This window comes from Mytilus californianus, unplaced genomic scaffold (genome assembly GCF_021869535.1).
Source record: "Mytilus californianus isolate M0D057914Y unplaced genomic scaffold, xbMytCali1.0.p SCAF_1, whole genome shotgun sequence".
Lineage (NCBI taxonomy): Eukaryota > Metazoa > Mollusca > Bivalvia > Mytilida > Mytilidae > Mytilus > Mytilus californianus.
In genome coordinates, this window is record NW_026262581.1 from 126,737,550 (window position 1) to 126,797,770 (window position 60,221).

Sequence of the window (60,221 nt, forward strand, 5' to 3'; positions counted from 1 at the left end):
TACGGCCTTCAACAATGAGCAAAGCCTAAACCGCACAGTCAGCTACAAAAGGCCCCGAAATGACAATGTAAAACAATTCAAACGAGTTTTTTTCTGATTAGTAGAAGAACCCGTAAAATTTAGAAAAATAAAGTGACATTTATTACCAATAGAGAACGAATGTGCCTCAGCAATATTGGTTGTATTTCCACATTACAACTATAGCACTGAGTCTAAAGTCATGTCTGAGAGATCAAGGTCACATGTTGAGTTAATGTGTTACCAGGGCCATATCTTTGTTCTGCATTTCATAGATATTTAAATCCTATTTCATCCAAATGTATTTCATTCTTAAAGTTTACCCCAAAAAAAATCCAAAGAAAGATACAAAAATATTTTATGTGTCAGGAAATTTGTTTATATTTTGGCACTTCTTTTCAATTGCTTTTCCTATGGGATTTTATTGCTTCATTTATGGTAGTTTGATATAAACATTAAACAATCAGTACAACGACAAGTTTACCAGGACTCCCTATGTTATTAGCCAATGAGAAAAGATAATGTTTATAGCCATATAATAATAGTAATTATTAGTGTTGTCAAAGTAAAAAAATTGCCTAACCGATTACTTCGAAAATGTTTCGACCGACTAACCGGTTAACCGGTAGTTAAGTTGATGTGTAACGCTTTATTTACAATACTTTACAAAAGCACGGTTTTATGATACGATAAATTGAATTTTATCTTTGGGCATTATAATTCTCAGTACTATAATAGGTAAATGTTCAATTTCAAAAGTTTAAGTTCTATATTAATAAGAATATTTGGTATGAGTGCCAATGAGACATTAATTCTGTGTCAGAACCTATGCTGTGTCAAATATTTAATCAAAATCCAAAGTCAGAGCTGTTTCTGGCTTGAACGTTGTGACCATACTTGCCCAAATTGCTTAGGGTTCAACCTCTGCGGTCGTATCAAGCTGCGCCACTGGAGCATTTTGTTAAAAAAAAAAAAGAAAGTACGTTAGGGACCATTCATAAATATGCAGTTCATAGAGCAAAAGTTGACAGTGTATGTCAACTTTCTGCTTGTTTTATATAGAGGAGAAAAATAAAATACTGATTTTCAGATTATGAACAAACGTTTCCATTTTGAACTCATTTGCTGTGCCTTGGCCATATATTTGTGTCTGCTGAGTAATTATTATCCAGATTCTAAAGTCGTGTCTGGGAGATCAAGGTCACACAAAGTAAATGTGTTGTCATGGCCATATCTTTGTGTTGCCTTTTCATAGATATATTAAAATAAAACTATTAAAATTCACGTAAACCCTCAAAATAATTCAAACTGAATGTATTTCGTTTCAGAATTTGACAAAAAAAATTAATAGAAAGATTCCAATTTTTGTTATGTGATATGAAAGATTTATATTTTGGTTTCACCTCTTCAATTAGCTTTTCCGATGCAATTTTATTATTTCATTGAAGACAACGTAATATAAACATTTTAAAATCTGTACAAAGACAAATACATTTGATATAGTTCTTGATAGAGGCTGGAAAACATGAAACAGCAAACCCATATCAACTAGTCTTCGAAAACAGAAATTCACTACCAATTGTAAATTCATACTTAATTTTAGGCATCAACCATTCATCATTCGTTGAGGGCATGTTTTTTTTTAAATAATTTGTTCCATTCTAAATTTCATGAACACAAACTTGTTACAGAAGGAAAGAGAACCTTCAGACGAAAGAAATCTTTAAAAATTAGGCGCAAAGCACCTTGTGAACCTGGAAACTTGGAGCTGCAACTTCATCTAAAATATATAAACCACATCTCCTTATTGTTATATACTAGTCATACTAGGGAACTTATTATAACTTCATAAACACAACAACATGATTATGCACAGTAGTGATACTTTATTGAATTATATTGACTCTTACAGCTGCTGTTCGAGGAAACATCTGCTGTACTATTGGAAGCCTGAAATAGAAGTTGAAAAATAAAGGTAAAATAATTGACAACATTGGAAATTCTGGTGTCAAATAATGATAATTATGATAATATGTATTAATAATTGTCCCTAAGAATTTAACTTTTCATTTTACGGTGGGTATCTCTCCGACGACGACGGAATGTAGAATAGCATATGTCTGTATGTCTCGCCTCCTCGGTTTCCGTCGCAAACTCCAGAAAATTGAACCAAAGATATCAATTTTGAAATACATGTACTTCTTGTCATATATTCTAGTGACCACATCAAATGGAATGACATATCTTATGATAGCAGAAATTAAGGAAATTTAAAAAAAACAAATTACATATTCCAAATTGAAACTGTAGGAGTCACCAAATGGCTTCCTACTATCCACCAAAGCTGTTCCGAAAACCGTAATCTTCAAAAGTTCTCTAAATCTATACACGAAGTGATGTGCACAATTTCAATGTATATACAAACCTATTAGAGAATCTTTCCCTTTTTCCTCTAATTATCATAAAGTTGAAAACAACAGTTTATTTGGAGTTTTTCAAAACAACAGTTAATCCGAGATTTGTGAAGATTTAGAGGAAAATGTACAAAAGATTCTCTGGCCGGTATATATTTTTTCAAACTCTGTTATCAATATGCATTCAAGATTAACATTATCATTTTTTAGCTCTGTTATAAATATATTTACCAATGGAATTATATGTGAACAGAAAGAAAACTGAATATGTATCTTGAAAAAATTACAAATACTATGATCTGTTAGCTATAACCGGTTGTATAGAACTTACAGAAATTACTTTCACAGACATAAGGAATGACGTAGTTACATGGGTAGTCGTACCATAGACCATTGCTGTAGTGCATCATAATACAGTTATGTGTGTAGGAGTTTGAATTACTGGTTGGAAAAGGTCTTCCTGAAGAAAAGTGCTTGTAGCTTAACTGAGTTTGATCATATATCCATCTCCAGTCACCATTGACAACATCTGTAGACCCCATTCAGAAATGTGTTTCTAAACGGAAATAAAAGGATACAAAACTATCCTTACCCGCAATATTTATAAACTTTAATGTAATTTGGTTACCCAAGTTTTTGGTATTGAGCGTACCTGACTAAGTTATTTCAAACAAACGTAGCTTGTACAATGTAAACGGTATTACATGCTTCTTAAAAAGACTGGAACATTCGTTCCTGTACATGTATCATAGAGTCTAAAACTCTGACTTATATATCAACTATACACTAATCAGAAAAAATAAGAATTACAGTTCTCATATAAGAAGATTCATAAACTGGTGGCGGTAAATACTACAACCATTGCACCAATCCAAAGTTTAATTATTCGAACTCGACAAGTTACCATTTTTTGATATGCAGTTAGTTATTAAATCTGTTAATAGATCATTGCGATCAAATTCCAAAACTTTTGAACTATCCAGACGGACTTTGGTGTAAAGAAAGTAAGACAAACCAGTAAAAGTCTGAAATGGCCTATATCTGTACTCGACTGTACTGATTTTTACTCGACCAGTCTGAATTGGTCTGAAATTTACTTGATATTACTCGACTGTAGTCTGAAACATACTTAACAGTCTGAACTTGTACTCAACGTTTACTCGACCAGTACTAAACCATTTTATATGAGTCTGAACCATACTCGACATAGTCTTAACCGTTCTCGACCAAGTCTGAACCGGGTGCTTGACCTAGTCTGAACCATACTCGACCTAGTCTGAACCATACTCGACCAAGTCTTAACCAACCTAGACCTGTTTTTTGTATCTATCTATTGTATTTCATCAATTTAGGAACTGTAATACATACATATATATATATATATACAATGTATATCACATTTAAAAAAAATAAAACAAGATGATCAAAGAAAGTAGTTTCTGGTTAGATTAAAAAATATAATGTAATAAATTAAGTTTTCATCAAATGAATTTTTATATACATGATATCATGTTCACATTGCTTTATGTACATCAAAAATACCAGAACTTTCAACCATTATTCCAATATCTTAAATGTTATTCAAAATATTTTTTATCGAAATATATATAAAATAGTATATAAAGCAACTTAATAAATGTTTTATGTCTTGTAAAACCAAGAGTTTAATATAATAATATTAATAATAAAACTTTCATAGCAATCCTTGATACCCTTTTAAAAAAGGAAATGTATTCCAAAATGCAGTAGAAATTTATTTTAAGTAAATTTAAATATGTTTTGTCAAAATTAAAGACTTGGCATACAAGAAGCACTTTAATACGGTTTAATTACATTAATACAATTGTGTTTTACAGGTAAAAAGAAAACCCTATATTTCTTAAACTCGTGTATTACTTATCTAGTGAATTCAAAAGGCCTTGTTATTTAAGTTTTACAGGCTGTTGTAATTTTCAATGGATGTAATTAAAAATTTATTACTCTCTGACCAGGTGTGATCTTTTTAATCAGTGTGCCCCAAGCAGGATGTATTAGTTTACAGTTTATCCCTAATCAGAAGAAACATTTTATTCATTTCTTTAATTTTGTATCCCTTTTTAAATATATATATATATATATATCCCAAATTATATTAAGAATAGATATATTTCTGATATATTAAGGTTAAACAATGTCAGTGATTTTGTTCGCTGTTGTTACCTCATTAAAAAGATAGTTATATAACTGTTGTATGTAAACATGAAACTTATGTAGTTTTTATTTAGAAATTTAGGAAAATCAAGTTTTGTTTAAAAAAAACATATGCCAAACAAAAAGCACATTAATAAGGTTTTATTACCCTCAGTATAGAAGTGGTTTTCAGGTAAACAAAAGTGTTTTTTTTCTATTTGACAAGACTCGGACTTTAAAATTAGATAATTTAACTATCTCGATTTGATAAATCTGAGAATCATGTAAGGATGGTTATATATATATTTTTATTTTATAGTGGCTTGTCAGTTAAAAAGAAAGTTATTTTAACAATTAAAATAATAAAAAGTAGAGGTTATTTGGTCGAGTATGGTTCAGATTGGTCGAGTATTGTTCAGACCTTTGGTCGAGTATGGTTCAGACTGAAAAAATAGGTCGAGAGCTGGTCAAGTATTGGTCGAGTACAGGTCGAAAATGGGTTAAGACTGTTTCAGACTGGTCGAGTAATAGTTCAGACTATTTTCAATAGCAAAGTTAAGGGTTAAGTACAAATCAGTACAGTCGAGTATGGTTAAGACTGGGTCGAGTAATATTAAGTAAAATTCAGACCAATTCAGACTGGTCGAGTAAAAATCAGTACAGTTGAGTACAGATATAGGCCACTTCAGACTTTTACTGGTTTGTAGTGGAGGTAAGGTGTATATGTGAACGAGACCGCAATCAAACAACACAAAACATCAAAAGACATCCAGAGTTAAACGTATGGTCTTTAACAAAATACAGGTAAAATGTTGTCCGTTTCATATGGAATTTATTTATTTCTCTATTGGTGCATGATATACATAATGTATTGATTGATATTTGTTTATACACTTTTTGCACAAAATATATACACTAGAAATGTTCAACTTACTTTTGCTACTTTTACTTATTTGCTGTTTTATCCAACTATTTTCTGAGGAATCATCAATCTTCACTAGATATCCACCAATCTCTCTGCATTTTCTCTACAAATATAATATACTTTGACCAATGTGAATTTTTAGTTTTCGCATTTTTGTGAAATGTTTTTCACACATCATTTACACGTGAATAAATAAAAGCACAACGTTAATTAATAGTAACACAATGATAAAATAGTTTGGATGAAATATACTTTCAGTGATGATCATATGCCATAGCGAAACAGACTGTTTTTCTGCAAGAAATGAAAACATAATAAATCTAAGCTCACCTCTGCATCAGTCCATTTAACACTGTCATCTCCAATATAATAACAGTGCGTGTTGTACTTTATCCATTGTCTCCCTGAATGAGAATGAAAATTGCATAAAGCAGTAAAGAAAACTGACAAAAACTGCAATGTCAGAAGATAATGTACAAGTACTCGGATGAGTTTCTGGTGAAATATAATAAATGTTTTAATGCATTTAGTGTGTAAACATAGAGATTGGTGTTAGTTAACTAAATATTTGTTATCAATTTTTCTTTTGGGGAATTATCTGAATAAAAAATATTAAAAATCTTGAAGAGAGTAAAAATTCCTCACGTTTGAAATCCTCTTCCATCAATGTCATGTCCTTGTCTAAAGCTTGCACCTTGTATTTGATAGAATTGGCTTGGCTTTTCAGGTAGTTTTCAAGGCTTTTTAATGCATTTCTGGCTTTGTTAAAATCTTGCTTGGATTTGTTTGTTAAACATGGTAAGGAAAATACAGTGCCGCACACCACACAAACCACAAAGAAGGTAATCGGTAAGACAGATGTCATTCTGTAAATTGGAAATAAAGGTGCATTGTGTATGAGGAAAAAAAACCAAAATATTCTTTTTATCAAAAAAAAACAAAACACAAAAAAACATCAAAAAAGAGAACAAACAGCAACAACACCCCATAAAAGATATAAAAAATGCTTTTCTTTTCGCACATTTAAAAAATAAAATATTCTGCTATATGTGAACTTACTTGCTACAATCAGTCCATGCAACAAAACAAAAGGTAAAACAATTTAAACCACTTTTATACCAATATGGAGCATTAAGATAACATTAGGATGAAAATCAATTTTTATTATAATGTAATGATATTCCTGGCCGGCCTTTTATGCTGTGTCAGCATTCGATATCACCAACAAAATATAGTCGGTCGACTGTTTATTTTCTTTACATCTTCTTATGCAAAAATCGTTTATTGACAAGTTAATTTAAAATAAATTTCTTCATGATTGAGTGAATTCATTGAAAAAATAATGAACGATGCTTACATAACAATTTGACCTATAAAAAGGAAGACTGGACAATATATGCAACAATGTGATGAATTTGGTATAATGAACCTGATTACTTTGGATTGGATTTTATTTGCATATATATAAAAGGAGATGTGGATAGTAAGTCAATAAGACAGCAACCTAACCACCCAATTATCAAAAACCAAGTGGTAAAATAACAACATTATACTGGTGTCTTTACAAAATCAACAAAAAATACGATGTAGAATTGAAAATGGAAACGGGGAATGTGTCAAAGAGACAACAACCCGACCAAAGAGCAGAAAACAGCCCAAGTCCACCAATGGGTCTTCAACGCAGCGAGAAAATCCCGCACACGGATGCTGGGTTCAGATGGAACCTAAACAATAATATATCCTTGTTCAGCGAAATGAACGCCACACTAAACTCATAAACATATTTTATGGATCAAAATTCAAAAGACAAACAAAGGCATTATCCCTTTTCTCAACTTGAAGTGTGATTCATATTAAAAGAAATCATGAAAAAATTAATATAATATGATATGTATTTGTATTTTGAATAGCTTCTTATAAAAATAAAGAGACGTGGTATGATTGCCAATAAGACAACTATCAAGTTCAAAAGACGTGGATGTAAGCAATTATAAGCAACCGTGCGACCTTCAACATTGTAAAAATCCATACTATTATTTACACTTTTTGATTTTCCTATTGTACAAGGTGTCAACATCTGACATTTGCGATTTAAGTGAAACAGATACAGGAAAAACTGGCCATACTCTTTAAAAAAAATCTTGGTCTAAAGGTGAAAATAATCATTGCAAAGGGGAAAAAATCAAATAAGTTAGAAATATTTTAACAAAGTGGTATCAACTTGTCTGATGAATTTGTCAAACGTATCTATCTACCTAATAAAGAAAATATAAAATGCTGGTTCAAGTGTAGTAGATTCTAAATCATACATAAATGTGAACGTAGTAGAGTTTAATTTACGTTTTGTGGACAATAAAACCAAAACGAGTCATAAGAACACAGCCTAGATAACACTATTAATCAACGAACATATTAAGAAAGAACAACAGGCATTCTTGAATGCTGATGTTGGCTGTTTGTCGTGTGCACTCAAGTTTTGTATTTCATAATTCCTTAAACAAAGACATATGGACAGATACTAGTGACAAAATAAAACCCCCAAGATTTAAAAACCTCCCGACTTCGTTCATTATTGGTTTATGTCTGGATTTGGAATATTCATATTAAAGACTGATGGTTTCTGATGTCAACACAAAAAAACTAGAAATCTAAAATAGTCTCGAACGGAAAAAAAGTACAATAAACTCCAATTAACCCTAAATAACATCTAAACATAAGTCAACACTAGCTAGTAATCATATGTGCGTAGGAAATTTAACACTGACATGAATTGAACAATTCTTTATACTTTATATCTCAAATAATAATATAAAAGTAGCATCACACAGTACAAAAGCTCTTGCTACCTGACCTGCCCTCGGAAATTGCAAACCATTCTTTATTATTCAAACAAAATGAGTAGTTAATGTCTATACCAACACAGTTGTAATAAGTAAGGAATGACTGTTACATGGCATACTTCAACAAAGCCATCAGAAATTCGCAAAGACAACTTCTGAAGAAAATCAAAAACATTGGCATGACACTGTTAAACTAGTCATATGAATACTCAACCCCCGCCCAAAAGATTCTGGTGGATTGTCGTCAAATGGTAATCATGCAACATACCCTTGTATTAATTAACCTATAATACTAGCATCACAAAAGACAAAAATAATATCAATAGAATAACACTCAATAATACCGTATTAACGAATGCTTGCAGTTACTGAAAGCAATCTCAATATTAGGTAAATTGCCAATCTTTGGAAAGTGAAGGGCAATCTCTTCTAATGGTTTTTGTGTAGATGGGTTGCTGTCTCATTTAACGTGTACCATACAACTTCTTTTATTCATATCACTTGACAAGAGCGACCCTCGAACCCTACTTCAGCGACCATAGGCCCAACATGATTTCAGTGAAAATCTGCGCCCAAAATATAATACACAAACATTAATTTACATTTTATTATTTTCCAAGTGAAACCTAACGCAAAGTTTTGATTCAGTACAAACGTACTATCGTACAAGTTGTTAAAGATATATTTCGCTATGTAAACTAGTACTAAGTACATACGTGTCTTTTTTAAATTCAGTTGCACACAGTTGTTTTTATTTTAAAGGAACAATATGATTTTATCATTTTAACGTTTTCAACTTACCGCCATCAATTAAACATTATCACTATCAATAATACAATTTGCATCCCAAAAATCAATATGCAGGTTGACATACAATACTACAACTGATATATTAAAAACGTTGATAAGTTATTTACTTATTGGTTAAAAAAATATCACTGCAGTAACTGAATTGTGTAAGATTGTACCAACAATGTACCTTGTATCAGGTCAATTTCCCCTGCATTTGAGTCACTCACAGGGCAAAAGGGTAATATCACGAAGCGTTTAAATTGGCTCTAAGATTTTAATGTTTTTAAATCAGCCCAAAATGCTAACGTGAAGGTACCCAAATTGCACCTATTTTTACTGTTTTTTCACCTACGTTTTTTAGAAAAACAGACACAAGTTTCCTTTCCATGGAACGTTAAAAATGTCTTATTATGCCCATTTTCATTATATGATGTGCGTTTACCTTTATATGATGTACACTTGTCATTATATGATGTGCAAACACCTTTATATGGTGTTCAGTTGACATTATTTGATGTGCAAATATACTTATATGATGTGCAAATATACTTATATGATGTGCAAACATCCTTATATGATGTACAAACATACTTATATGATGTGCAAATGTACTTAAATGAAATGCAAATGTACTTATTTGATGTGCAAATGTACTTATATGATGTGCAAATATACTCATATGATGTGCAAATGTACTTATATGATGTGCAAATGTACTTATATGATGTGCAAAGATCCTTATATGATGTACAAATATACTTATATGATGTGCAAATATCCTTATATGATGTGCATTTTTCCTTATATTATGTGCAAACATCTTTATATGATGTGCTTGTGTCATTATATTATGTGCATGTAACATTATATGATGTGGTTCGGATTACTTCATTATATGATGTCAAAACGTACTTATATGATGTGCTTTCATCATTGTTATGGTCAATAAACATGATCACGATTAGAACGATTACTGCCTACGTCATAACTGATTCCTATCTGCTTCTCCGAAATTACGGCTCAAATCTGTAACTATTGTTTGTAAAATGGATGAGATAAACCTTGTCACGTTGTTACCTCGTTTTAAAGATGAAAAAATCACATCTGATATTGTTGGAAAGTTGTCAAAATATGAATTGCAAAGCTTAAATTTAATGGATGAGTCTACAATAATGAACATACGGTTAAAGTTATTAAATTATGGGTCCTCGACTGTGTACTGAGAACCTGGATTTCAAATAATTGATCTACCAGTGGATATTCTGCTTTTTTTTTAAAGCCAGTCTATTGTTTCTGATCTAGCAGCTCCAGCCTGGTATCAGCTTCCGAAAGTGCAATTTATAGAAAAAATGAGACAGTGCAATTTAATCAAAGTCAACGTTTCAAACATTTCCTTGGAAGATTTTAGATCCATTAATACAGGAGCTAGTTGAAGAATATACCTGCTATGGCGAAAATATGATAAAACACATTTTTTTTGCAAACAACAGCTATACCGATACGATTGTTCCCTCTTTTGAATTGCCGCTTTATCTTCATTCATTTCCTATACCAATTTAATCACAGTCATTTTAAAAGTATTTCAAAACAATAGTTATAAAATTTTGTACTCGTGCATAATTATACTGGTATGGATGGTTGATTGAATGATTGATTTATGTTTAACGCCACTTTCAGCACTAACGTGCTATTTCGTGGCGGTCAGTTTTTATTGGTGGAGGAAGCCGGTGTTCCCGGAGAGAACCACTGACCTTCGGTAGGAAAACTCACAATTCAAGACAATTTAAGACTGGGGTCAAGCGTACCTGCCACGTGTGGGATTCGATCTCACAACTTAAGTGTGGACAGGCTAGTGATACAGTTGTTCGACTACTTAGACCACTCCGCCACCTCGGCCCCCTCGGTATAGATGAAAGGAAATATGGAAAAAAAAGAATTAAATTGTTTTGTTTTCTGTGACTTTCCTTAAGCTTTTGACAAAGTTTGGCACAGAGGCCTTATATCTAAACTAAAAGATTATGTGTATTTACGGAAGCTTATTACATTTGGTTGAAAATTATCTACATGATAGAAAACAGAGAGTAGTATTGCATAATTCGTCTTCTTCCTTCTGTAATGTTTTAGCTGGTGTTCATCAATGATCAGTTCTGGACCCTCTTCTCTTTGTATTATATATTAATGATATTGCTGATAAGCTTACATCACTGTATCGGCTATTTGCTGATGACACATCATTCAGTTATTCTGGTAACGATGGAGAACAGATTAGATATGTTTTCGATCCGACCTGAAAGAGCTGGATGTTTGGTCTACTAAATGGCTTATGCCATTTAACCCTGATAAAACCGAAATTATGATTTTCTCAAATACTGAGATTCCAGACCTCAGCTTTTCCTAATTATTATTAAAAATATAATTACAAGTGTAAATAAACACTTGCATGTTTTACATAAACTTAAATACCGACTCTCGAAACAATGTAGATAAACTGTACCTAGTTTTTATTCGACCCATTTTTGAATATGTCACGGAAGTGTGGGATAAAATTTGCAATAAGAGGGCCACAAGAATTGTAACCGGTCTACCAATTTTCACTAAAACTGAAACCTTATACTCTGAGGTTGGCTGGGAATCTCTTTTTGAAAGAAGAAGAAGAAGAAAATTACAGATGTTTTATAATATGAACCAAAAACATGCACCAGAGTACCTATGTAATCTTGTACATCCATGTATACAAAGTACAACCAACTATCCGTTGCGAAATGGTCATGATGTTATTGTTTTATTTTGTAGACTTTCCTTTACTACTGAATAGTTTATTCCCTCCACAGTACGTGAGTGGAATAAACTTGATCCAAAAATTCGGAGCGTCGACTCTATATCTAATTTAAGAAAGAATTGAAATGTAATAGTCTCCTAAGTAAAGTTGAAACGTTTTATTTGTACGGCCCGAGGAAATTGAATATTATATTAATGCAATTGCGATGCTCCGCTTCATTCTTAAACTATGACAATTTTCGAGCTAACATTATAAATGATCCTTCTTGCTAATGTGGGTCAGATATTGAGGATGTTCATCATTACTTCTTCGTTTGTCAAAAATACACTTCATGTAGAAAAGACCATACTCAATAATCTTAATTGGCTTTCCGAAAACTTTGTTTTGATACAAAACTATTAATTTGCGGAAATTTGGAACTTTCGAACGAAAATAATATCTGAATTTTCAAACATGTTCAAAATTTCCCCAAAAGGTCAAACAGATTTCTTGTACCTTCATAAAGCGTTATTGATACTGACACGGAACATCATCATCATCGACATCATCATCAACACCCACGTCGTCATCACAGAATTATATGACTTTTCAATATTTCCTTTTTTTTTTCTCTCTCTCTTCTTGTTTACCTATAGCTCGTATTATATTCTATAAACTGTATGCTTTACATGTATGCTCATTATATTATTATTGTATTTATTTATATTGAATTATGGAGAAGACTTCATAAGTATGATTTACTTGTGTCTAATCCATTTGGCTCCAATTTAGCAAATGAAATACGTTTAAATTAAAAGGAGACATGAACTTCAACTCGGTGCATCACATTTGCGCGCTGCTTTTTACAACGTTTTCGCGCTGCTTTTTACAACGTTTTCGCGCATTTATTTTACAGCTTCAATTAGACAGTAACCCTCAACATAAAAGGTTACTTGGGAAGCCGCTCATATTAAACCTCCAGACTCAAGGCATCGAACTGTAAACAGGGCTAACTTTTTTTTGTTTTTTTTTTTTTGGGGGGGGGGGGGGTTTAAATGTTTGATTCAAAATTTCTTGAAAAAGACATTATTTGTTTAAGAAGGGAAGCAAACTAAAAAGGTTGTTTCTATTGAAAATATCTTTCCTATTTAGAGTTAGTTTCTTCTATAAGAAGTTGATACACAAATTTCAAGTGTGTTCAGTTTTTGTAAATTTTGCATTGCTGATCATTTAAAATAGCAGTTCAAGTTTCTCTTTATATACTAAGTATAACTTTTTCTCAAGATATTAGTAAAAAAGAAGCAAGAACGGACAAAATTTCGGACATTGGAAGGGTAATAACTCCTGTAAGGCACCTGTCATTTGTAACCTAAAAAAGGGGATAGGAGGAAGATGGAAAGGGTATCCAATTTTTTATACGAACGCAAACATTTGCGGCCGTTTAATGGTATGGCGATGTCGTCGTCGTCGTCGTCGTCCGAAGACATTTGGTTTCCAGACAATAACTTGCATATAAGTGTATGGATCTCTTTTAAAATTGTTCTACAAGGTTCCATACCAAAAAAGAAGTTTGGGATTAATTTTTGGGGTTATTGTTTTAACTGTTTAGGAATAAGAGGCCAAAAACAAGCATTTTTCTTGTTTCAGGACAATAACATGTGTATAAGTATATGGATCTCTATGAAATTGTACCACAAGGTTCCATACCAAAAAAGGAAGGATTGATTTTGGGGGTTATGGCTCTAACTGTTTAGGAACTACGGACCAAAAAGGGGCCAAAACAATACTTTTCTAATACTTTTTATAAATTGCTTATTTCTTGACCAATTTCAATGGTGTTTAATTCAAAGTCTTGATTCCTAGGGTTCTCACATATGTTAAATCTAACCGTGTGTATTTAGATTTTGGATTTTGTGCCCCGTTTTCAAATTGGTCTACATTCAGATCTAAAGGGTCAAACATTAAACTTTGTTTGATTTCAACAAAAATTGAATTCTATGGGTTCTTTGATATGCTGAATCTAACCGTGCATTTAGATTCTTGATTTTGGGCTTGGTATTCAAATTAGTCCACATTGAGGTCCAAAGAGTCCAAGTTTGATTTTAACAAAAAAAAAAAAAATTCTTGGGGTTCTTTGATATGCTGAATCTGAACATGTATTTATTTTTTTTTATTTTGAGCCCAGTTTTCAAGTTGGTCCAAATCGGGGTCCAAAGGGTCCAAAATAAAACTTTTTTTTTATTTCATCAAAATTTGAATTCTTTATGTACTTGAATATGCCGAATCTAACTGTGTATTTAGAATTTTTGTATTGGACCATAATAGGTAAATGTCCAACTTCAAATTTTTAAGATCTTGAACCACATTCATTCTGTGTCAGAAACCTATGCTGTGTCAAATATTCAATCTCAGTCTAAATTCACAGCTGTATCAAGCTCGAATGGTGTGTCCATACTTGCCCATACTGTTCAGGAGTCGACCTCTGCGGCATTATCAATCTGCACCCCGCCTGCGAGGAGCATACTATTAATACTCCAAATGGGGGGGGGGGGGGGGGGGGGCATCGTAATTTGTTTACAAAATTTAAGGAATTCTGTATTTCAAACATGCAAATATTATAGCTTATATGATGAATACACTAAATCAGTATCTGATTATTTAGCAGGAGTATATTACACTTGATTCAGATGTCATATCTGTATCTCTTATGGCATAATTTTTGGCTTCAATCTTCATTTCAATATTTGTTTCATGTAAGTCATGACCATCTTCTGTTTGTTTATTGGACGCGAAGAACTACACTATCCGAGATTAAAGGTTTAGTCTCTTGGTTTTTGCAGGTTTTCGAAGCTTTCCTGATTATGCTCCTTTCCATATAGTAAAAAAAACTTATGATACACTTCCACCTACTGTAAACAAAATATAATGTTTTGGTTCGAAAGATGTTAATTTTTTTCGCCTTGCTCCGCTCGCCTCAATTTTTAAGATAAAAATCCTAAGTTTCAACATGTTCTTCCAGGACAGTATTTTTCATCTGAAACTGAAATTGAATGAAGGTGTGGTAAATATCAATGAGACCATAACCGGCATATCCAAATAAAGTTTTTTGAAGTCGCAAACGACTTCCACACTTTAAGTTCTAGATCCACTACTGATGCAATATTTTATACTTATAATAGAAAAAGAAATTGTATTCATTTCTTTTTTGTTATAACGGACAGAAGTATTGAGAAATGTATTTGCGTGTTGGGTGTTGAAATTTTTATGTCTTTGGAAAAAGGGGGGGTGGGGGGAGTGTCTTGAATTTATTTTTCTTCTTCAAGGTAGGGACTTGAAAAAATAAGAGTAATTCCAATGTTCCTCCAAGGTCCCCCAATGAAAGAAAATTAGCAGTCCCTCGGTAGTTAATTTATAATTTCAGTAATGTTTAATTATTTATTTGTAATTCTGTTTTTGCCTACCAGTTTGCAAAGAAGGTTTCTCTATAAATAAGTTATCAAGATAATAGGCAACAAAACAACAAAACCCATTAGAGCGTAAATTGCTCAAATGAGACCTTTCATATAGAGCATATTCAGACTGTTTTCATTACACCCCCCTTTAAAAAAAAAAAGCTATTGGAGTTTTCAAGATCAACGCAAAAAATTAAAAGCTACCGTTGCAAACTGAATCTCCCCGAACTAAACCGTTATCGAGAAATAAAAATTATTTCAAGGGTTCACAATTTTGATATGCTTGGAGGGACAAATATTTACAAAACATTATTTTTTACTTGTATAAAATGTGTTAAAAGTCATAACAAGATCCAAAATCAATATGAAAAAGCTAGGGCTAACTATTTGGGCATTGCTATAAATTGTGTATTGCTCACCATTTTAACTGTTTACAGCCCCCCCCCCCCCCTCCTCAAAAAAAGAAGAAAGATGAACGGTCGGTACCTTAGCCCTTTTAACAGTTCGGTGCCTTGAGTCTGGAGGTTTGTATAAGCGATATTTAAGTCCCAAAGACCTTTGGATGTTTGTGCGAATATCCTTTTATGTTGTGGGTAGCTGTCTAGTTGAAGCTGTTATAAAAATGTGAGCAAACGAAATTAAAGAAAACTGCTCGCAAATGTAATGATTTTTACGTGCAAATGTAAGTGCAAATGTATTGCATCGAGTTGAAGTTCATCCCATATCTCCTTTCATCCATCCCGGTATAATTATACATGCGTAGAAACATTTATAGCTTATAATATAAAATACTGTTTAAAATCGCTGTGATTTAATTGGTATAGCAATACAGCTAAAGTTCTTTTATCATATTTTTGCCAGAGCAGGGAAATTTTTCAACTAGCTCCTTTTTTAATGGATCTAAATCTTTCTCCGAAATGTTTGAAACGTTGATTTTAGTTAAATGGCACTGTGTAATTTTTTCAATGAATTGCACTGTCTCACTTTTTCTAAAACTTGCACTTTCGGAACCTGATACGAGGCTGGAGCTGCTAGATCAGAAACAGTAAACTTTCATTGAAATAAGCAGATTAATTTCTCGTAGATCAAATATTTGAACTCCAGGTACAGTCGAGGACCCATAATATCAATCTAATTAAAATTCATATCTATATAAACTCGCGTGCTCGTACACATATGAGTATAACGAAATCAGAGAACTATATTTTAATTAGATTGCCATAATATAATCCACTTTAGCCGTATGTTAATTATTTTATAGACCCATCGATAAAACCTAAACTTTGCAATTCATATTTTGACAATTTCCCAACAATATCAGATGTGATTTTTTCATCTTTAAAACGAAGTAGCAACGTGGCAAGGTTTATTTTTCTTAAAATCTCATCCATTTTCCAAACGATCGTTACAGATTTGAGCCGTAATTCCGGAGAAGCAGATCGGAATCAGTTATGACGTAGACAGTAATCGTTCTAATCGTGATCATGTTTATTGACCATAACAATGATGAAAGCACATCATATAAGTACGTTTTGACATCATATAATGAAGTAATCCGAACCACGTCATATAATGTTACATGCACATAATATAATGACATAAGCACGTTTGCACATAATATAAGGAATCAAAGTACTAGAGTACTGAACATCGGATGACCGCAAGTTCTTGTGGATGGTCAAAAGCACTTGTCTCAGAAAAAAAAAGTACATCTCTATACCTGAAAGTGAGGTTAATGTAAAGAGATATATTTTTTTCTGAGACAAGTTCGTGCGTGGATTATGAATAAATGACAGGGAATTCAACCTCTCCGTAATAACTATTATATTGTAGTGATACAAATCAGTTGTTATATATTATATTAATATTTGTATATAACAGTTACATGTATATATAATTTTCATGTATTTGTATATCATTCTATTTTACTATTCTAATAATAGTGCAGTGCAAGTACATGGTGGACACTCTTCTGTATTAATTCGATTTTTCTAATAGATTTGAGCAGGCATTCATACTTTCCCGCAAAACGTTCTTGAGATATACTTCCGCATGCGTTAACACAATTTTTCTGTGCATAGATATTAATGATTTTTTTACTCATATATATATTTCTAACGACAAAACATTTTCATATTATTAATTTATGTTCTAAAAAATATTTTTATGAGTATTCATTGAAGAAATGAATTTATAACAAGCGATAAGGAATGTTATTTTGCACTCGATAATGTCCGCGTATCTATACGAACGGTTACCAGTCAAAAACGAAAGTCAAATCTCTGTGGCAACAATACATCGGAATGCCCTCACGGTCATCGCGATGTAAAAATGCACATCATATAAGTATATTTGCACATCATATAAGTATATTTGCACATCATATAAGGATCTTTGCACATCATATAAGTACATTTGCACATCATATAAGTACATTTGCACATCATATAAGTATATTTGCAAATTATATAAGTATATTTGCACATCATATAAGTACATTTTCTCATCATATAAGTATATTTGCACATCATAAAAGGATGTTTGCACATCATATAAGTATATTTGCACATCATATAAGTATATCTGCACATCATATAATGTCAACTGGACACCATATAAAGGTGTTTGCACATCATATAATGACAAGTGCACATCATATAAAGGTAAATGCACATCATATAATGAAAATGGGCATAAAAAGACAGTTTTGGCGTTCCATACCATTCTGTGTTTATTCTGTAGATGTATACTTATTTACTATATAGTTCCATAAATTTTATTTTGAATCCACACTGAATCGTAGACAAATGGGTGTGAACCGACCTTCAAACGACCAAAGATTCTGTAATGAGGAGTACATAAATTGCATACATGCTTAACCCCACTTCTGTAAAAATCGAATAACATTTCTTCACAATTTGTCAAACGCCAATGCCTATATTTTTCACAATTCTTAAATACATCCAAAATGTCGAGAGAAAAAAATCCATTTCTATACATTGCTGTTGAAGTCCGGCGATCTTGAACCAGTATTGTTAATTTTTAGATCAGACGATTATTATGATATCTACATATCGAAAACCGCTAAAACATATCGCTAGTGAGTTGAGACACCGACTAATCGTATCGGTTAAACCAACAACTTATGTGGTGTCGATTTCAGTCGTTCTTCCTCATATATCTGTTGGAGCAGTTTTTGTGTAGAAGATTGATAAATGTCTTATGTCTAACCCCAAAAGATAATCAAATCCATAAACCGCAGACCCATGTTTAAGAGAGATTGAAGATACCAAAGGAATATTCAATCTCATAAATCGATGACAAACTGATAACACTAAGGCAAAAAACGAAAAACGACCAAAAGACAAACAACAGTAAATGATTTAAGCTTTAAACATAACCGAATACCAACGTGGAAGTCAATGTCTTTAAGAATTAGCAAAAAGTAAAATAACAAAAATACCGAACTCCGAGGAAAATTCAAAACGGAAAGTCCGTAATCAAATGTCAAAATCAATAGCTCAAACACATCAAACGAATGGATAACAACTGTCATATTCCTGACTTGGTACAGGCATTTTCTTATGTAGAAAATGGTGGATTAAACCTGGTTTTAGAGCTTACTAAACCTCTCACTTGTATGACAGTCGCATAACATTCCATTATATTGACAACGATATTTGATCAAAACAAACAGACATAATAGGTAAAAATGTCAAAAATACGGGTACAGCAGTCAACATTGTGTTATAATCTTAATCACTATAAATATATAATTTTTTCTACCCGCAAGCATATATGGCATTAGCCAGATATTGAACTACATGTTTGGAATTTTCTTATTTTTAATAAAATTTAACCTTCTACTTGTTATCTTGTATTTTTCCTGAGCGGTACTGGTGAGTCTTTGGTAGCCGAAACGTGCGTCTAAAAAATATATTGTAATCCTGGTATCATTGATGACTTATTTCTTCTTTGCTTGTGAGACAAAGAATAAATAATGTTTCCAATAAGAAACTGAAACACCACTTAAACCAATTTTCAGGTTTCAGGTCTGCTTGTCTTAATTTTTGAATTTAGGAGGATCAAATAATATAAGATTGATAAAGTTTTAAGGCGAGTTTACACAGTATTTACTCAATTTTAATATCGGACACTTTCTATTATATCACCTCCTTATAAAAAAATACAAGTACACAAGATATGGAATTAATGAATATCTTAATGAATATTTTGGTGAGTGTTCGAATTGATGATTTCTGGACAGAGGTATCGTTGGACAAAGAATATAAAATCATTGTATATTTTAAAGTGATTTGATTATACAAGGAACATTTTCTTTTAAAGACAAAATAGAAAAATAACAGCATTTATATTAAAAAGGGCCATAAAGTCTTGTTTCTAACGGTCGCATAATTTTTGTGTCTTTTATTGATTTTTCGAATGCATCGAAACGTTTATGACAAGTAGTTGTTTTTAAAATTTGTTATAAATTTATTATTTTAACTACAAGATATACAATACTTACAGCATGTGTTTTTGTCGTTTTTTTTAAAAATTTTACATGCAAAACTATTGATGTAAAAATGCTACTTGATACTTTTATGTAAGATACAAAAACTCAAATCACATGGCATGTTACATGTGTTACGTCACAGTGAATAGACATGTTTTCAACAAGTCTCTGCCATTATGGAACAACTGCAACATAACACAGGGTATATCAACTTATTCGAGACATGAAACAGAAAAAATTAAACTATTTTTGCAAGGGGCCCCCTTCATCGTCGACAACATAATTTTATATAGTCTAATAATTATTATGTTAGTTTTTCTACTTAAATATGGTCATTCGTTGTAATATAACATGTCCTTTTATAACTGATGACCATTCAACGTAGTTGAGTAAGTGACGCGTTTACCCTGCACTAAAATTATGTCTTGAAAATTTAGTTGCGAATAATTCTAGAAGAAAAGCCAAAAAAAAAAGAAGATTGTTGTAAGATACGAGTTATTTCCGTTTTGAAATTAAACAATGCATCCTTAACAATTATAAACTAATGTAACCTGAGGTGGAAAGACAAATGAACTGTTTTTATTTCGTAACGGTTTGGCAGTTGACAAGTTTGTTATATGACGTTTTGTTGATATATTATAACAAGCATTAATCTTTAAAACACTTTTACTTCGAGTATTTTGTAATTGACTGGCATATCATCTGTTTTGAACTCGAGAGCCGCAGATGTGTCTTACAAGTAAAACGAAACACACGCCTTGTAAATAAAGGCAACAGTACTACACCGCTGTTCAATAGTCATAATTCCATTAAGCAAAAACAAATCCGGGTAACAAACTAAAACCGAGGGAAACACATCAACTATAAGAGGAAAACAACGGACCAACAGAAACACTGAACTGCAGCAAAAGCAAACGCCAACATACATATAAATGGACTGTAGATAACAACTGCCAAATTCCTGACTTGGTACAGGACATTTTAAGAAAAAATGGTGGGTTGAACCTGGTTTTATGGCTAGCCAAACCTCTCGCTTATAGGCAATGTTAAAAATACCGCTAAAATGAAAACACTTCGTGACAGGAATACAGTACAAACAAACGCAAGAACACTCAGCACAGAGAAATACATAAATAAATAATATAATAGTACATTATAACATGTAAACCGCAGAATAACAACGGACATCTGCCATGTATTTACGACAGCGCACCAGGACACCACAAACGAAATATAAACTGCGCGTCACATGAATGGATCAACGTCACAAAACTTGCAAACTTGATCATACGACTGCTATAGATATGTCTTTTTATAACTACTGGGTCAAAACCACTGTATATGGACGTTTGCCATCGAGGTTATTACCAATTCTGTAGTCAGCACTTCTGTTCTGACATGAATTATTGTTGATGTGGACATTTACCATTCACCAGCAAAATGTTGAAGCCATTTTTAAAGTTTTTTGTAACCCTATTAACCCTATGAAATGTATTGCAATAGCCAGATTTGGTACACCTTTTGTAATTTTTGGTTTTGAATATTTTAACTTCGTAACTGATTTGGCTCCCTACTGTTTTGGTTCGAGCACCATGCACTGATGAATTATGTAAAGAAGAAATACGCGTCTGGTGTATTTATTATAAGCCTGGGATCTCTTATGACTTTTTATAACTAATATTTGGTTGAATTGTTATTTGAGGAATTTATCCAATACAGATGTTGTAAGACCGAAATCAAAAGACGTCAGTCATAAGTACTGGTTCTTCACTGATATATTTATGATCAGTGCTTGCAAAATCAAAATGCAAACATACAGGAATCTTCTAAACTTAGTTTTTTTCGTAAAGTCTACACAATGGGTCAAAGACCATCATATGTTGATTTAATAAACAATTTAAATGATAGAGCAGCAATATGCAAAATACGCATAAGTGCACATTCTTTAAAGATTGAAAGGGGACGACATCTTAATATTCCAAGAGAGGAAAGGTACTGTCCTGTCTGTAATAATGGGGAAATTGAAGATGAACAACATTTCTTATTGTAATGTAATAGATTTACCTCAAAACGAGAAATATTAGAAAATAAAAGAAATGTTATATTTAAAATACAGTGTAACATTAACACTGTTGAAAAAATATCTCTATTGGTAAACAATAGCTCAGCATTATTACTTAGACTGTCTTCTTCTTTCATATCAGAGTGTATAAATATAAGGAATAATTTAATAATATGATATATTAATATGTAACTTCTCATGCTATCATGATATATTAATATGTATCTTTTCATTCTATCATGACATATTAACATGTAACTTTTCATTCTATCATGTCAATTAATATAATTATCTATATGCAATAGGTCTCAACCATTTATTGTTAATGAGTTTGTGCCAATAAAATATTTGTATTCGTATTGTATATAAAACAAATGTGTTCTACTGTTTAAATGGAATGTTATTTGAGGGTTTTACCTAACGCATGTGTTGTAAGACATGCAGTACATTATCTAAATGCTTCAAACTGTTAAAAAATCTTTTGTTGTTCTTGGATTTTTTTGGGGAGTGGGTGGGTGTGTGGGGAAGGGACATCTGTTGCATGTGCAATAAGGATTTAGGACGAGAGAAATTTATTTGACAGTTCAATAACTTGGTTGTACTATAATTAGATTAGTTTGTAAACTGATAAACTAGATTATTGTAACGCAACATGATATTTCCAACTTAACGTAACGAAACATTCGAGTGCATTATTCTATCATATTGCATTAGTACAACTATATCTTCAAATTATCGACATCATCAATGACAAAAATATGTTTTAAACAGTTTGTCAAGGTTTGCGTTACAATAAAAGGATAATAACCCTATATTATTTGATTCAAAAATTGGCGTTCAATTGTTTGTTCATTAACTTGTGAGATAAAACACACAAGTACACGAGTTTCAGAAATAAATGACGACGGTATCCACTTTTCAAATAGATTTTTGTATGGTTCCACTGCTATTGGATGCGTATTTTCAGACGGAGCACATGAGACACTTATAGATATCAGTAGGGCCAACCAACATTCAAAAGATGTTGTTGATTGATTATACTAGTATTGGATTGAACGGTGACTGCGTTGTTAATTAGCAACAACTGTAAAACAAAAGAACCATGTAAAGAAGTAAAATCAATACCAAAGGTTTGAAATAAAATGTCTGTTAAAAACATGCAAACTAATGTTCAAAGAAATACATACAGATGATCTCGGACTTTTAACTGAAAACATACAAGAAGAACCTTCTAGAAAAGTTTGAACTCTGATTGATAAAAACACAAAATGACATTTGTCAATGATAAAACACAAAAATGATTAATAAAACACAAGAAAATTACACTTTATTTAGTCTTCATTAAAGCAAAAAAGAGAGATACACACAAAGAAACATTATTTAATTGTATATACCGGTAACTGGAATTATTGAGGATTGCTATGAATTATCACAAATATTTTAGAATTATTACAATGGTTTATCTTCATCGATCACTATCTTTCATGACGACGCTGATTGTAGTACTTATCAAATTAAATTACTACATTCTAGTATAATATAGATTTCGTAGATTAGATAAAGTGCAATAACAATCAGTAAAAATAGCACATATTTAGTGCTCATAACACTCCAAAACAACAAAAAAAAAAACAACATAAAAAACCATCTAAACAACAACAAAAAAATCGAAAATTTCTGTTCCAAACATTTGCGGACAAAAGAAGCCAATCGAAGTATACCGTTTCTCTGTAAGTTACGTTTCTACCTAGGAATATATTACATAAGCTGTATTTGGCAAAACCTATCGGAATTTTGGGTCCTAAATGCTCTTCAACTTTCTACTTTATTTAGCCTTTTAACTCTTTTGATTCTATCGTCACTGATGAGTCTTTTGTAGACGAAACGCGCGTCTGGCGTACAAAATTTTAAGCCTCATGTCTTTGATGAGCTTTTTTCATATACAGATGTTAAACTTTTGTAAGTGCACTCAAAAATCTATTTACTTTTTATGTAATATAAGAACAATAAAGGCATTAGATTAACTCTAAACCTGTCCAGTAAAAGTCTTTGTTAGATTTTAGTAAATAGATAATGTTATTATATGCCGTCTTACTTATTTCACTACAAAGTTTTCAGAATCTTATCGTTAATATGTAGTCAGTGTAGTATGTATCTCATGAAGAGTCGGATGTGTTTCACGACGAGTTTGAAGAGATGGGATTATTGTATGTAGTCAGTGTCATATGTGTCTCAAGAAGAGTCTGATGTGTTTCACGACGAATATGAAGAGATGGGATTATTGTATGTATAAGCAGAAAAATCATGTGGTGTTGAATATGATTAGAAACGAGCGTTAATGAGTATTTATCACGAAGATAGGGATCATCATTCTCTTATGTACAAACTTAGAATATTGTAACGCGCTCGAGGCTCAAATGATCTATTGATTGTAATAACATACTCACCTATTCTCGTCCAATAGAAAATCAGTATTTTGCCTTCAATTTTCACAGTACATGGCTTTCCATGCACTATATTAATTATAAAAGTGAACTCCTAAATACTGTACTAACGAAGTGTAGAATCCCCGGAGGCAATTTCCATAGGAAAAGAGCAAAAGAAAAAAATCATGAGTACTGTTGTTTGTTTAGAACATACTCACCCCTTCTCGTCCAATGAAAAGTCAGTTTTTTCCTTTCTAATTTTCATAGTACATGGCTTTCCATGCACTATAAAATGTTTTACATGAATGACTTTTCATTGTAGATTAATTATGAAAGGGAACTCTTAATAACTACACTAACGAAGTATACAATCCCCTGAGGCATTTTCCTTGGGAAAATAGCCTACTGATTAAAGATGAAAGAGAATAGAATTATAAAAAAACATTTTGAATTTTGCAAATCTTTATCCTGGTACATATATATAACTAACAAAAAATGAAATGGGGCAAAGATGTAGGTAAAATAATCTTGTATTCAATTTTGATGGCAGACATTCAAGTCAATTATTATTATTTTTTTTCCTTTCAAGAAAATAATGTCAGACTGCTGATATATAAAGCAAAGGATTTTTTTTCGAGAAAAAAACACAATACATGTACATTCATCAATAAAAAGTATGCATCTGATGTTGAATGGTTGTAATTCAAATACTTATAGAGTGAGTTTTATAATTAAAAAAAAATATACAAATTTCAAAAAGCTGATTTATATATTAACATTGTGTGCTTTTTAAAATCAAGAAATTTAAGGTATATAAATATTAAATGTTACCTGAAGCAGAAGAAAAACTCAATGTTTGAACAATTTATCCTTTTTGTCATCAAAAAACTATGTTAGTGCTCTTTCATTTCATCCATTGAAATGATCATTACCTATGTTATGCATTCCTTTTGTTAACCTAGTTAACACTTCATTATAAAAAGTGAATTCTTATCAAGGTTTGAATATTATAATGGGAAAGGATAATTTTGTAAGGTCACTCGAAAGTGTGAATATGTTCTAAATTGGTCAGACAATACTTGGTCAAGTTTTATGAACATTTAAAACCCTCGGCTACGCCTTGGGCTTTAAATCTTCATAAAAAATGATCAAGTATTGTCTAACCTTTACATAATTATTATAAATGAAAACAGGAGAATAGAACTATTAACGCATTTTAAGTTGAGATTTCAATAGTGTCAACGTTATAATGGTACATATATAGAACAAACAAACAAACAAACAAAAGAATTGAAAACGGGGCAAGGTGTAGGTATAATAATATTTAATCTATTTTTTATACGAGACCTTAAAATCAATGTTTTTTTAAGAAGCAATGACTGTTGAAATAAAAAGAAGGAAGTTTTTGAAAAGAACCAATACATTCATTAATAAAAAAGCGAGCATTTGATGTTGAAACGATTGTAATTTTAAAATTTATGGATGAAGTTTTGTCATTATGAAAAATGATACTACTTTAGAAAAGCTTATGTAGATAACATTTTGTGCTTTTTAAAATGAAGGAATTTTAGATATATAAGCATTAAATTGTACCTGAAGGAGAAGAAATCGCCATTTTTGAATTCAAAAAATTAAATAATTTATCCTTTTTTTGTCATGACAGAACTATATCATTTCAATTTCATTCCATCTGTTGAAATGACCATTATATGATTTACATCCTTTTACTAACCATGTTAACACTTAAAGTGAGCTCATATTAAGGATTGGTTATTACAAAGGCAGAGGCTAATTTTATAATGTCACTCGAAGGTATGAAAATGTTCTAAATTGGTCAGACAATACTTGGTCATGTTTTCTGAACATTTAAAACCCTCGGCCACGCCTCGAGCTTTAAATATTCATAAAACAAGAATAAGTATTATCTAACCTATACTTGTTTGCCTAACGTCAATTTGCAAATATAGCATGCGTGTTCAGGACGAAAACAAATTAACATTCAATATAATAGGTAAGTCCTGCAATAAGGGGTAAATCGGAATGATTGGAAGGAAATTTGTAACGCATCGAAAAAAGGAGGGTTCATTCGATAGGAAAGGAAATTTATCCACACAGGTCATCTACGGACCCCCAAAGAGTTGTTGCAAGGGCTCTAACGTACAGAGAGCGCGACACACTCTCTACACGAGGCTTCGGATTTAACGTCTCTATTCTAACCGGCGGTGAATTTTTAAAAGCCGAAGATTTTGACATTGAAAATAATCGGCGGGCCTTTATTTTAAAAGCCGAAGATTTTAGAATTGATAATAATCGTCGGGATTCTAAAAGCCGAAGATTTATTTAAATCCATGTATTTCTAAGGGAAAAATAATAATAATCGGGAGGTTCACTGTGGCTTTCCATACTAACCGGACGTAGCTGCGAATATATATATCCCTCATAGCCAAACGAACGCCCAACTTTTGCTAGCGCTTAACTGCCGTTCAGATGACCAAGGGATATCTATATATATTTATACCCCAGTTAACCCTTCGTGTTCCGAAAATTCGGAAACATGTATCGAATCTGTTATAACTATTATACAAAAAAATACAGAGATAGCAATGAAAGACCAATTTGTCTGTTCTACTCCCATATTTTTTAAGTATGCGAGTTGATCATCGTGCATCTTTAGAATAACTGGTTCCATTTATGCGAGTTATGGTAAGAATAGTTATAAAATATTTTATGGATACATGACGACGGTCAGAGGGACGTTAGCCAAGAGATGGCCCAATTTCAGTAGTAACCCTTTGGACTAGGCGAAATAAATAAAGAAATCTAACATACGAAAATATAAAATAATGGAAAGGACTAAAGTTATTCAGTTTAGTTTGACAATATATTTTGGATCGAAATTAAAACAAAATACACTTGCATCATATACTTCAAAAAATTTTAATCATTTAGAGTATATTATATCAAAATTAAACATCGAATTTTACACAAATATTTAACGTTTGGCAAAATAAAACCTTAATGTGCCAATAATTAGGATAACATAAGCCTAGTACTACTTTGGGATTTTCATAGATAATCTGTGTTGATTTTAGAACTATTACGACAGAAATATATGTAATGGTTGGATTCCGTTTGCATGATAGATTTGTAGATTTATTTTTTCTGTAAACAGTAATTCTTTTTTGTAAAACACTTCAAAGAATGGTTTTAGGAAATATTGAAATGACAAAAAAAAAGTGATTATGTAGTAAAGTTTCAATTGGTTCGCAATAACTACATTCAATATCTCAAATAATTTCCTTGTGAGTTTTTCTATACATTAGAGTCATATAATACATTTATATGCTACTGCTTACATCTTAATAAAAATATATTTATAAAGTATGTCTACTCAAAAATTTATTATATATGCAAAATTTACAAAAAAAAAAAATATTATTGTGAGTTAATTTCCTGTGACCGTTTTTCCTGTGACTTTTTTTCCTGTGACTTTTTATCCGTGACTTTTTTATATGACATTTTTCCTACAATCTTTTAACGGATAGAGTTTCAGCTGATACATGCAATGAAAAATAGTCTAGGATATTTGCACTGTTCTTTCTTATACTTTACACGACTGTTGTCCATGACCTAAGGTCATAAGATCATGTAGCTGATAGATGCACTAATATAGCCGTTTCGTTTTACTTTCCGCTAAGACCCAAGTTTAACTTTATACAAATGTTGCCTATGATTTATCAGTAACATATCTTCATTGTGGACTCAAGGCCATATTGTTAACTGTTGAGTTGTTTGTGATAAAATGGGTTTGAATAGTGTCCTTTTATTTATATAGTTGCGATCCAGTATTTTCGAAAGTGTTTCAAAGCCTATGCACAATTATAGGCAACTGCACGGCCTCCAACACTGAGAACAACTCATACCGTATAATCGGCCATAAAAGGCCCCGACATGAAAAATAAGAAACAATTCAATTAGGAAAACTACCAGCCAAATTTACGAAAAACAAATATAAAAACATGAATCAACGACAACCAATATTTCTGGCTTCAGTTATATGATAATTTTTACCGATTACATTAAAAAACAACCCCATTTCAAGTTTAAAAAATAGTCATTTCATAACTGACGAATTATTTAAGAGGGAAGATTTACAAAAAAAATCATAAATAGTATCAGCAGTTCTGGCTGTAGCATTATCTGTGACACTTTCTTTTGCTGTAGCATTGATTGCACTTATATTTCCATTGTCAGGCCGATTATTCATTTTTTGATGTTCAGGTTCCTCTACTACTCATACAGGAGTGAGTGGCTCCTGATCTTCGTCAAGATATAGAGGTTGAATTATTTCTTTCATCGGCCATACACGACATACACCAGACGGCAGATAACTAGAAAGCCGGAACACAAAAAACAGAAAATGTAGGACACTCAACAGACTCATTGCAGAATACCGAGTCTCTATTGAACATTTACGTTATTGGCGTATTGCAATGTTATAAAGTCATTGGAACTCGTTGGAGGCCTCCTCGTCATGGTTATAAAGTTTGCGGTAGTCATTGTTTTGTCAATCGCCGAAAACAACTTTTCAATTAATACTACGATGATTAAAATACATTATTGTACTTCATGTCAAAATGCAAGATTTTGATTGGTTAATACGAGGGAGACAATTTACTCTATCCTATGGCAAATACTCTATTACACTTCACGGAGACTCTTGATCAAGTGTGCGCTTTATTAAATACGGATGGTTGTTATGTACAAGACGTCATAATTTATTACTTTGAATTTGAAATTTAATAGACAGTAATAACAGAACATTCAGTATAATAAATTAAATAACACATAGCTGAGAGGGTGATGGACCACATTGTTACCCCTCGAAAAGACATTGTCAACCTTGGCTTCGCCTCAGTTGACAATGTTTTCACGGTGTAACAATCTGCTCTATCACCCTCTCAGCTATGTGTTATTTATATAATGTTTACACTAATTTTATTATTTTGAGATCGCCCCCGTCATTTAAACTATCTTACTCTGACACGTATTCGGACTCGGGTCGGAGTCCTACACTTATTGTAAAACTCTAGTTATACATCCCTCACAGCAAAAAAGACTCAAATGCAGATCTGAGAGTACTCGTAGTTACTGACAGCTAGTTCAAAGCCAATAACAACTAATAAAAAAATCATGTATCTGTCACCAAGGGCCATTGCACGCTAAGTCAAAGGGGACAATCGAACATGCACAACCCAAGAGACACGGGGTCAGTATTTCGTAAGACTTAAGCGATGACAGGCATAACTATAAATCAAGCAGCAAATTTTAACAGTTTTCTATAATAACATATCGAAATAATAATAATGGTGCCAACAGAATAAACAAATAAAGTCCAAATGTTCCAAATAATAAATTCACTAATTTCACTAAACCAAAAATCACAGTTTAAGTTTAAGTCCAACATGTTTCATATGTTCTAAGTTAATGTAGAGTTGAATGTTGTCTGGTTGAAATGATGTGTTGAGCCTTTTTGGTGCCCATAGGAAGACCTACCACATGTCGATAAACTTTATTGTCGAAACGTACAAACATATTGTCAGGGAGAACATTTACAGCTTTAATCATCCCATCACACATCCAGTAAGTATATTTATTATATTTACCTTTCTCATTAAAAAAGGTTGTATATGGGTTGCCGCAAATAAATTTGCAATCAGATTTTTCAAACGACGATTCATGAATATGTATGTAATACTCTCAAACGTGTCAATCCCATCAAACGTGTCCGATTCCCCAAAACGTGTCTATTCCGCCCAAACGTGTCCTTAAAATCCCAAATCGCACAAACGTGTCCGATAAGTTTTATTCGCCAAAACGTGTCCACTTAAAACGCCTGAACGTCTCAAAAATTGAAGAGCTATTATGGCCTTAGTGATGTCAATAACGTTTACGTGTTCTTGCGTTTATTTGTACTGTATTCCTGTCACGTAAGGTGTCATATTAGCGGTATTTTTAACATTGCCATATAAGCGGGAGGTTTGGCTAGCCATAAAACCAGATTCAACCCACCATTTTTTCTTAAAATGTCAAGTCAGGAATATGGCAGTTGTTATCAAATAGTCCGTTTCTATGTATGTTGGCGTTTGTTTTTGTAGCAGTTCAGTGTTTCTGTTGTTCCGTTGTTTTCCTCTTATAGTTGATGTGTTTCCCTCAGTTTTTGTTTGTGACCCGGATTTGCTTTCGCTTAATCGATTTATGACTATTGAACAGCGGTATACTACTGTTGCCTTTATTTACAGCAATTCAATAATAGAATACACGATTGAAGATGTCGGGTTTCGGTTTGATTCTAAAAAAAAGATTAAAGTGGCTATCAAAGGAAATAAATTCTATGTTTTGGGCACAATTATGAGTATAAATGTTCATTAATTAAAGTTTATGTAAGTTTTTATTTCCTTGCAGCTGTTATTTGTTACTTTATCTCTTATTCTTGACTTATTTATTGATGACTGCAAATTGTTTAGCCCCGGTGTTTTGATAGTCTACTTTATCTGATATATCAGGCGTGTCAATCTTGAGGTCACTCCTCCCCAACATCGTCTATAGTAATCAGAAAGTTTGTTGTTAAGTAGCAGTTGAAATTTTGTATAAGAAATAGATATACATGTTTATTTTTTTGTAACCATTTAATTTGTATTAATTGACCCGCCGTCCACCCCTAACACCTCCGAGATTGTGGTTTGTGCTTGGCAACATGCAATGAGTGCAATGTAATAACGGATTTTACCCATTCTTTACTTGTCACAAAATTATTACCTGTCTTCTCAGGCAGCCCTGAATAAAACGGGTAACTAGGCAGCCCTCTGGTCGGGTGAACGAATCATTTGTTTGTCCAATTGACAGTTCTTTTGGATACATGTTTTGGTGTGCAAAAAAGGAGAGTCACTCGAGGTTATCCGTCTCAGGTTGCAAAGTGAGCCCATACCCTCTAAGCATGGGCTGGGCCAACGCTCAACATGCAGGTATATAATTTAATAGTAGGTATTACATATACTTGAGTTACCTATGTTTGACATGGGATGGTCCAGCGCTCAACATGTCACGCGTAGAGTGGTATTTTGAAGTAACACAGTGTTCTTCGAATTATGCTTCGAGCTTTTGTCAATACTCTCTATTAAAGGCTCGCTTTGCTATTAAGTTCACATTGTTTGAGGCTTCATTCAATACTCTACGAGTTATGTTTCTGTTAGATGTATGCCCAAGCGGCTCGTAACTTTCTCCTTATGGTCTAAGTTATTTGAAGTCACAGTAATACATCTACACTCTATCGTCTATTGCAGTTGCAGCGATAGATGCTCGAATAATGTGAATTTAATTTCTTTATTGAGATATGTATTTTACTTATTTTTTAAAAACATATCAATCATATGCATGTTGCCCGTAACGCCAATTTTTATAATTTTTATATTTGTATTTATTGTGTTTTTATTTTGTTATGTATATATATTAAATATTTCGTCATTTTTGATTTATTTTGATTTTTTCCATTGGGTTATTAATTTTTTATCTTAATTCGAATTACTTCATCAGTCGTTCTGGGTCTGTTTTCATAACAGTTTGATTAATAGCGTGGAGATGCTTTTAACACGCATCAAATCTTTAAACCAGCTGGGGGAAGGTCATCGTCCGTTCATATCTTTGTTTAAAGAAATACGGTACATAAACCGGAAATTAAAAATGTAACAGAGTTGAAAGAAAAACGTGTATTAGCATTAGTTTGTACAACGCCGGTTGTTTATATTTAGCATAATTGCAAGTTTGATTTGCAACATATAAATTGCTTACTGTCCAGTGGCAAATATTCCATGCATATTTAGAGCGAACATAAATATTGTAATTAATTAGTTTTATACAGTTAAATTTATCGTTTACTAAGTGAATTATTTTGCACTAATATACTCCGGTGATGTCTTATTACATGCAAATTAATGATGTATAAAGATATTACACGGATTTTTTGTAAGCTCTTCAAAGTATGTACTATTATTAAGTTTTTAGTCTTAAAATATTTTGGATTCGAGCATCACTAAAGAGACATAAACAAGGGGAAGAAATTAACATGTATCATTAGCATCCCTGATACCAACCTTATAATTCATACTCGTTAAGTACCTTAAGGTATCGCCAAAATACATTAAAAACCGTATGCGTAAATTCCAAGATGTTAATGCAAGTCATTTCAAATGTGCATCTTCTTTTTAACTGTCGAATTACCTTAAATCAATTGTGAAAGAGGTAATAATCGACTAACAGAAAATAATGGATTAACTGATTGTTGCTTGCATCACGCTTTGTGGCAATTATTTCATGCATATGTAGGACGAGAACATATTATCAATAAATACAATAGGTACATATAGGTCCATAATAAAGGCACTCTCCCTAATCGAGGTTTTGGATTTAACAATCCCATTCTGGGCTACGTACTTTTACATCCCGCGCAGCCAAACGAACGCCGCACTTTGGCATGGGTTTTATAGACACGTTTGGGGGAATGGACGCGTTTGGGCGTTCTTTCAAAAAAGGACACGATTGTGGGGGGGGGGGGGGGGGGGGGGGGGGGGGGAGTGTGAACGCTTTTCTGAGTGTTACATATATTTTTGGCATGTGTCTTCTAATGGCGAAATAGTCGGGAACAATTGTAGACTGAACCCTTGTCTACTTTTAAACAAAGGGGTTTCGTAACAAAAAATTCTGCCAAGGCTCTTAAGCAAGCACATGACTGCTATATATAGATTAGATTTTTCAAAAAATATCTTGATATAGACCTTTTGGTTTTTAAATTTCAGCAATGCTGATGAACAGGTACCCGAAGGTAGCCCGTAAGGAAGGGTCATGAGAACATTTGTCCAAAAAGTTTAAAGGTGCTCCGGGCATATGCAGTAAAGGGGGCAAAGGTCGGCCATGCATGCCAACTTTCTATTTGTTTTATTATAGAGAAGAATCGTTTTCTGATTAGTAGAAGACCCCACATGATTTAGAAAAATAAAGGTACATTTGTTACCAATACAGAACGAATGATTTTTTATATATTTTATTTGATGTGCCTCAGCAATATTGGTTTTATTTTCACATTACAATTATTACACTGAGTCCAAAGTCATGTCTGGGAGATAATGGTCGCATGTAGTTAATATGTTACCAGGGCCATATCTTTGTTCTACCTTTTCATACATATACTTAAATACATGTACAACTATTAAAATTCGCGTAAACATTCAAAATAATGTCAACCAAATATATTTCATTCTTAAAGTTTATCCCCCAAAAAAGTCCAAAGAAGGATACAAAAATATGCTATGTGTACAGAAAAGGTTCAAGTGGATGAAATTTGTTTATATTTTGGTACTTCTTTTCAATTGCTTTTTATTATTTCATTTATAGCAGTTTAATATAAACATTTTACAATCTGTACAAAGACAAATTTATCAAAGAGGACTCCCTATGTTATTAGCCAATGAGAAAAGAGAATTCTTATAGTCATATAATAAAAGTAATTATTAGTGTTGTCAAATTGAACAGTTTTGCCTAACCGGTTACCCGGATAATCTTTCGACCGATTAACCGGTTAACCGGTAGTTAAGTTGATGTGTAAACGCCTTATTTACAGTACTCTACAAATGCACGGTTTTATGATACGATAAATTGAAGTTTAATTACCCTTAAGCATTATAATTCTTAGTATTATAATAGGTAAATGTCCAATTTCAAAATTTTAAGTTCTTAGTCCACATTCATTCTGTGTCAGAAACCTATGCTGTGTCATATTTAATCACAATCTAAATTCAGAGTCGTATCAAGCTTTACTTTTGCGTCCTTACTTGTCCCAATGGTTAAGGGTTCAACCTCTCTGGTCATGTCAAGCTGCGCCACGGGATCATTTTATTAAAAATAAGATAAAAGTACGTTAGGGGCCTTTCATCAATATGCAGTTCATAGACCAAAAGTTGGCAGTGTATGGCAACTTTCTACTTGTTTTAAGTTCGTCATAGATAAGAAAAAGAAAATAATATTTTTTTTTTAACTTTTCCTGATTAGAAAAATCAGAGACATACTAGAATATACAAATGTATATTAAAACAATATATGTATATATATGTCTTTGCAAAAATATGCCCCATAATTTCACAAAATAAAGTTACATTTGTTACCAATAAAGAGCAAACGTTTCTATATAGAAATCATTTGCTGTGCCTTGGCCATATATTTGTCTTTGCTGAGAAATTATTATCCAGATTCTAAAGTCGTGTCTGTGAGATCAAGGTTACACATAGTAAATGTGTTATCATGGCCATATCTTTGTGTTGCCTTTTCATTAAAATACTCAAATAAAACTATTCAAATTCATGTAAACCTTCAACATAATTCAAACCAAATGTATTTCATTCTCAAAATTTGACCCAAAAATTTAAAAGAAAGATACGAATATTTGTTATGTGACAGGAATGATTTATATTTTGATATTACCTCTTCAATTTGCACTTCCGATGCAATTTTATTTCATGTAAGACAGCGTAACATTTTACAATCAGTATAAAGACAAATATATTTGATATAGGGACTAGAAAACACGAAACAGCAAACCCACATAGATTTAACTTGTCTTCGAAAACAGAGTAACTCACACTGAGCTCACAAACATAAATGGAGGTAATGGCACGAAATTCACTACCAATTGTAAATTCATACTTAATTTTAGGCATCAACCATTCATCATGCGTTGACGGCATGTATTTTTTCTTTAATTATTTGTTCCATTCTTAATTTCAGGAAAACAAACTTGTAGCAGAAGAAAAGTGAACCTTCAGATCCAAGAACTCTTGCACTATTGAACATTATAATTTTAAAATTTAGGAACAAAGGATATTCAGAACTTTGAACCTGGAAACTTAGAGATCAAACTTCATCTAAAATATATGAGCCACATCTCCTTATTGTTATATACTAGTCATACTAGGGAACTTGTAATAACTACTTAAACACAACAACATAATTATGCACAGTAGTGATACTTTGTTAAATTATATTGAATCTGTAATCTGCTATTGGCGTAAACATTTGCTTTACTATTGGAAGCCTAAAATGGAAATCGAAAAATGAAGGCAAAATACCTTACAACAGTGGGAATTCTGATGTCAAAAAATAATAATTAAGATAATAATTAACATGTATTAATAATTGTCCCTACGAATTTAACTTTTCACTTTTACGGATCTCTTCGACGAAGGAGTGTAGAATCGTATATGTCTTGCTTACGCGACTTTCGTTGCAGGCTCGAGAAAAATTTATCAAAGACATAAATGGTCATTATGAAATACTTCTTGTCATATTCTAGTGACCATATTATCATAAATGGAATGACATATCTGCTGATAACAAAAGTTAAGGAAATTTTAAAGAAAATTAATCACCTATTCCAAGTTGAAACTGTAGGAGAGTCACTAAATGAGTCCCTTTTGCGAAGATTACCAGGAAAATTACAATGAAAATATTGCTTATAACCTGCAAACTGTTATCAATATGAATTCAAGTTTAACATTATCATAGTTTAACTCTTTTATGAATACATTTATCAACGAGATTATAGCCTCATTATACAAATCTTTGGTGAACAGAAAGAAAACTAAATATGTGTCTAGAAAAAATTACAAATTATAACTTTTAATACTATGATCTGTTAGCTATTTCCAGTTGCAAAGAACTTACAGAAATTATTTTCACAGACATAGGGATAGCCGCTCTGACATAGGGTGTCGTACCAGTAACCATTGCTGTAATGTATCGTAATACAGTTATTTTTGTAGGAGTTTGAATTACTGGTTGGAAAAGGTCTTCCTGAAGCTAGGTTCTTGTAGCTTAACTGGGTTTGATCATATATCCATCTCCAATCACCATTGACAACAACTGTAGACCCTAGCCAGTAATGTGTTTCTAAAATGAGATTAAAGGAAACATTATTATCCTTACCACCAATAATCATAAAATTTTATGTGTTTTGGCTGTCCAAGTTTTTGGTATTGAGCGCACCTGACGAAAGTTATTCCAAACCAAAGTAGCTTGCGCAATGTAAACGGTATTATGCTTCTTGGAAATAGATTGGAACACTCGTTCCTGTGTCATCGAGTCTCAAACTGACTTATCTCTCTACTATAACCAACTTTGAAAAATTAAAAATCACAGTTCTCATGTATAAGAATATTCATAAAATGATTGAAGTATGTACAATAAATATTGCATCACAAATCCCAAAGTTTACTTATTCGAGCTAGACAAGTCAGGAATTTTAAATATGCAGTTAGTTATTAAATCTGTAAATAGCCAATTGCAATCAAATTCTAAAACTTTTCAACCGTTCAGACGGATTTTTAAGTTAAGGATAAACATAAAAGGAGATAAGAGAATATACGCCAATGAGACAGCAACAAAACAACACAAAATAACAAAAGATATCTAGATGTACATAAACGGTCTCCAACGATACACAGTTGTCAAATGATGTCTGTTCTGTTTCATAGTGACTCTATTCATTGATTTGTGTTCAAAATTCAATTAACTATTTTGGACATGTTTATTTATTTATTTATTTCTCTACTGGTGAAAGCTATGAATAATGCCTTTATTTGTATTTATTTAAAAACCCTCACGTTTAAAATCCTCTTCCATCGATGTCATATCCTGGTCTAAAGCCTATACTTTAGAGTTGATAGAACTTGCTTGGCTTTTCAAGAAACCTTCAAGGCTTTTTAATGCATTTCTGGCTTTGTCAAAATCTTGCTTGGTTTTGTTTGTAAGACATGGTAACGAAAAAACAGTCCCACATACCACACAAACCACAAAGAAGACAAACCTTAAGACAGAACTCATTCTGTAAAAAGTAAAAAAAAATGGTGCATGTTGCATGAAGAATTACTATTGAAATAAAATTAAACAAATAAAACATAAACACACAGAAAACAGCAACAACACACCATAAAAATTATAATCATAAATAATAAAAATGCTCTTTTTTCACTTATTTAAAAAAATATTCTGCTTCTTACTACACTGACTCGAGCCACTGCCGATGGAGATTAACTCTCCGAGGGTATCACCAGCCCAGTAGTCAGCACTTCAGTGTTGACATAAATCATCATTGATATGGTCATACTTATAAATTAAACGCGCGTCTGACGTACAAAATTTTAATCCTGGTATCTATGATGACTTTATTTGCTACAATCAGTCCATGCAACAACAAAAAACATCCATATCAACATGGAGAATTAGGATTTTATTATGTTACCGTTATTTTATTACTGGTCTTTTATGCTGTGTCAGCAATCAATATCAGCAACAAAGTTCAGTCGTTCGACTGTTTATTTTCAAAGAGGGTCATCTTCTTTAAAACAAAATACGCAAAAATCATTATAAAAAGTTAAACCAAAATAAATTTCTTCAAGATTGAGTGAATTTAATTCAACAATGTTCCTTACCAGGTTAACAGACATTACAAAGATACTGGACAGTACAACAGACCACAACAACCATAAACACCCAACTCCCCCGAAAAAAGATGTAGAAACAAAAGAAAACAACGAACAGTACACGGTCTAGATAGTTTGACTTGATACAGGAACTAAATGTGATGGGGTTAAAATAGTTGTATGTTTTGTATGTAAATTGAACGATGCTTACATCAAAATTTGACCTCTAAAAAGAAAGACTAGACAATATATGAAACAATGTGATGAATTTAGATAAATGAACCTGATTATCGTAGCTTGAATCGCGATGGGCATATGTTGGTAATACGTTGATAAGACAGCAACCCAACGACTCAATAATCAAAATCAGGAAACAAGAGGTCAACTAACAACAATAGACTTGCGTCTTTACAACAACAAAAAATAAGATAAAGTATTAGACAACTAAGGAACATGTGTTGGCGTTAATATGTATACATGGTGTATGATATTTCTGGTATCAACAAACAATTTATAATTTGTACAGACTTTATTTTGCAATTTCTTTTCACAACTTAAAGTGTGATTTATATTAAAAGTAATCCTGCAATAGTAATAGAATATAATATATATTCGTATTTTGAAAAGCATTTTAGTACATTATTTAGACTCTTAAAAATTTTCTTATTCCACTTCGTGTCAACTTCTTGCAGTTGCGATTTAAGTGAAACAGATACAGGAAAAACTAGCCCGGAGACCGTTTTTTTTCAAATTTTAGTCTAAAGAAAAAAAAAAGCATTGCAAAGAGAAATTAAAATAAATCAAATAAGTAAGATAAAGTCTAACAAAGTGGCGTCAACTTGTCCGAGAATTTGTCAATACCCAGTACAAGTTTATTCAATTGTTAATCATATAAGTAACAGTATTAACCAACCGGATCAAACCAAGATGGATAACCGGGATACTGGGATGCTGATTTTTACTGTTTTTCTTATGCATTTTAGTTTGGGTTTCATAATGTCGGAAACAAAGACATCTGCCCCCATGTTGCTTATATTTATATATACAATACAGGAAAACACGATTTTGGGCAAAGCCAGATCAAAGGTACAAAATATCATTGCAGAAAAATAAAAGAAAAACTAAATTCTTACTTGAAGCTATAGCAAATTGATGTTCAAACACTAACTGCGTCTCTCTTACTTCAGATAATTACTTTTCGACCCGAACTTATCAAGTCATCTTCCGGTTTGCTGGTGAAACAAAAAAAAAGTACTGTTTATGTCATGAAAAATGCACAGGCGCTCTCTAAAAAAGCTTTATAATGTGTTTAACAGCTGATATTGGTGTATCAATATTCAGAAAACCTTATATTTGGCACGTCTCTTAACATCTAAATTAAAATATCTTGAAAATAACTCCGTGATTCTGCATAGCACCGCTTAAATCTTAAATCAACAACTTTAAAAATTACAATCGTTGTGTCCAATCTATTTTATATTTCTATTTAAAATAATGATCCCAGGATCTTAAAACCCGCTAGCTACACATATGGTTGATGGGTAGACTATTTATAAGTCCACCTCCTAACGTTGCCTTGTTTAATCCTTGATCCGCATCATTATTTTCGCCCGTTAGCTGGAGATTGATAATTAATTGGTACCTTCCGTGCAACATAGGATCTCGCACTAAAAATTCGAAAGAAAGAAAATTATGCACTTTTATTTACCTCGATTGTATGTCAAACACAGCTTCCTCCCCCTCTTGTGGCGTTCTACACGCTGAATTTATATGTCGTCTAAAAAGCAGTGTCATCGTAACAAATTACGATTATTCACCACAGGTTTCCGTCAACATAAATTCGACGTCTGTCTCAAGATCTAAGCTGGTTAGATTGCTATCTGTCGGATAGATCCATCCAGTTGAAATTTAACTATAGAAATGGAAGTCTTAATTATAAAAATCACTAAATTGGCATTTTTGGATTGTTTACACCTGTTTCTATGGTCATTTAAAGTGTAATGCAGTTATACAATAAAAGTTGTTTTGTATGTTTTGTACCTATTCATACACAAATCATAGTATGAAGCAAAAATTCACACGACAACTGTTTTTTGGTGGGTGCAAATACACTTGGATTTTTAAGACGCATATATATATAAATGCCGAAAAAAAACACGTTAAGATAAGAGATTGGTCTGTTAAAAGCATTAACTTGCATTTCTGTTCCTGGAAACCTTATTTTGAGAGAAAAAATTCTGAAAATTTGTAACGAACTTATCGTGAAGAGAAAGTTGAGTACCTCTTATACATAAAGTTATATACCCTCGGGATACTCACCCTACATCGTGACATGACAAACAAGAAAATATATGGTTGATAAGAGGGGACATTTACGAGATATTTGATCATTGTCAACTTACCAAGATGAATATAATTATATATTTAATAAATATGTTTTTTACTTTTATTGTTTTAAACTAGAAAAGGTCTTAACATATGAATATCTTGGAAAAATAATTGAAGCATCTGGAAAATTTATATTATTACATACTGAATTGGCTGATGAAGGTACTAAAGTTATGATTTCTAATTTTAGATATCTTTCTCCAATAGAAAATGTGTCATTGAAAATATACAAAAAATTGTTTGAATCCCTTGCTTAACCAATTCTCATGTATAACTCTGAATTTTGATTGGTGGATTTTTATGAGAAAATATCAAGAACTGTTAGGCATATATAAAATAAAGATATTAGTACGTTTGACTTGTAGTAGTGATTGATAGTTTAAATTAAATATAAACAAAGGAAAGGGATTAAACGGTAAACAAGAGGAGAATTCATTCTGATTGTTTTTTTAAATATCTAAAAGATAGCTATGGAAAAAATATTCTTTGTTTTCTGTGTTTTATTTGAAAGAAATACAATAATGATGAGGTGCTTGCATAAATTAAAGATATGGACATATGTGTACCTCCATCACAGTCAGTGTGGACACATGTGTTCCTCCAGCAGCACGAGGGTTAAATCGTGTCCTTCCTTTATTATATTCCCTGAAAAAAATCATAATTGCTTTTTCCCTCTGTCCATCCGTGTGCCCGAAACAAATGGTTACCGAGTGGTAACTTTAGTATCCTTTGTGTAATTTGAATGAAACTTACAGATGGAATATATATGGAAGGGAAAGAAGTCTATTGATATTTTGGTGAAAGCCACTCAAAGGTCAAGGTCATATTTACAAAACATTTGGAAGTACGGTTTTAGGCTGGTACCTTGAGTTTCCTTATAAAATGAAACTTATACAAATAGAAGATATTTGGAATGAAAAGAAGCCTATTGATTCAGAGGTCAATAGGTAAAAAAGTAAGGTCACTGCTCCTAAAAATACATTTTTTCCAATTGGTTTTGTGATTGTATCCCACTATGAATTGTAACACTTAATGCAGGTGAAAATTAGCAATGGTAGTGCATGTTTATTTGTCCCTCAAAGTATACTAGTATCCTCAGTTTGAGGAGCATCAGATGAAAGTGCCAGCTATTTACTTGTTTATATATTTTTTTCAATTTTATTTTTTTATTATTGTCATTTTGTTTGTTGCAATACAAATTTAAACAAACAATAAAAAACAAAATAAAAACAAAACAGTATCCAAAAAAAACCAAACAAATATGAGATAAATTTACAATATTACAAAATTCAATAGCCATGTTACAATGAGACCTCTGTCCTCAGTTCTAATGACCTTTTAATCAAGAAGCCAATAATTCTAACATGTCTAAAGAAAGCGGGTTTTGATATATAAAATAATTTTTTTTTCATCAGGGAAACGAATGAAATGTTCATCATCTAATTGTATATCATTAGATAGATTTTGTCTGATATTCTGATTTACCTTGCAATTCAGAATGAAACGAAATTCATCTTCGATGACTTTGCAGGTTTTGCACAGTCTTTGTTCTCGAGGAATTTTAATGTAACGACCATTTTCTATTTCAAGATCATGGTCACTTATACGAAGTTTAGTAAAAAAGATCCTGATAGTATCCATCCAGTAGTTCAAAAAGTGTTCCTATGCATTCATACTAATAGTAAATTTGACATATCTTTGTAATGTCTCTTTATATTTGAGTCATGCCTCATGCAATTATTATCCATTTCCGAAGAATGATTAGACCTTAAACATTGTTAGTTCAATGTGGGACCTGACCTTGACTTAAATTTATATAAAATGAGAATATAATCATTCTAAACAAAGGTTTCAAAATTGTGCTTTTCAGCATGCATATAATTTTTGTCTCGCCTGCGACGAAAGTCTCAGTATACGAGACAAAGTGATTACAATCCGGCGACAGAAGCGGCGTAAACTATTTGTATAAAGCTTTATATTTCAGAAGGTAGAAGACCTGGATGCTTTATATCTTGTATGCAGATACCTTATGTTTCGAAGTTTCCGTCTGTCATATGTTCATTGTCCTTGACTTCATTTTTCATGGTTCAGCGACTGGTTGAAAAAAAATATAGTTTTTTTTTGTCAGGTGAATTTCTCGCTTATTATAAATAATATGATAAGTATATTTGGTACATGGGTTCCTTGCATCGTCTACATGTCCATCAGACAGATTTCACATGACCTCGACCTCATTTCATGGATCAGTGATCAAGGTTAAAGTTACGTGTTTAGGTCCATTTCTCAGATAAGCAGTAGGTCCATTATATGTGTTGTATGGAATGAGTGTAAGGGGTACATGTCAGTCTGGCAGGTTTCATCTGACATTAAACTTATTTTCATGGTTCATTGGTCAATGATAAATTTCAGTTGTTAGGTCCTCTTTTAAGACAATATAAGCAATAGATCAACTATATGTTGTGTAGGATATGATTGTAATGTGAACATGTCTGTCTGGTAGGGTTCGTCTGACCTTGACCTCACATGCATGGTTCATTGGTACATGTTAAGTTTTTCTAGTTAAGTCAGTTTCTTAGATACTATAAGCAATATGGTCATCTATATTTGATGTATGGAATGATTTTAAGGTGTACATGTCTGTCTGGCTAGGTTTATCTGTCCTTGACCTCATTTTCACGGATCATTGATAATGTTAAGTGTATGTGATACTTGTAGTAAAACTTTATCGTTAGGACTATCAACATAAAATCAATCATGATTAGTAAGACAGGCGAGACATTTCAGCATGTGCACATTTGTTCTAGTTTAGAAATGCAACAATATCCTGGAAAACATGGATCAACCAGACCAAGATTTTTTATGCTCGAGCATGTAGTTGTCCCTTTATTCATCTGGTCAGAAACAAATGCTTTCTGAATAAAATTTTGTATTTCCTTGCTTGATGAAAATGATTTTTATACAATAAACTCATCATAGATACAAGGATTAAAATTTTGTACGCGAGACGTACGTTTCGTCTACAAAAGACTCATCAGTGACGCTCGAGTCAAAAATTTAAAAAGCCAAAATAAAGAACGAATTTAAAGAGCATTAAGTACCAAATAATTCCGAAATGTTTTGCCAACTACAGTTAAGTCAGTCTATTCCTGGGGTTGAAAATCCTTAGAATTTTGAAAAAATTATAGTTTTGTAAACAGTTCATTATGTTAAAATGGTCTTTTGATTTTGGGGTTAAGAGATCAAAGTTCCAGGTTGCTCGTTCTAAATATAGAATGTTTTTGGATAACATTGTTTCTGAATGATGCTGACATTCTTTTGTAGGTTTACAAATGAAACTTATATATCATGGAAGGAATCTATAAATTTTAGGTCTAATGCCAAGTTCATAGCTTCTTAAATAGACTGGGAATAAATATGATTTTTTTCACTTGTTGAACTTTGATCAATTTTATATGATACTTAGGAAAGTTTAAAGCCTATTGATTTTGATGTAAATTTGTCGAAGGTTAAGGTCACAGTTACCAAAAAAAGACAGTGTATTATTTTTTTTAATTTTTGGTTTCTTGGTAAAATCTCAAGTTTGGCTTTTTGTTTTTCCAAGACGTTTTATGTTTGATAGGGTATGTAATTATTCAATATGTTGTTCTGCCTTTTCGTCAATATACTCAAATACAACTATTGATGTGCATGTAAAACTTCAAATAATCCTAACCATTTTCATTCTCAAAATTTGACCAAAACAATTATAAGAAATATACAAAAATTGGGAGATGTAATGTTCAAAAAGAGAGGCGGAAGATGCCAAAGGGATAGCCAGACTCGAACGAACTGACAATGCCAACTAAGTGTATGAAATATGTCTTGATTTCGGTACATGTATCACTTCTTTTCAATTTGCTTTTCTGGTTCGATTTCATTACTTCATTTAAAGTGGCATAACATAAACAGTTTACCATTTGTACAGAGACAAATGTTTTGGCATAGTTTTGTTGGAGACTGGAAACCATGTTAGCATAATCCCACACAGGTTTAAATTGTTTTGGAAAACAGGGTACCTATAATGAAAACATGCTTAGACACCAACCATTCATCTTTTATTGCGGGCATGTTTTTTAAGATGATGTTTCATTGTTAATTTTTCGAACAAAACTTATCCCATATTTCCTTATTATTCTATATGAGTCATACGAGGGGAGTTATTATAAGTTCGTAAAATCTAAACAGAATTATGCATAGTAATGATACTTTATTTAATTATATTGAATATGTCATCTGGTGTTACATGTAGCGGAAACATCTGCATTACTATTGGAAACCTGAAATAGAAAATGAAAAATGAAGGCAAAATACCTGATGTCAGACTGAGATTACTATAATCTCAGTGTCAGATAATAATCATTATTATAATAATAATAATTGTGTCTACCAATTCAACTTTTGTTTCATTTTATGGTAGGTTCTCTGCAAGAATGCTGTTCACTATTAATTTATTAAGTTCACTAAAATGTCCTAAATGTAAATGATTAAAATCAGTAAAGTGTTCCACAGAACCCTGTGTCTAGCCTGCGATTGCTGCTGGCAGTGTAAAAGTGTAACGTTGGTTGCTATAAACTAAGTCCAGATAATAGTAATAGACGGATTTTGTTTTTAAATAAAGCTTTTCTTCAGATGTTATTACTTGATCATGAAGAAACTTTGTTCTAAAGCAAATTTACCCCTGACTAGGAATAAGATACTGAAAGATAAATATATTTTATTTTCGAAATTTTGAATAATGTCTCTTAACAGCACGTATCCAACTTTCGTAAAAATCCATGAAGGTTTTCAAAGTTATTGATGTCTGAAAACTTTAATTTAGACTGTGTATCTAAATGTAAAATGCAAATAAAAATGTCCATAATGCAAATAAAAATGTCCATTTATCAGAAAAAATGAAAAAACAATATTTTAAAACTTTTGCTGATATCAAAAGTTGACGGAAATCTGTCTACGACAAAACCCTTCACTAAATGCGTGCCCTACACCAAAAATGTTGCAGCTAAACGAATGCAAAAGTTCTATAATTCTGTACACGAAGTGATGTGCACATCTTCAATATATATACAAACCTTTTTTAGAGTCTTTACACCTTTCCCCTAAATACAACAAAAGCTGAAAACACCGTTTTATTGAAGTTTTTCAAAACAACAGACTATAGTTTGGCCTAGATTTCGGGGGACATTTACGATGTAAATATTACTTATAGCTTGCAGATCGCCTTAAGATCCTTCGATGAGATTGCAGCTTCGAAACACCCTCTCGTTTGAAAAACCATCGATAATCTATAAATATCAGAACTTTCAAATAATATAATCTGTTATAATATAACCTACTGTATAGAACTTACAGAAATTACTTTCACAGACATATGGATAGCCGTAGTTACATGGTAATTCGTACCATTTCCCATTACTATAGTATATCGTAATACAGTTAAATGTGTAGGATTTTGAATTACTGGTTGGATAAGGTCTTCCTGATATAAAGTTCTTGTAGCTTAACTGAGTTTGATCATATATCCATCTCCAATCACCATTGACAACATCTGTAGACCCTAGCCAGTAATGTGTTTCTAAACAAAGATAAAAGGAAACGTAAATGTCCTTACCAACAATATTCATCAACTGTATGCATTTTGGCTACCCAAGTTGTTTGGTATTGAGCGTAACTGACGAAAGATATTCCAAACTCATGCATCTTGCGCAATGCAAACGGTATTGTATGCGTTTTTAAAAGATCGAAGCACTCGTTCGTGTTTATTTGTCTACTATACCCCAATCTTAAAAATAACAATATGAATCTAAGAAGATTTTTTTTTCATAAAATTATTGCGGTAAATAATACTATCATGACATCACATAATCCATTCACTAATTCGAACTAGGTAAGTCAAGGTTTTTAAACTTGCAGCTAACAGTAATTATATCTGTATATAGTTCATTATAAACCACTTGGAAAATTCCAATTCTATAATTTTTCAACCGTTCAGACGGATTTTGAAGTTAAGGATTGCTAAACAAACGGAGAATGCCCCCGATTGTATATAACGTTATAAAGGGACATAACTAGAGAACTGTAAAAGTGACGCCACCCAAATTCAAACCTGATCTGTGTTGTATGGAAATAAGCATTGTGTATAAGTTTACATAACATTCGGTTGAAGCCAACTAAAGTTAGAGAACGGAAACTAATTTTAGAACGTACGTACGTACGTACGGACGGACGGACAAGGGGAACACTTAATGCACCCTGCACCGTGGCGGGGGCATAAGAAAAGATGATAAGAGAATATATGTCAACGAGACAGGAACAAAACAACGCAAAACAACAAAAGGTATCAAGAGGTACACAAATGGTCTTCATCGTTTTCAGGTGTCGAACGATGTCTGTTTCATAGTGACTCTATTCATTGGTTTTTGTTCAAAATGCACTAAATTATTTTTGGACGTCTATCATGTTTATTTATTTATTTCTCTATGGTGCAAGTTATAAATAATGCATTTATTTATATTTATTAATAAAATTTTTGTTACACAAAATGTATAAACTTAAAATGTTCGACTTACTTTTGCTGCTTTTATTTAATTGCTGTCGTATCCAACTATTTTCTGATGAATCATCAATCTTCACTAAATATCCACCAATCTCTCTACATTTTCTCTACACAAATAATATACTTTAACAAATGTGATCTTTAAGTTCTCTTATTTTTTTATAAAATGTTTATTACACACCATTTTCATGAATAAATAAAAGCACAAAGTTAATCTGCAATTGGAAACAATTGGGTGAAATAAAATGATACAATATTTTTGGGATGAAATATTCTTTCAGTGATTTTCATTTACCATATCGAAACAGACAGTTTTTCCACAAGAAATGAAACACAATAATGACATTATGGATGTGAACTTACCTCTGCATCAGTCCATCTAACACTGTCATATCCAATATAATAACAGTGCTTGTTGTACTTTATCCATTGTCTCCCTGAAAGACATTTCAAATTCATATCACAAAGCAGTAAAGAAAATTGACAAGCATTGCAAATTAAGAAGATTTTGTTCAAGTACTCGGGTGAGTTTCTGGCAAAACATTCTAAAGTTATAGTGGAAATGGAGAAATGGACGTTAGTATACCGAATATTTTTTTTAATTTCTAATTTCTGTAATTCTCTTATTAAATGTATTAAACATCTTGTGTACATTAGCTTTCTCTATTTGAAAAGAATAAGACAAAATCTCTCACGTTTGAAGTCCTCTTCCATCAATGTCATGTCCTTGTCTAAAGCCTGCACCTTGTACTTGATAGAATTGGCTTGGCTTTTCAGGTAATTTTCAAGGCTTTTCAATGCGTTTCTGGCTTTGTTAAAATCTTGCTTGGATTTGTTTGTTAGACATGGTAAGGAAAATACAGTCCCGCACACCACACAAACCACGAAGAAGATAAACCAGAAGACAGAAGTCATTCTGTAATAAGAAAATAATGGTGAATTTTGTATAAACAAAACAAAACAAAATATCGTATTTATTAAAAAAAAATAAATGAAAAAACTAACGGATATAATAACACAACACCTTTAAAAATATAAATAATTCCTTTTCTTTCACTTACTTCTACTATACTTACTTTCTGCAATGGGTCCATGCAATGACTACAAAAGGTAAAGCGATATCAACCACTTTTATACCAACATGGAACAGTAAGTTAACATTAGATGAAAATCAATTTCATTATACGGTAATGTTATTCCTGGACTTTATTTCAGAAATCGATATCACAAGCAAATTTCAGTCGCGACTGTTTATATTTAGAGAGGGTCATTTTAGTCAAATCTTAGACTACAAAAATCATTATTGCAAGTCAAATTAAAATTAATTTTTTTACGATTGAGTGAATTCAATTTAAACTAGAGGCTGTCTCTCGCATCTGGACATAAGTGCATTCTTCAACAAGGCAACTTTCCAAAATTATAGACTAGCATATTATTCATGACCAAAATATCTTTTTTGTTGAAATTGCTGTTTGCAGTTTATCTCTACCTACTAAAAATATTACTCTAAACTCAAAAGATAAACATCATTTAAACAACGTATTCATAACTCATAACAACTCCAGAAGTACTCGTCCTCCTCGCCTCATCCGCATGGGTTGTCTCGTGTTCGCCTCGAGTGCGGGAGGTCGTGGGTTCGAAACCAGGCCGGGTCAAACCAAAGACTTGGGATCGGTATTTGTTGCTTTTCTACTAACACTCTGCATTCAGAAGTAAGAGCAAAGACTGGTCCGGTCGGAGTCAGAATAATGCGTGTTGGTCTAGTACAACGCATATTATATACATATCGTACTAACATGTTCGCGTTTTGCATTTAATTTGCCACTGGACGTTAAAAAGCTATCCATCCATCCATCCATCCATCCATCCATCTATCTATCTGTCTACTAAAGAATTTATTCAAAACGCAAAAAAAATATACACATCACCACCATAAACAACTCCATAAGTACTCATTCAATGATTTGGTCATATTGGCATGTTTGTATATCTTGTATGGCTGATAATGTATGCTGTTTATATTTTCTACTTTCTACCTACTTAGTATCTATTTTTGTAGAGCTTGTATCTCCCAATTATTGTCACATAAACCTATTATATCCGTTTGGGTTGCGCACCCAATTTTGTCAATATTACGGGATTATAAATATCTGTCATACAAGAGGGAGGTTTAGCTAGCTATAAAACCAGATTTAATACACCATTTTCTTCGAAAAATACCTGTACCAAGTCAGTAATATAACAGTTGTTTTTCACTTATTCTGTTGATTGATAGCGTTTGATTTTGTCAGTTTTTATGGCCTTCCCTTTTTTTGAATTTGCCTTGGAGTTCAGTAATTTTGTTATAATTTTTTGTATTGGTGATAGTTTTTACTCTTTACATTTTTTACATATCTATTTTACTTTTCGAGATACTTGTCAAAACACGATAATTTGTCAAAAATAACATTTAAAGGCATTAAATTCTTTAGGAGTCATCCTCTGGTTTTAGTCATTTGGGTTTTTTGTAGATCTTGTATTGCTGATAATTTTTGTTATAAAAAGTTTCTTTCTATCTAATACAGCTTTTGTGATAATAGGCAAAAACATGAAAGTTAGTCAAGAATTGTCATCTCAAGCCAATATTAATTGGTCATCCAATGGTTTCAGTTACAGGATACCAGTCCAGTACCCACGAATGAAGTCCCTTCTACCATATCTAAATGGGATATTGTACCGAGATGAAAATTATTTAAAGATGATAAGTTTGTATTCTAATATGACGTGCTTCTTTCGCTTTGTAAACAACACCGTGATAAAATTCTCGATATATCTATACTTAGCGCAGACTCAGAGATGTGCACATTGGTGGCTGTTACCACGTAAATCCACATGTATCGTTACCAACTTCCGAAGCAAGGTTGTCGGCTCTCCGGACTTTCCCGAAGTCCTGCGTTTAACACCCTTGCCATCAGCCGTACTCACAATTACAAGATCTTGTAATCCGTAGTCTTCCGCAGCGCACGCATACATTTTTTCATTAATTGCATAAACCGCTGTTTAAAACGAGCTGTTGTATTTACTTTAACGATTCAATTTTAATCTAACGACAATTTGTAGCCATTTGACTATTCTGCTAAAAGTGCGTACATGCGAACTACTTTGTTTACGTTTACCAAGTTGACGACCGCCAGCATACAAACCACTAACAAACCATGCAGGTATGATTATTACTTATTTTAAACGAATTAAACTGTTTTAAATCATTGCATATGACAGAATTCAATTGTATAGATGTTAGGTCTAATTGTCAGTGGACTATTATAGAATATTCTTGTTTCTTGATAGCAAAATGTACCAGAAATTAAAAAAAGGGGGAGGGGCAGTTCAAACAGTCTTTACTATCAATATAGTATCATACTTTATTCTAGCCGTGGTACCATAAATAACTTTATTCATGGACAGAGAAAAGAGATTGGTGGATCATATTATAAACTGTACCCCCTACTCAACAATTGAGAAGAATATCCAGAGGCGGATTTAGGCCAGTAATTTAGGGGGAGGTGCAGGGTGCTGCATGGCTATTATAAAACAGGTACTGGCACAGGCACTTGTTTCTATCCAGTGGAAAATCCATTATCAACTTATATTTACGAGAAATATACTTTGATAGTGGATCTTCCCATGGATAGAAGCATGTGCCTGTGGGTACAATCATATATTGAAAAGAAATGAAAGGTTGCCTATGAAATTATGGTGTCAATATTCATTTGTATGACACAGGGTAAATGAATTATTCTATTTCACAGATTTTGAAACCTAATGCATTTTTCTCTATAGATGTCTAAATCATTAATAGTAATGTTCAAATGCCAGAATCATAATTATATATTTATAATCACCCATTTTCCTTACAATAATATATCTGGAATAAGTGCATGTTATCTGTTGATAATAGAATAAATTCGTTTAAAATTTGCCATCAATTTGATGTTTTTGAAGAAAAAATCTATGTAAAAATTGACTTTGCAGTTTGATATGACAACTTGTACAGCAAAATTAATGATTAAGTCAAAAACATTATGAATAAGACAGTTCCACATTATTAAAATACAAGATGCACAGTACAAATAACATGTACATGTAGGAAGTTCATAAAAAAAATCCACAGAAAATGAATGAATTAATTTGTAATTTTCATATTTGCATATATATAAATAATTCTATAATTAACTTTTCCATGTATCTGTTGAATCATCCACTATGGCTAATTTACAGAAACCAGGCATATGAAATACTGTTATATATACATTGTATATATAGCACCTAGCATACATTACATTTATATGTCTCTCTAGAAAAAATTGGGCCTAGACTAGTTTGAACTCCACATTAGTTATTAAGCAAATGAATGTACTAATCTAATGATAGTTTTAAATATTTAATACCAATCATGCACAGTGTTCTACATGCACATGTAGGTAATTTGAGCATAGAGCTTTATAAGAGAGGCACAGTTTTAGGATGAAGGACATGCAAGAGTGAAGACCAGTATTTTGTCTGAAAGGGAACATCTTGAACATGTTTATATATTAAAAATTAATATTGAAACAAATGAATAAATTATTGTGTTTTTGCTGAATTTATGCTTTTTTGGTCTCACCATCTATAAAAGACTTATTTCCAGTGGTTAAAATAGATTTTTATCTTTGACACATGCAGTATACAGGTAGGCTGAAGTGAAGTTAAAGTGCAGAGGAGATATGCATCCCTCTATTGTTGGTTAACTGTACAGTATAATTAGAGCTGATACTGATGGTAGATAATTATTTTTTAGGTTTCATGTTACTGATTATCCTGACACTCTGTCATAACATAAGGTACCAGAAGTTTAGAAGTTAGCAGTTAAATTTCTAACAGATAGATAGGTTAATTTCAACAGTATTTTACCTTTTGGTGAGTTATTCATTTGATGCCTTCAAAATTATTATATATACATGTTTAGAACTTTAATTTTTCAAAAATAAGACTTTATATGAAAATATGAATTTTTATTTATAGTGTATATTAAGTACAGCATAGCTAGGTTTTATGAAAAAGAAGATCATACCTTAAAAGAAACTGTATTATTTGAAATTTGTCCAGTTAATATCTTTATAGGACCAGCTTTAACCATAATTTAGCACATGAGGGTCATGATCTATGGCTGGATCCTTATTAACATGTAAAAATATTGACTCAGAATTGATCTGTTATAAAAAGAAGATGTGCTTCACAAGAGACCAATTTACACAATTTATTTTTTTCTTCCAGAATGGACATATTACATGAAACTGTAACACAGAGAAGCTGACTTAAAAAAAAATCTACTTTGTATGTTGTGTGATAATAGAGATTGTCAGAGTCACAGACTTTTATACATGTTGAAATTCAAACAAGTATCATAGACACAGGAAATAAAAATACTTAACTTTTATTGTTTTTTAAAGTCAAATCTTAAAAGTCAATATATGGACAAGGGTCCTAGTCAAAATCTGGTAAATTTTAGAAATTATACAATGAAAAGGCAGATTATTTAAATTTTTTACCAGCCACATTGATATTATCACCATTCATGAAAATCAAGTACTGCAGTCAACAGAGGCAGATTTACGGGGGAGGACGGGGGGGCTGACCCCTTTTAGAGCTAAATTTATGGTTTATTCAGACTTTTTTTATCTGTTCCACTCCAAGTTTTGTCTTATTTTGAGGCCCTTTATCCCCCATTTTTTTCAAAATCCTGAATCAGCATCTGATCAAGGTCAGCCTGATTAAATTATGAAAATAAGAAGATGTGGTATGATTACCAATGAGACAACTATCCACCAAAATTCAAATGAAGTGGATGTAAGCAATTATAGACAACCGTAATGGCATTCAACAATGAGAAAAACCCACACCGTAAAGTCGGCTATAAAGGCCTTAAATTAAGAATATGCAATTGAGAGTTCAGTTCAAAGCCTAGCCTATGTTTTTGAACCAGAATACATTTTAAACATGGAAACCTCTACTGAATTTTGGGTGTCTATGTCAAACATAAACAGAATGTGAAATGGCATGGCTAATCTCCTTTTGATAATGTGCCATTAATTTATTATAACCCTAAAAAAGAGTAGACTCAGTTTGTCAGATGCTATACGCAATTAGCTAACTATATTTGGAGTATAGTATGAGTGTAAGGTGCACATGTCTGTCTGGCAGGGTTCATCTGACCTTGACCTCATGTATATGTATAATTGATATTGTTATGTTTATGTGATACTTGTAGTACAACCTTCATATTACAGATTTTTAACAAAAGTCCAATCATGATAAATAAAACAGATATAAATTTCAGCATGTGCGCTCATGTTTTTATATACATGTATAACATTTAATGATATAATGGTTGGACATCACTCGAAATAACAAACACATGGTATATTTTATGATGGTATGATACTAAACCCCTAACGGGATGGATTGTACTTGAGTTCTATATGATGAAGACATAATCTTTCAATCAGTTTATTTGAGGTCTGGAGCTGGCATGTCAGTAACTGTTAGTAGTCCTTTGTTCATTTATGTATCATTGTCATTTTGCTTAGTTTCTTTCGTTACCTATTCTGACATCGGACTCGGACTTCTTTTAAACTGAGTTTTACTGTGCGTATTGCTATGTGTTTCTTTATTCTACATTGGCTAGAGGTATAGGGGGAGGGTTGAGATGTCACAAAACATGTTTAACCCCGCCGCATTTTTGCGCCTGTCCCAAGTCAGGAGCCTCTGGCCTTTGTTGGTTGTTAGTCTTGTATATTTTTTAATTTTAGTTCATTTATATGGTTTGGAGTTTAGTATGAAGTCTATTTTCACTGAACTAGTACACAATTTTATTTAGGGGCCAGCTGAGGACCACCTTAGGGTGCGGGATTTTCTCGCTGCGTTGAAGACCCATTGGTGGCTTTCTGCTGTTGTCTGCTCTTTGGTCGGGTTGTTGTCTCTTTGGCATATTCCCCATTTCCATTCTCAATTTTACATGGTGTGTCTACTGTAAAGGCCTTGTCATTGGATATTATAGAATGGTTTGGATATGAACAGTGTTCTATATATTTATTTATGATTTACAATATAGAGGATGGACAAACACTCATGGTGCTCTAGAAAGGTCAAATCATTACAATTAAGAATACAATTATATATTTAGATGTCAGAATTTGAACCATTTTAAAGATATCTAACAATTTATTATTTGTGGGGACGGTGCGTGACACCAGGAATCAAACGCTTTTGGCTGCATTGGCATACAGAAAAAAACAAGGTTTTGTGTCTTTCTATATTGTGATGTTACACTATTGTTTCAGAAAAAGGGAGAAGGTTTGGTACCATTAAAACGTTTAAACCCGCTGCATTTTTTTGCACCTGTTCTAAGTCAGGAATCTGATGTTCAGTAGTTGTCGTTTGTTGATGTGGTTCATAAGTGTTTCTCGTTTTTTATATAGATTAGACCGTTGGTTTTCCCGTTTGAATGGTTTTACACTAATAATTTTTGGGGCCCTTTATAGCTTGCTGTTCGGTGTGACCCGAGGCTCCGTGTTGAAGACCGTACTTTGACCTATAATGGTTTACTTTTATAAATTTTGACTTGGATGGAGAGTTGTCTCATTGGCACTCATACCACATCTTCTTATATCTATTTGGTATGAACATGAAAAGTTCCTAAAATCAATCATAATACATAATGAGCAAAACAACTTGTGAATAATAATGAAATTGGCCAATTGTTTCACACAATTATTTTTGACTAGCTAGTGGGAACCAAAAAACATCAACGTTGACCACCACCAATACCTAAGAGAGCTACCATTTGATTTTTAGGGGGGGGGGGGGGTAGTTGTAATCTCTGTCCTGCTTTTCATTTTTAACTCTATTCTGTCCTGCCTTTTTTTTATTAGTTTATCCTGACTTTTCTTACTGTGAGATAAATTGTCATCCTGCCTTTTTTTGCCAAGTTGCTCATCCTGCCTTTTTTACTCAAAACTTCTGACTTGCCTTTTTACAAATTTCATCCTAACCCCCTCCCCCTAAAAATCAAATGGTAGCTCCCTAATACATACAAATTTTGAACATTGTGGTGTTAAAAAGCTTAATTTCTTCTTCCTTGATATAATTGGTAAATCGATTCATTACAAAAATAATGAGATGTGGTATGATAGCCAACTTGACATTTATCCACTGGGGATGTGAGCAACTCGTACGCGGATCCGGGATTTTGAAAAGAAGAAAGGGGGGTCCAAAACTAGACAAAATATGTAGCTGAACCGGTAAAAAAGTCTGGATTAACCATAAAAAAAGGTCTGCATTTAAGGTCATTACATATTGTATGATGGTAACTGTATGAAATTTTAATTATACGAGATGAATAAAGTTGATTCACCTCGATTTACAGTAGAAACAATTAAGAAATATATGCATACTGGAAAAAAGATACCAAAGGGCCAAATGAGCTTTTCTCACCACTTGGCGTCCGTCGTCCGCTTTGTGTACTAACACGTTAAAAATCTGGCTCAGTGTGTCGGTCTGGTAAAAAGCAGGCCGGTAAATATTCATATGACATTAACATGTTCTCGTCCTGAATATGCATATCAATTTGCACTGGACGTTAAGCAGCCATCCATCATCATCATCTTGATAATGAACAAAACAAAGGGGACAAGATTTGTCATTTGAGACAGATGCTTAAAGATTTTTTGGTTGAACAAGTTTTGTTTGATTGATTTAACGTCCAGCGATAAATATTACATGATATATCAAGGATTTGTATAGTAAGACTATACAAATCCTTGCATATATATAGTTGTTCACTTCTGTATCATTTGGTCTCAGGTAGATAGTTGTCTAGTTGGTTGACCGTTATGGAATAACCGTTTCACAGATGATATCGGGTATGTTCCTTATGTCGTAACTACTATGTAACCCTTCCCTTTTCACGAATGTGACCTACCGAATTAGACTATTTACCGGATTTGTAATAACATAAGCAACACGACGGGTGCCACATGTGGAGCAGGATCTGCTTACCCTTCCGGAGCACTTGAGATCACCCCAGTTTTTGGTGGGGTTCGTGTTGCTTAGTCTTTAGTTTTCTATGTTGTGTCATCTGTACTATTATTTGTCTGTTTATCTTTTTATTTTTGGCCATGGCGTTGTCAGTTTGTTTTCGATCTATGAGTTTGACTGTCCCTCTGGTATCTTTCGTCCCTCTTTTGTCTCAATGGCAATCATTCCACATCTTCAAGTTTATTTTTATATTAAGGAAGATCACGTTAATTCCATATGAAAATATCCTGCTATAATATGTACTTGACTCACTGACATGTTCACGGATATGACTCATAGTTATTTCTCATATCTAATTAAGACAGTGGCTTTTTTTGCCGGTGCTGGCAAAATACAAATTATGCTATTTTGCCGGCTCTGATTAAAATATCTTAATGAAAGCCGACAAAAGAACATATTTCTTTAGGAATAGCTATTTTGCTGGCGCCGACAATAGAGTAAATTTATTATTTCAGAGTTCTCGATAAGTGGTGGTCCTAGGGATTTGACCACCACATTTTTGGGAAGGACCAACACAATTTTGGTAATTTGCAATAGAAATGATAGTAAGGACATACATATTTTCTTCAAGGACCACCAGGCAAAAAAAGATTTCGAGAACTCTGTTATTTTGTCGGTTCTTTGTAAAGAATGAACTTTAAGATATATTTTGGAAAAGTATTACGAAAATGTGCATTGTCAACGTAAAATAATTAAATCATTACTCGTATATAGTTAATTAAGATCACAGTAACAATATTTGAGTAGCATATAATCGTGTAAAAATCCCGCGATTCTAGCAAGAAATTATATCGAAACTACTTCTAATATCAATCACAGTCTAATGATACATGTATGTATGGTGTAATAAAAAATTCAGTTACAAATCTCATTTCATATGAATTTGATAAAACATTATACAGCCTAAAAAAATCAATCACATAGCATTAAAATAAAAAAAAATGTTAAAATTGAATTTGCATTTGAAATAAGAGGCAGTTCTTTGAATTGCATATCTTTAAACAAGTATATTTTTATCTGGTAAAATTGATCTTTTTTTTACCTTTAGCCGGCAAAATGGCATATTCTCTATTCTGCCTAGCCACTGCCTTTGATTAATTACGTTTCAGGTCTAACCCGGCCAGTTTCAGGTCCAACCGTTGGCTCCGAGGAAATATTTCATATTGTTCATATTTAAATTTTGATAACGAAATATACTGATAATTTTCCAAAATCTTAACTTGGGAGAAATCCATTGAAAAAAGTAATCAAAGTTTGGATAAGTCTTTAGTAGAAATTTTATTAGGTCTTTTTGTTTCCCCTTACAGGTTCGACTTTTGACATAAAGAAAATATTTTTTTCTTTTCTTTTTAAAAAAACATTTAACTTTACATTTAATAAAATGTAAACTTGAAGAAGATATATTGAAAAGTTGAAAAGGTTATTGAAATTTGAATAAATCGAATCGTACATATTCCGTATCAATTTATTTCTTTTTCCTTTTTTGGGTCTTTGTGTAAACCCCAAAAAGTAGTTCCGATCACAAAGAGTAGTGTCCCTTTGAAAACTTGTCGATTACAATGGAAACTGACAGTTTCTATATCGTGACGTCACAATACAAAATAGCAAGTCCGCATAAACGATTAGTGACGCAGAAAATACAAAAAACCGGTGACGGCAAGGATTGATTGCCGAGTTTATGAGCTTCGGTCCTTGCTTGGAAGTTGGTATCGTAACCTATGTGCAAACATTATGTCGATTTCGTTGTGTTCAAATAGAAATTGAAAAAGAAACTACAAAACCGTTATTCCTATTATAATGCATAACAAAAAGAATTAATGCACAACAGCTTAAAAAATGTATAAAATAAAAATAAAATAAAACTCTGCGAAATTTCATGAATGATCTTGGCGCATTTACGTCATGTCATAACATGAAGTCATACGAATGAACACTCCCAAGCTGAGGGTTTTCTGTTACGTATACGCTCCAAGTTCGGATAATATTGCATTAAAATGGAGTTTTGAGGTAGGTGTTGTTTCATTTTCTATTCTATTGCATTATTCGCACATTTGTGGATTTCAGCAAGTCAACATGGCGGCTCACTCCTTAGTTACGACATGTCAATTCTGGATTTGACAGTAAATAGTAGCCAACGAAAAAAAAATCAGTGTTTGGGTTAAGAATAATGAGAAATGAACACATTTTTTCTAGTATTTATTTTTGAAATAATTCATGTAAGACTTAGATTTATTTAAAATGTGTAGCTTTTATCTTACAGGGGGTAAAATAAAACAGCCATACACACGGCAATCGTACCTTCGCTTCAATTTTTAAATTACCGTATTTGTCCTATTAGAATCGAAATAATTCATGGAAGCCATAGATTTGTTGGACATTTACACATGGCCTGGGCCGTGATATTCGTTAATTTTATCCCTCGCTAACGCTCAGAATAAAATTCGAATATCACGGCCCAGGCCATGTGTAAACGTCCAACAAATCTATGGCTTCCATGAATTATTTCTTAAGTATATATAAAAGGTTTTCATTAAATGTTAAATATTATTAATGAAAATGAGAAAATGATGCTTACTAAACAAATATTTTATATAAATAAGAAGATGTGTGATGAGTGCCAATGAGACAACTATCCATCCAAGTCACAATCAATGTGTCAAAAGTAAACAATAATAGGTCAAAGAACGGCCTTCAACGCGGAGCATTGGCTCACACCGAACAGCAAGCTATAAAGGGGCCCCAAAATGACTAGTGTAAAACCATTCAAACGGGAAAACATAAATCATAGTTCTTATCCAAATATAAGATCCGAACAACGCATCGGGCCCTAATGTTATCAGCCATAAATTGACAGAGTAATGTCAAGAAAAGGTAGCAATTCCGCTCAATATCAATGCCTATTTTCAAAAAGGATTCATCCTTGCCTTCAAATTACAGACCGATTTCTCTTTTTCTTTAGGTATACAATATTCCATCGCCAACCGATGATTACATACTGTTAAATACATGGACTATTTATAAGAAAATAATTATTTAATGCAATGAAAATAAATAACAAATTGTAAAAATGTAAAGTAACACTATTATTACTTGCTTTGGAAAAGTAATGGAAAGAGTTGTGTGTTTAAGCACTTGTAAAATCATCTACAAGCTAACAAATTAATTTATGCATATCAATCCGGATGTCTTCTTAAAAATTCAACTGTCCATCAACATTTAGAAATATACAACTGCATCTTAAACTCTTTGGAAAAAAAAGAAATAAATGGATGTGTATTCTGTGACTTTTCTTAAGCATTTGACAAAGTTTAGCTCAGAGGTCTTATTTACAAACAGAATGCCTATGGTATAGATGTAACCTTATAACATTGGTTTGAAGATTATCTGCATGATGTGAAACAGAGAGTAGTTCGGCATAATTCGTCCTCTTCCTTTTGTAATGTTTTAGCAGGTGTAACACAGGGGTCTTTTATTGGTCCGCTGTTTATGCTATTTGCAGATGAGAGCTGGATGATTGTCAACTAAATTACTGATGTCATCTAATCCTGATAAAACTGAAATTATGAAATTTTCAAATATTGAGATACCAGATCTCAACTTTTCCTTAAATGGTAAAAATATCGCCTTAAGTACATCCTTTTTGAAGCACCTGGGAGTTACCTTTAGTAGTGACGCAAAACGGAACAATCATATTAAAAGTATTATTACCAGTGTAAAGAAAAACCTCAATGTTCAGCGTAAAATTAAATACCGATTGTCTCGAAATAATTTAGAAAAACTGTACCTTTTTTTTTTATAAGACCCATTTTTGAATATGCCACGGAAATATGGGATAATTATGCGATATGTTATTCAAATAAATGAGAAAACTTGCAATTGGAAGCCGCAATTATAATAACAGGTCTACCAATTTTCACTAAAACTGAAACTCTGTACACAATAATATAAATCAAAAACATGCACCTGAGTACCTGTGTAATCTTGTCTCCCCATGTGTACAAAGTACAACCAACTATCCGTTGCGAAACGGTCAACATATCATTGTTCCATTTTGTAGACTTTCCCTTAACTCTCCGTTATTCCATCCACAATACGAGAATGGAAAATTCGCAACATCGACTCTATATCTAAATTTAAGAATGAATTGAAAGTAGATAGTGGTCAGAGTAAAGTTGCAACGTATTATCTGTACGGTGCGAGGAAACTGAATATTATTTTAACTCAATGGC

The 60,221-nt window shown here is 32.4% G+C and overlaps 1 protein-coding gene across 3 annotated transcripts; it reads right to left on the reverse strand.

Annotated features, from left to right (window-relative positions):
• Positions 1-1,884: 1,884 nt before the first annotated feature.
• LOC127733494 (perlucin-like protein) lies at positions 1,885-48,006 on the reverse strand. Of its 3 annotated transcripts, none has more exons than XM_052242864.1 (6): positions 47,940-48,006; positions 47,574-47,794; positions 47,242-47,315; positions 5,536-5,629; positions 2,764-2,892; positions 1,885-1,968 (listed from the first exon to the last, which is right to left on the reverse strand). In XM_052242864.1, exons 2-6 carry the CDS (start codon positions 47,791-47,793, stop codon positions 1,958-1,960), a joined length of 528 nt encoding a protein of 175 aa, XP_052098824.1. In that variant the 5' UTR covers position 47,794; positions 47,940-48,006; the 3' UTR covers positions 1,885-1,957. The 3 variants fall into 3 exon arrangements, with proteins under 3 accessions (XP_052098824.1, XP_052098817.1, XP_052098810.1); XM_052242857.1 differs by lacking the exons at positions 2,764-2,892; positions 5,536-5,629 and adding exons at positions 45,673-45,897; positions 46,892-46,985 and having other exon boundaries at positions 47,940-48,000; XM_052242850.1 differs by lacking the exons at positions 1,885-1,968; positions 2,764-2,892; positions 5,536-5,629 and adding exons at positions 44,513-44,602; positions 45,673-45,897; positions 46,892-46,985 and having other exon boundaries at positions 47,940-47,996.
• Positions 48,007-60,221: the final 12,215 nt, after the last annotated feature.

What these genes read in the sequence shown, in the direction of transcription:
- LOC127733494 (XM_052242857.1), bottom strand. Translation starts at nt 47,793, where the DNA reads ATGACTTCTGTCTTCTGGTTTATCTTCTTCGTGGTTTGTGTGGTGTGC. An exon ending in TTAGATGGACTGATGCAGAG is followed by an intron (nt 46,986 to 47,241) that starts GTAAGTTCACAT and finishes TTATTTGTGTAG; the next exon opens with AGAAAATGTAGAGAGATTGG. An exon ending in ATTAAATAAAAGCAGCAAAA is followed by an intron (nt 45,898 to 46,891) that starts GTAAGTCGAACA and finishes ATCTTTGTTTAG; the next exon opens with AAACACATTACTGGCTAGGG.